Here is a 72089-nt window from a genome sequence, read left to right on the forward strand (position 1 = left end):
TAAAAGAATGTCAGATACAATCAGATATAGATAGAGGAATGCCAGATACAATCAGACAAAGTAATTAACACTCTTAGTTCATAAAAGAAGTGATGATGGAATTAATCCACAATTACATATTTAATTAATAACAATTCTGCCAGGATTCTGCCATAATCTGGTTTGGTAATTATATCTAGTTTAGTGTGGCAGAGTTCTGACAGTACTATGTTTTGTGTGGGAAAGCGTGGTTTGGGTATTGTTATATCAGACCACGTTTTTCCTGTGTCTTGTGACTTTTTCCCCGCTCCCTTGTATTCTCATGTCATTGTGTGTTGTCATTTTTCCTCGCTCCCTTGCATCCTCTTGTCTTTGTTTCAGTGTCTTGTATAGTCTAGTGTACTGTTTGTTGTTTATGTAGATATGTATTCATGTATATATATTTATATATATGTTTATAGTTGCGCTTTTTGCGCTGTGATTTTTGCCATCACTAACTTTGTCTCTCCTCTATATCACAGCTCTGGTTTGTTGCTGCTGACGAGCTGTCCCTTTTGGGTTGTGCCGTGGTTCGTTCATCGAGTAATTCCACGGAGAATTAATTCCCCTTTCCCTGTACTTCCGTGACGCGGCGCTCACGGGAGTGGCCTACATGTCCTGCCCCATATCGGGGTCCCCCTGTCTTCACTCTGTGCCTTAATTGCCAGAGATTATCTACGTACTGTTTCCCAGCCCTGGATGCCCTTAAGTGACTTTGGTGACTGAGAGACTTGTTGTGATATTAATAAATACACCTCTGCTTTGGAATCTGTTTTCCTGTGCTCTTTACAAATTCATATATGAACTAATATATTAATCAGACAGACTCTTCATTAGTTGCTAGTGAGGCAATCATTAACGATTAGCTAATGAATAGCTTAGATAATCATTAGTAATACATTAATTCATTGTAGCCCTCCCACCTGGTAAGTACTCAAAACCACTTTAGTTAGGCCACAATTTCCTAATGTTAAACTTTAACATTAAAACACAAAACCCAGATCTCAGACCTTCACTTAATTGTGTCAGATTTATGTTTTCTATTTGGTAATATACAGTATATTATTCTGTCACCCTTAAATTGGAAATAACAAATCTCAAAGAAGAAAACTCAAAGAAATATATATATAAATCAAATAAACATTTATTTATTTATCCAACTCTTTTGTTTGTGTGATTTCTTGTTTCCTTCTTTCTTTTTTTTAGTAACCCCAAAAAATGTGGATTAACAGATCAGTTTAACAGATAAACCACAACAATCACAATACCACAACAAAACAACAACCGAACCTTTAAGCAAATTTCAAATTACCCAGCTGGGATTTTCAGAACACAGTTGGCGCGCTAGTTGGAGCTCTTTCAATGCACAAGAGAAACACTTGCAAAATGGAAATCAATACTCATCACTTGCACGCGAGATGACAACAGTATCCGGGAAACATCCTACGATTCCTTTGAATGCACTCCGATTAACTCCTTCCTTTCCGAGATGGAGAGATGAATCCGCGAAGATCCACACAGAACTTGTTGACGATCTCTCTGTGTTGTTAAAACCACAAGCATTCACGAGAGCTCTTAAGCACACTAACCTGTACTATATTCAGTGCAATAATGAAATAAACACGCGTGTATAGTCTTCCGGGTTGCAAACAAATACTCCTTAACTATAATACTAGGCGTAAGAAAATAAACGCGAGTATTATTCTTCCGGAACCATTTCTATATCTTAGGCTAATAAACAAATAAACATAACGATCACAAACAGCACAATCTCACGTGGAGTCCTCGTGCGAAGTCTCTCGTCTCGCAACTCACATGTGATTCAGGTGTGTGTGTGTGTGAGTGCCGCTCTGCTTTCTTTCCAAGCGATCTCGTGCAGCAAAAGAAAACTGATGTTTCACTCGTTTCTCCGATAAAGCAAACTCACAGTCAACTCACTACAATTTCAGCTGCCACCGGTAATGTCTGTGAACGAAGCTGCAACAATTTCTATTCACGTTCAACACATTTTTTTCCGTCTCTTTCCCACACACCAAAAACGTGGCGCTCTCTTCCTTGAATTCTCTAGCCCCTCCCCTTCAACTCCCAAAGGTCAAAATACAAAGTTCTTATTGGTTATACTGAAAACACCATACAATAATCATGGCATATTTTTCCCAACATATATACATTTTACAAATCTGGTAAGTACAGGTATTATGTATAAAAAAACACAAGGTCCATTAACCATTTTTTATCTGTGTGTATTTATAGCATTTTTAAACTTACATACCAATACTGCAACTCTCTTCTTTCTTATTCACATGAATTCAAAATACTTAATGTACACATTTGTGCAGGGTTTGAAGTGGTTTGTTTTAATCCGAATATGGGTATCAAATACTTTACCATTATGTTTATATTTACCATTTTGTTTTTATTGGTTTTATGTTTTTCTATATGGATATAACCAGTTACTTTACCATTATGTTTTTATATCTTTCTATATGAATATAACCAGTTCAGTTATATACATTGCAGTTTGATTGCAGTTTGTTCAAAAAGTACATGGGGAAGGGTCGCTACATGGCGTGGGTAGGAACAAAGGACCTACAGTCCCGGGAATGAGATCACCATGTTTTTCTATATGATATGAATCATATGTTGCTTCATGTTACAAACCCATGGGAATAGGATTGCGTGCGAAGGCAGACTTAAATACTCTAGTACAGGGGAAAGTTTTTCAGTGAGTCTTGGAGATGGGCAGGACTGCTCGGCTTTTATTTGCCTGGTTAATAAAAGTCTATCTTTTGAAAATGAAACGTACGGCTTGAGTATTTTATTCTTAAAGAACCCAAGGAGGAAAACCACAACAATTAACCAGCTGGTTAAGAGCACAACAATTGGCAAACGAGATGGGACATAAAAGAGCACAGAACCAGAGACCACAGCTGGCTTCTCGATGGGCAATACAATCAGGTGGCCACCTAAAAGAGGTAAGCGTTTTGCTTATTCAAAGATTGTATTGTTCACCTGAGATTGCTCGTGGTGGTAAGATTAATCACAATTGCTCTTCCAAATTTAAGAATAAAAAGAAGAAATGAATGATTATTAGACTAAATTATAAGAATAAAGGGTTTCATTTTCAGAGGAAACATGTGCATGCACTCATCTGTTTTGTTACTAACAGGACTTGTTAGAATTAGAACAGATGATTATTTTTATTTTGAGATGGCTTTGATGATCATAGTAAATCGAAGCAGATTTTTAATTTTAAGTGAAGAAAACGTGTAAGAGTTTGTATGCAAGGTTGCATATGTCTATGCCTGTGGTTGGAAGTTTTATGGCATAGAGGTCTATTGCCTGTTGAGTAAGTGTATGGCGTAGATGTCAATATCGTGTGGGCGAAGTGTTTATCGATATTGAAGGTATATTTATTTAATTCAGATCCACGTTGAGGAAGTGCAATGGGTCTGTTGTTTTAGTTGTATAACCACGTTGAGGAAGTGTAGTGGTTGTGTTGTTTTAATTAGCAAGGTACTTTAGGTAAAGTACAGTTTTGTTTTGTTTAATTGTATTTGTTTATGTGTGAGAGTGTATGTGTCTGTGCTAGCCTGAGTCTGTGAGAGCAAGTCTGAAATGAGAAAAGGTGGGGGCTGAGTGAGCAGTGGATGTGTCTTTCTTCTCTGGCTCTGTAAAGAAGCACAGAGAGGTGTTGTGTTACAGTGGAGCGGATGATTGTTTAAAACTGTGGAAAGGGAATACAGTTTGAAAGTATTTGAATGTGAGTAAGAATATAACTATGAATACGATTAAGATAGAATAAGAGACAGTTATAAATGCTGGGTAATAAATATGATATTGAAGGTATTGTGGAGTTATTGTAGCCAAAAATATAAATTATTATAGTAAAGTACACAGGTACTTCTAATCTCTGAATAATTCATTTAAATGATTGATTAAAATAAATGAGTGTGCTCGATAGGAAAAGTATAGCTTGCACAAAAGTGTGTGATGGAGTTTGACATTATTTGAAAGAATCTTGTTTTAAAGACACACTGAGAATCTGATTAACTATTTGGGAAAATATATAAATTGGACAAATAAAAACAATAAGTTAGTGAAGTGGTTAGAATGAGAAATAATTATAAAATATAAGGTTTGTTATATTGCAAGAAAAGATCATGGCAGTCACATTAATGGAAAAATTAGAAAAAAACAACTATTGTGTGGAGAATTGGAAGATAAGAAACTTAAATATTCAAATGAGGAAACATCTGATGTGGCATTGTGTGAGAAAAAATATAACTAAATAAAAATATACAAACTAAAAGAATGAAAAAGAAGAGTTAATTAACAGACAAAGAAATACTTGAGGAGATTTTTTTGATTTTTACAATCATTTATTACAACATTCTTTCTTCAATTAATTACATAACTACACACTTAACAAAAAACAATAACAAAAAATAAAATAAAATAAAATAAAATAAATGAAATAAAGTACATACGGTAAATAGTAAATAAAAATTACATCAAACAGTTCTTCATTAACAACTGAACAAAGAACATTACAACACCACTGAATTTCAAAAGCAGTTAACTTACCCATTAATTTATAAAAATAAAAATCAATAAGTATTCTTGACTTGACCATATTTTTAAAAACTGGCACAACATTTTGTCCTGATTTATCTTCTTCCTTCTAGTAATATAAACAGCATATTTTGCTTGTCCCACTAGAAAATTAATAATTTGACATTTTAACTTTTGTTTCGGACTATAAAAAAAAACAAGAATAAAATCTTGTTTTGTAAAACAAATATTAAAAAAATCAATAAAAATATTTAACAATTCAAAAAGAGGGTTAAGTCGATCACAGTCCATAAAACAATGAAAAATAGTCTCACGTTCCATACAGAAGGGACATTTATCACTTACACTGGGATTTAAAATAGATACAAAAGAATTTACAGCAATAGCTCCATGTAAAATTCGCCATTGTAAATCACCAAGTTTTTTAATTAATGGTGGTTTGTACATTGCTCTCCAAACCGGCTTAGTTTCAGAATCAATTCTTAATTTTTCTCTCCATACTGTGTCTGTTTTGGTACTTAAAATATGCTGGTGAATAACTTTTACAATACATTTATACAATCTTTTCCCTTCTACTTCACAAAAATCTATATATTCATTTATTTCTGATTTTAACAAAGGACTAGTAACATAAGACTCATCTATAACAGGAGAAATCTCAATATCTGGAAAAAGATTTCTATTACTAGGGATTAAAGCTCCTTTACCAAACTCTTCTAAAAGTTCCTTCTCTTCATCAGTTAAAACCAAAGTCAATTTATCTAAAAACTTTTTTGCATATCGTGTTGATCTAATCCCTAAAAAAGTTGCTACTTTTTCAGGTCTCTGAAGATCATATCCGGATTCAGTTATAATGTCTTTTAACTTAAAAATCTTTTTACTACATAACAAATATGTTAGACCAGGAAGGTCTTCTCCAGAAACATCCAAACGAGCTCTAAAAATAAGTGGTTCTTCCAACAACCAATAAAGAGATGTGGCTGATTCCAACCACCGATGTTTAAAAAAACCCCACACCTTAAACAAGCTTTGATAAAAAGTAGGAATTCCAGAAAAATTCAGTCTTTTATGATCCATTAGAAACAAAGTTAAGTCCATCTTCATATCACCCACTTTTCTCAAAATGTTTAAAGCCAATGGCCTCCACACAAGTGAGTACGGTCCCATTAAAAGTTTTTGTATATATTGGAGACGGTAAGTGGCTTTTCTACATGCGAGATTTACTAATCCTTGACCCCCTTCTACAATGGGTAAAAACAGAATGCTTTGAGTAGTCCAGTGATAATTGTCCCAAAAAAAGTTCACCAGTTCTCTTTGAATATTTACAAGAAGTCCATTTGGAGGGTCCAAACAAGCAAATTTATGCCACAAAGAAGATGCCACAAGATTATTAATGACAAGAATACGTCCTCTGTAAGACATCTGAGGAAGTAACCATTTCCATTTTTTTAATAGACCTTTAATTTTATCAAACATTCCTTCCCAGTTTTTCCTGATAAAGCTTTCATTCCCCAAATAAACACCTAGATATTTTAAGCCTCCTCTTTTCCAAATCAATCCTCCAGGTAAACCGGGAAGATCTCCACTCCAGTTTCCCACCAATATCGCTTCGCTTTTCCCCCAGTTGACTTTAGCAGAGGAAATAAGTTCAAAATCTTTAACAATTTTTCCCAACTTATTCACATCATCTCTTCCATTTACAAAAACAATAACATCATCAGCATAAGCAGAAAGATGTATAGTCTTATTCCAATCAGGGAAAACCAAACCTTTTAAATTATCTCTTAACTTTTGGAATAAGGGTTCAATGGCAAGGGAATAAAGCATGCCAGACATGGCACATCCCTGCCGAACTCCTCTCTGAACTTTAAACGGAGCACTCAAACCACCATTAATTTTAAGAACACTCTCAATGTCACTGTACATAGCTTTAATCATTGATATAAAAAAGGGATTAAAACCAAAAGCCTCTAAAGTATTCCATAAAAACAGATGTTCAACTCTATCGAAAGCTTTCTCTTGATCAAGAGAAATTAATCCAGTTTTAATTCCCAAGAGTTTTGAAGCATCTAAAACATCTCGAATTAAAGCAATATTGTCGAAAATAGACCTATTAGGAATGCAATAAGACTGATCAGAATTAATTAATTGGCTTAAAACTTTACTAAGTCTTATAGCCATTGTTTTGGACATAATTTTATATTCGGAACATAACAGTGAAATAGGGCGCCAATTGCTGATATACTGAAGATCACCTTTTTTAGGTAACGACGTGATAACTGCTCTTCTGCAGCTCATTGGCAGTTGACCTCTTTCCAGGCTGTCATTCAAGACTGCCAACAAATCTACTCCTATGACAGGCACTAGAGTTTTATAGAACTCCACTGTCAACCCGTCAATTCCTGGAGATTTGCCATTCTCCATGCTCATCATGGCAGTATAAAGCTCTTGCAATGACAATGCCTGTTGTAGTTCATCGTTGGACTCCTCATCCACCTTAGGCAGTCCTTTAAGAAAATCATCAGCATCTGCACCCCATTCCATCAGTTCAGATTTATAAAGGTCAGAATAAAAATCTACAGCACAGCTACGTATATCAGCAGGCTCAGTAAATTCTTGTCCTGCGGCTGACCGTAAAGAAAAAATTATTTTACTTTGACCTTTTTTCATTTCCAAATTAAAAAAGAATTTAGAAGGAGCATCCATTTGAGTAACGGTTTGGAAACGTGAGCGAACTAAAGCTCCTTGGGCTCTAACTCCTAACAGGTCTATTAACATTGTTTTTTTATTTCTTAATTCATTAATATACTTGTCACAAGGTGACGATCTTTTTGGGGGGAACCGAAAGTCGGGAAACTTTAATTCCGCCCGGATGTTTCCGCCCAGACCGGGAAGGGGAAACACCGGACATCCGGTAGCATCGCGAGGGCTGTAATCAGCCAAATCAAGCGCAGCTGTGCGCGGTTAAGAAGAACGCCGGTTGATTGGAGGATTACAGCACACAGAGGAGTATTTAAGAGCAGTGTAAATCACAGTTTGGGTGCGTAGTGTGTGAGTTGAGGTGCGAAGCTGTGCTCGTCTGTTACACATTGGCAGTTGGTTGTACTTTCTTTCTTTCTCTCTCGTAGTTCTCAGTGGATGTTACGGTAAGAGAAAACCCTGTGGGTAGAAGAAAACATCGGTAATTGTGACACGTTTGGAGTCACTAAGGAAGAAGGAAACGAAACAGTTTGCAAACCATTTACCAAGAGGACCGCTGTGAGTATTGGCTCTGGATTTAACTGAAGTGTAACTACTAACCTGTGTATTATTGAACGCCTCCAGGAAGAGGAAGGCGGCCCTACCCCTGATCTAGCGCGGTAGGTGAGCCGCAGGAATAGTTGAATTCAGTAGCCATAGCAGCAGAACTAAATACTCCGGCCGTAGTGCCATCGCCCCCATCCGACCCTAGCGAAGTGGAGGACGTCGGGCGTCTCGTGTGTACACTTGTAGTGTGGTGGGTGAGTCCATGTAATTTGAAAACCTTTCACGTTGAAGTGGTGCTGTGTATTTGCCGTGGGTTGTTGTGCAAGTGCTGTGTGTCTTGTCAGACGTACCCCGCATCAACCCTTCTACTGAGGAAGAGACGGAGAGGCTGACGGTCGTGAGAACATTCATTCATTGTATGCTGTGTGCGATTTAAGTGGGAAGTGACGGTGTGGGCTTTCGGGAATCGCCCCCGTCTGTGTGTCGACAGTTTCAGAGTGTGGCGGTGAAGACTTGGATGCTGGTAGGGCGTGTGTGAGTACAACCACGAGCCTGTATATTGCTACTTTTACCTGTGTGTTCTACTTTGTGGCAGAGTGAGAGGCGAAGGAGTTCCGCCGCCCCGTGGTCTCTACAAAGGGGCGCCCCTGTCCGGTACTCGATCGGCCTACGGGCATTGAGGATAGGGCAGCGCTCGGCCCGGTGAGACGGTGTGACGGTCTGCCCCCTGCTGATCAGCGCATTCGCCGAGAGGGTTTTTGCCCCCGGCGTCCCCTGGGAAACCATCGCCGTTCGCCTTTCTGTGCAGGCCAGCTGTCGTAAGCCCGCCCCCGTGCATTGTCGACCAGAACGCCGTATAGCGAGCTGAGGAAGAGCTGCACATACTCAGAGCTGTAAACAGCAGAGAGGTGAGAAGTATCCAAGTTGCACTAACTGTGTTGTTGTGTCCAAGCTGCCTGTAAAGGAAGAGAGAACGAGAGTGAACGTCAGTAGAACGAACTGTGGACAGTTATACATACTCAGAGCTGTAAACAGCAGAGAGGTGAGAAGCATCCAAGTTGCACTAACTGTGTTGTGTCCAAGCTGCCTGTAAAGGAAGAGAGAACGAGAGTGAACGTCAGTAGAACGAACTGTGGACAGTTATACATACTCAGAGCTGTAAACAGCAGAGAGGTGAGAAGTATCCAAGTTGCACTAACTGTGTTGTTGTGTCCAAGCTGCCTGTAAAGGAAGAGAGAACGAGAGTGAACGTCAGGAGAACGAACTGTGGACAGTTATACATACTCAGAGCTGTAAACAGCAGAGAGGTGAGAAGTATCCAAGTTGCACTAACTGTGTTGTTGTGTCCAAGCTGCCTGTAAGGGAAGAGAGAACGAGAGTGAACGTCAGGAGAACGAACTGTGGACAGTTATACATACTCCGAGCTGTAAACAGCAGAGAGGTGAGAAGTATCCAAGTTGCACTAACTGTGTTGTTGTGTCCAAGCTGCCTGTAAAGGAAGAGAGAACGAGAGTGAACGTCAGGAGAACGAACTGTGGAAAGTTATACCTACCAAGGGCTGTAAGCAGCAGAGAGGTGAGAAGTATCCAAGTTGCACTAACTGTGTCATTGTGTCCAAGCTGCCTGTAAAGGAGGAGAGAACGAGAGTGAACGTCAGGAGAACGAACTGTGGACAGTTATACATACCCAGAGCTGTAAACAGCAGAGAGGTGAGAAGCATCCAAGTTGCACTAACTGTGTCGTTGTGTCCAGGCCGCCTGTGAAGAGAGAGAAAAGACAGGAGTGAATGTCAGGAGAGTGACCTGCGGAAAAACCATACTTACCGAGAGCTATAAGCAAGCAGACAGGTGAGGACGATCCAAGTCCAGGTTAAATGAGTCTTCGTGTCCCAGTCATAGCCTGTGGAAAGAAACATAAAGTGGAGTGAGCAGTGAAGTATCTGCCCAACGTGACACAGGTACAGCAGTTGAAGCGAAAGATAAACCCCAAGTTCACACTATTTTGTCTTTGCCTCCAGGAGAGAAGAGGAGGGCGCCACGGATAGCGGAGTTGGCAGGAGCCTGTGTCTCCCGTCCCCTCCCCCCCCATATCTTGGTCACCAGCCCCTGGAACCCCCGTTGCCCTCTTCCCCTTTCTGCCACCTTCCCGTGCCGTGGTCTGCCTGGAAGGCAGAGAGGAAGTTTAGTTTTAATTGCCCCTTCCCCATTCCCCAAGTTATTTTTAAATATTTAAATAAAGTTTGTTTTAATACTTACCTGCTCTCGTGCTGTCTGGTCATTGGGTTGGCTTTGGGGACCTCCTCGAGGTGGAAATTGAGAAGGGGCGTGGCTTTAGTCATTTACAGCCAGCCCCTAGCCGTGACATACTTTTTATTTTTTGTAGATGTTATAACCTCTTGTAAGGCAGCAATTTCCATCTCTAAAATCTTCATTGACTGTGCTATATTCCGAGTAACATTAAGAGTGTACTTTTGACAAAAATCTTTTAAAAGAACTTTTCCACAATCCCACCATTGCTGCAAGGATCCATAAAAATGCTTTTGTTGCTTAAAAGTTTCCCAAAAAAATTTAAAATTATCTATAAACTTCTCATCACTTAACAATGAATTGTTAAAAGTCCAGTATGCACTCTTACACTTAACATGCTTAATAAAAACACTGCACAAAACTAAACTGTGATCAGAAAACCCTGCTGGAATGATTTTACAGAATTTAAAAGCATTACGTTGATGCTGAACACTATAAATTCTGTCAAGACGTGCCATAGAGATAGAATGCTCAGTACTATGAGCCCAAGTGTACTGTCTGACATCTTGATTTACACTTCTCCATATATCACATAAATCGTGAGTTTCAATCAACTGTACTAATGTTTTCTGAGAAGCAGCATGTGGTTCTAGATGATTTCTATCTAGCTTATCATTAACAGTACAATTAAAATCTCCACCTATAAATAACAACTCTTCTGGATTTAAAGCTTTCAAAACAGCATCAACCTTTCTAAAGAAAATAACTCTTTCAAGTCCTTTAGTAGGTGCATATAAATTCATAAGCACCATAGTGGTTTTTTCAAACTTTACTTTAATCTTTAAAAACCGACCTGCAATTATTTCATCCACTTCACAGGATATAGGTAAAAAAAATTTAGAAAACAAAACTGCAACGCCTCCACTTATAGGGGATTTATGACTTAAGACAACTCTTCCATCCCATTCTTTTCTCCAATCGGTCTCATTTTTTAAATCACTATGTGTTTCCTGTAGAAACACAATATCAGTTTGCTTTTGCCTAATGAACTCATATAACATCATTCTTTTATGACCATTTCTGGCACCATTTATGTTTAAAGTTCCGATCTTAAAATTTGTCATATTTATTTTAGAGACCAGAACAAAAAAAAGGAGGAAAATAGCCAAAAGATTTATCTTTGGCAAAATTTTAGGAGTTGACAACTTCATCATCTTTACTCATTTGTTTCTTAAGTTTGTTCACAAGTTTTCTTAAACGATAAACTTCTACATCTTGAAAAGCTCCCTCCTTCATAAGATACCTCACATCATTAACAAATTGTTTGCAATCAGGAAAGTAATCTTCAACTTGCACCCCTTTCATTCCTTTAGTTTCTTGTAGAAACTTGGTGATGTCTTCAACTCTATATAAACAAATCAAGTTTTCATTTTGAGAACTAACAGACAAATTTGAGCACTGGGACATATTTGAATCAGATGAATCTCTATCGCTATCTGATTCCACATTCTCATTAGCACCCTCATCCTTCTTGACTTGTTTATTAGCCTTTCTACAGCTTTTTTTCTTTCTTTTAACTGGGACTTTAAAGACAACTTCTGCTTCATTCTCAAATTCAACATAATTTTCTTCAACACCAATTTCATCAGCATCTACCATGCAAACATTTTCAGAAGATTCAGCCTGTTCATCAGACATCAAACCAATGTCATTAGACTTAGTAACAGTCTCTGTTATTTCAGTTTCAATCTCAGCAGCTACCAGCACAATCGGCTCAGGTTCAGCGGCTTCCAATACAGACGTACCAGCAATACTCGCGTCACTCGCGATCTCAACCGGAGCATCAGCTGACACCTGCTCAGAGTTTGCACTAGCCGCTTTTTTGGGACAATCACGAACAAGATGTCCGATTTTTCCACAACTAAAACATTTAATTGTAGTGTCAGGTGTTGCAAAAACTGTGTAATCGAAACCATAAATTTTAAAATTTAAAACCAGATCGATGTCATCAATTCCGTTATTCAACACCATGAAAACCTGTCTTCTAAACGAAATTAGGTGTTTCACCAGCGGAGACTTGCACCCAAGAGGGATTTTCTTAATAGGGGATACCAATTTACCATAGCGAGATAGCTCTCGCACTAGTACTTCGTCTCTGACAAAGGGAGGTATGTTAGACAGTATAACCCTTTTAGACGGGCTACTCAAAGGCATAACAGGCACGAGTGAACCATTCAACACTACGCCGCTTTGCACAGCATCATTAGCTTTTTCAATTGATTTAAAAAAAATAACAATTGCACTGTTCATTCGCGATGCCGACACAATATTATCATGTCCCACTATCTCTCCCACCCCTAAACAACACTGTTCTACACTGACTTTAGACTCCACTTTCACCCCATGGCGACGAGTTAAGTTTTCAAAACTCATCGTGTTTTAAGTCGTCGTGCTCCCAGCACAATGCTGGTCGCAGACGCAAAAACACGTCTAAAAACCAAGCAGCCGAAACACTTCAACACATAAAACACAAACACAAAAAGATAGAAGATAGAAAAAAGTTTTTAGCATACAGCTACAAACGCACTCACCCACACCGCTCTCCGTTCACACTCCCAGCATGCACTCCGACAGAGAGAGAGAGAGAGAGAGAGAGAGAGAGAGAGAGAGAGAGAGAGAGAAGGCGAACAGTAAAAGGGAGGGGGTACTTATGATCACCAGATGTGAGGCAAAGTCTGGCAAAAAAACAGAGGTGAAGCTTTGAAAGAGAAATAACAAATTAGAATAAAAAAAGAGTAAAGATCAAGTTATTAAAGGTGGAAATAAAGAGAAAAATAAAAAGGACAGAAAAATTATTAAAAGGTGAATGACACAGATAAATTATACAAAGATAAATTATTACAAAATGAAGAGGAGTGTTCATCTGATGATAGAAGGTGGTCACAAAAGAAATTTTATTTTAAATCAAAAGGCAATATTTTGCATGGGTCAAACTGAAACCTTGTGGGGCTGATCATTCCCATCCTTTGACATTCAAGAAAGTGAATAAAAGCTGGCAAGAAAAAAGACAATGAAAAAACTGTGTGTGACAAAGTGTTGGAGGCGCAAAGAGGAGGCAACAACTCTTCAGCTGGACACATCCTATATGAATGGGACTATATGAAGCAGGGAAGGGGGCACTGCACAATGTTCAGAGACATTACAAAAAAGACTGAGGGGAATCCAGAAGGAGACCCACAAAGACAATATTGTTCTTGGAGACAAGAGAAAAATTGGACTATACTTTTGCTTCTTCATACAAGCCTTTGGGTGAAAAGGGAAAGAGTGAAACAGCCGTCGTTCAATGTTTAGTTAGGACCTTATAACTATAGGGACACATACAATCTTTAGGTGAAAATCAGCTAGACAAATTTAAAGGCTGATCAAGAATTTATGATGTTAGGTGTGACTACCTTTTCTGAAATCAAATCAGACTCCTAAAAATCTAATATGGCTTTAAAATGTGGTATATTACAGAGGAAGGAAAGGAAAAGGAAAATAAAATAGATTAAATAAATAAATTAAATAACACCAAAGGATATTATAAAAGGTAAACAAGAAAAAGCTGGGAAAATAGAGAAAAGAAAATAACAAATTATTGTGACAAACTTAGCATGACCATAAGTTAAGCAAATAAATCTAAAGTGTATCTAGTCTACAGTTTGAGAGCAATTAATGACATACAGTAATAGAAGATTGATGTTCCAAACACCACACTTTGCTGACAAATGTTTCTCCATTTGATAAACATTTTTACTGTGTTTTTGATTTGCATAGGAAATAGATACTTGTTTGCATTTACGTATTTTCTTATGAAGGACAACATTATACAGGTTTAGAATTGATGAAACACCATTCCAATATGCTGAAAAGTTTAGTCTGGTTGATTGCTGCTAAAATGTATAGTGATTTGTTGTCATTGAAGTAGGCTCACAGGAGAACAGTTGATTTTGCCAGCATGGGCAAATACATAACAGATGTGGAAGCTAAAAAGGGCCTCAGTGTGTAAGGAAAACCTATTTGATCATACAGAAGTGAAAATATCGCAGTCATAAATACTGTTATCAGAGACGCACATGGGACAAAGAATTGGAATAAAAATGTGATTATTGATTTGTGATAAGAACGAAAATTTAATTTGTAATAAGAATGAAAAATTTGATTTGACTATCATAAGAATGAAGAATTGACTATCATCTACAATCACAAGTGATGGTAGACAAATGGTATATAAAAGAAATCATCCTCAAAGCCATACTTAACAAAGTGTGTGAAAATACTAAACTTAACTGGATTGATGCTTTACCTCTTGCATTAATGAGCATGTAAACTAACAACAGCACACCTTTAAAGCTGCGGTCGGCAACTCTGGAGGATTGAGCCGTTTCCAAATGTTTACAATTTCATGTCCCTCCCCCACTACCGCAGAGCCACCTCCCTTCGAGCTCGTTCTCGTCATTGCGTGTGAACCAGTATTATTGTGAACGCGCCCGGCCCATCTCATCAGCATCGATGAACACTATGGAGTACTCGGAGGTAAACTGCTCTGGCTAATACACACATAGATATCAGTTGCTAACATTATTTATATTCTAAATAAGCTTATGCGATTTGATAGAGTTTTGAAAGCGAGGCACAAGTCTCGGATGAAGAGTATGTCCCCGCGGCCGTTTCTACACTCCAGTGTACGGATCAAGCCAATAGCCATAGCCGCGGAGGTGCTGCTGGAGGTAGCGCTGGACCAGGCAGACGGCGACGATTGAGATATAACCAAGCAAACCTGGACAAGGAGGACGTGGCTCGGGTCAATCTTTTGCGATCGCAAAGAATAGAATTTGAACATGTAAGTATAGTAAAAGCCTTTGACTAATTACTACTATGTGTGTTTTAGAGGTAAATGTCACCTCTATGGGTTTCCCCATAAAGTATTTTTGACTATGCCAAAATGGTATAATTATATATATATAATACCTTTTAGAGGTGACATTTACCTCTAAAACACACATAGTAGTAATTAGTCAAAGACTGACAACTTATATGGTTTAACCCTCCCACTCAAGTGAAACACATAAGCATTTATGTTTTCTCTAAACACATAGCAACATCATACACCGTTTACATTGTCACTTCTCCCTCCATACTGTTATTTTTAGGCTCAAATTCAACGACTGACCCCAGGGCAGGCACAAGAAGTGTTGGAGAGGTGCTTGACACGGTACCCCAGCCTCATATTTGATGTGATGGGCCAATTACCTGCTGCCCCTCACCCTTTTCCTCCAGTCTCTGGGCAACCAACTTGGTGCATCTGCAGCAGGTGCAGAGCAATGGTCACGCTTGTAGAGATGAAATGCTGCAACCAACAGCCCGACATGTGTGTCTCCACATTACCTCAAATGGAGCAATATATTTAGCAGGAGGGGGTGTTGCGCCTGGCCCGAACCATTTGGAATGACCTCCGTGCAGTTGCAGATGTCCCAGAGGAGGGCGAAGATAACCGTCAGTTATCTGTGTAAATGATTACTAATGAAAATGACACCTTAGTATGTAATATGTAAAGACACCTTTAGGACTTATGGAATAAACAAATATAACAAAAGAAACACATTAAGCTGGGTAGTAATTGAGTTCTAACAAGAGTGAAATATAATGATACTTTATTTGACAAAGTGCATAAGTATGCAAGAAACCTTAAAAAAAAATTCTAATTTCTTCTATTTCTGGGGCAATGCATGACCTGTGAAAAAAAAACATACAACTTTAGGAATTAATGTATAATTTAAAAAAAATTTACTGTTAAAGGGATAGTTCACCCCAAAATGAAAATTCTGTCATCATTTACTACCATAACCCTTCACACAGGCCTTTGAGCCCAGAAAATGTTTATAACCAAACCGGTCGTGGACCCCATTTAATTCCATAGTATTCTTTTATCCTACTATGGAAGTGAATGCGGGTCCACGAACGGTTTGGTTATAAAAATGACTCAAAATATCTTCCTTTGTGTTCATCAAAAAATTTAACTTTATACAGGTTTGAAACATGAGATTGAGTAAATGACAGAATTTTCATTTTTGCGTGCACTATCCCTTTAAAACTGATATTTCTTTGAGAAGTCATGCCAGAAATCATGCCAGATGAGGGCTACTAATATACTTAAAGCATTACTACCATCCCTATCCACTCACACCCACTGATCCGAACTGAGTGCCATATAAAACATCAACCACTTACAACACAACACAACCAGACACCATCATTACGATGTGGTCCTTACCATGCACCCGGCTGACTTGAGTGTTCAAGAGTTCCTCTGTTGTTGGAGCAGGCACATCAGGCAACAATCCATATTTTCGGGGATCATCTGGTCTCTTGCTCGACAGCCGTGGCATCCCATGTCCTGATGACACCCGCTTCTTCACGATGGCCCTTTGAATGTCTTCAATGTAACTGTAACAACACAATGTGGTTTATATATAAAAGTCTTGCATTCGCACATGCAACACATATGTACAATTATACCCAGGGGCGACACCAGGCCCTTCTTCAGCTTCAGCCCCCCTAAAATTCAGCCCAGCCCCCCTAAAAATTATTTGATTCATTAATTTGTGATCGCGTCAGTCACCTATAAAAACTCTTTAGAAAAGGCAGCTTGCTGCGTCAAGTTTCGGCTCCTCCCCTGATCTGAGTCAGCATGGATTTAGCGCGTTTTTCAATCCGCAGGGGGGCCGAGCAGAGCGAACACATCAGTAGTACAAGGTGTGTGCAAGGCGGACTGGCGGCTGTTCTGGCCCGCCGTGCAGTCAGCGCAGGTTGACATGTGAAAATAATATGACATGAATGAATGACGGACCTCTTAAAATCTACGAATCAGGCAATCGCGGTGCGAAAATGCCAGCACATGAACTAACGGCGGCAACCCACTGCCTTTTTGGCTTTATCTAACAAATATGCAGCGCAAAGGAGAAGCAGAGAGAGACAGACGCAGCGAGATGCTGCAAAATCAAAGAAATAGTCGCCAAGAAGGGAGCAGGTCAGTCAAGTTACCAGTAAACGCACACATCTATATATTATTATTGCTGATTAACGTTACATGTATTAAAGTCAGGTGCTGGCGTGATGCATTGCTTAATGTACAGTTGCTCTTAACGCATCAAGCAGATAATTTCATGCAGCAAAACAAACACCAGGTGATTGTGAAGTTTATCATTTTATAAAACTTGTTTTTTGTGGAAAAACTGGATCAAAAGTGCAAATCAAGCTTTTTATGGCAGTTTCACCTTATATTTGCAGTTCTTTAAAATAACTTTTTTAAATCTAATAATATAAGTAAAGTATAGGTTATTAAATATGTTTGTTTCATTTAAAATATTAATATTTCAACATTTGAACTCCTTCCTTTTAAAAAGTGTATGCCACATATGTATTTGTCTGTGGTATGGTAGACTGCATTGTGTATTACTAGAAAGTTTTTGATGGTTCACCTACTAGACATAGGCGCTGTTTCCCAGACAGGGCTTAAGTCTAGTTCAAGACTAAAATGCCTGTTTGAGTTTTAGTTCTTAACTAAAAGTAGCTTGCACTAACATATCTTAAAATACATCAGTCACATTGTCTTGTCTCAAGATGCACACCTGTAATATTTTTGTAAGATATGCTTGTAAAAACTACATAAACATCATCATATAACTAAGGCCTAGTCCTGGCTTAATCTAAACCCTGTCCTGAAAACCACATCATACTGCATCTTGACAACTCATTCTTAAGGTAGATCACTTGTTGGTCAGTCCCCTTTTCTATATTTTAGATCTGTATAAATTTGTTCCCATATTAACACATATTACAATAAAACAGTAAAAACAGTAAAATGATGTGTTTGTACTGGAAACGTGTGTTGTGTATTTGCACAGTGAATAATGAATCAGGAAGTCATTGTAAAAAATCTCCATTCCCAACTGAAAATTTTCTTGTCCCATTTATGAAACAGGGAATACAATGGAATAGTGGATTGCAATAAGGTTGGTATACAACCCTACCGTAATAGTAAAATAATATTTTTTTAAATCATACCCTTACTGGGGGCTGAGCCCCCCTAAAAGGAAAATCCTAGAATCGCCCCTGATTATACCAAACCCATCCTGACAATCAATCAAAGTACTTTTACACTAACAAACCACCTATATGCAGCACCAACCTGTAGTCCTTCTTCTCCTTGACAGCATACAAACTCCACGTCCTGGACTTCTTATTGAATTGTTTTTTGTACCTGGTGTTATATAAATGTAAGGCAAAAAGATTGATTAAATGGAATAAAGTAGGCTTTACTTTAGGCTGTGAATTCTTAGATTACAGACCATTATCTGTTACTGCATGCAGTTTACAATACCTTAACTAGGCATCCTCAAACACACTTACATCACTTATACTTACTGTATTGAACCATCAGGTCTTCTCCTCGGCTGCCTGCTGCAATGGCTGTTGTAGTCCAGGGCGGCCAGAAAGATACGGGCTTCATATACTGGAAATGTGAAGCTGTTTCTTTTACTAGCATACATTAACAGGTGATTGTGGAAGGACTCTAACTCTGATGTGGATCTGGAAAAACAATAGCATAAAAAAGCTCAATTATCCTTTACTTGCTTGTATCGAACAACCATCACGCAGTATTATGTCGTCACATCTATGATGCCTGACTGTGGGGATTCTAAGTTGTCTGCAAGACCTTAGACTATACATGTCTTATCTGACTCAATGATCATGACTATATTTCAACAATACCTGAAGCGCAAGTACTTGTGGACCTGTTTAAGCCATCGGCCATTGAGAACAATGTCTGACAAAGCATCATGAGCCACAGATCCCTTCAGAATCCATTCCTTTTCTCGTTCATCTGCCAAGGGACCATGTTGGCAAGCATCAAGAGCCCACACATGCTCACCGGTGACATGGTGCAAAACACCGATCCACATAGACTAATAAAGAAAACACTACTGCATGAATGTAGGATGAATAAAATAATCTTGTAATGAAATATTGAATTTGCAAACACATGAATGACAGAATGTCTGAGCCTAAATTTTGAGATACAGTCACCTTACTCCATATGTAAATAACTACTCACAAAGAAGTCATCGTAGTTATCATTGACCTTGCAGCAGTACCAGAAATGGTTGCAGATGTCCCTCTTCCAATGTAAAAGAATAGAGCAACCCTTTTTCAGACCTACCTTTATAAAAAAAAAATATTATTAAAAACCTTCAGTGGTTTTCATTAAATATGAATAATAATTTATACAGAATGCACTCACTGACTGGATCTTCTTCCCAAGGCACTTTGATCCATGCCACATGTCTAGCGTGTGATGAACTCCACTATCCTTATATTTCCCTCTGCTTGGATCTATAACACAAAATATTAAAGTCAAACAGCAATGCCAATAATTCAATTATTAGATGAGCACAGCTAAATGAGGGTTTACAAGTACTATTTAAGTGCCTATTACGGTAAGCACAGACACATTTATGTATATAACACATTACACACTGTGGCAGAACAATACCCTTATCAAATGCTAACTATGTGGTTGTCATTGATCAAAGTGTTGGAGCAATAGCTATACCACTGAATAAAAATTCAAACTTCCGCTTAGTGAAGTCAATAAGTAAAGGAACATAAATAGACTTACTAAAGAGAGCCGATATCTGAATATGAGCATCCGTGCAGATTTCGGTCAGTTTCACCTCCTGTCGAAGCTTGTCAAAACTTCTTATGAAGCCTTCCTTCTCCATATTCACGGAAATTCTTTTGGTCTCTCGCTTGTCAATGTTTACTACAGAAATGATTTGTTTTGTGTCATTTTCCATTACTGTGTATGTGCAAAATTGAGCACAGAAGCCAGGGCTGTCCATGCGACCATCGGCTGTAAAAATATTAATTACTTATTTAGACATTCTGTAACACAAAGACATCATTGTGAGCAAAGATTACCAAATCATTTAACACAGAGACACTCACCCAGAGCTACAACACTGTCCTTTGACTTAAGCCCTGAGATTATGGTACTTCTGCAGTCATGCCAAAATTTTCTTATAGTGTCAACGCAGTACGCATCCTGCACTCTGAAGAAGGTGGCGCGATCAACAATCTTCATGTTCATGAATTGGAACAGTAGGGAAATTTTGGCAAAATTGTTTCCTGACAATAAAATGTTGGTTGCCAGCATAAAGTCCCCTGCCTGCATTCCAAACTTGAACGTAGGCTGCGAATTCCATTGCCAGACACAGTGCTCATTGGGACATAGAGCAGAACATTATTTTTTTCACTAAATAACAAAAAAGATATAGTTATGGTACTAAAATTAATTAATAATAGTAAAATGTAATCTTAATTATTATATTGTGGTGTTACTCACCCATTGAAGAATGACAGCTGTACCTCTCACTTTACAATCAATCCTGAAAGGTCCAGGAGCCCGACACTCAACAGAAGTCAGTGGGTCCTTGGCTGTGCACAGTGGAATTGGTAATAAGAGGTACTCCGCAAGACGTTTTAAACAGATTAAATATGGCTGCAGGTTCGCCAACAATGTCCCCTTCCTCCACAATCTGAACTTTTTCAAACAATGTGGTCGGTTCTGGTGGTTCGTTATCAGGACAATCGTGGACAGTCTCATCCATGCCTATGGCCTCAAGGTCCTCCAGGCGTATTCCAGTTGTAACGACCCCACTGTTTCTGTAGGAATACAGAAATAATGAGATGGAGTCATTATCATAAAATTCCATTTTGTGGAGGGGGTGGGTTGGGTTTATTACCTTATGCATAATGGAGGCATATAATCCTCATCGTCACTATCATCAGAAAAGCTGTCCTCTATTGTCTCCTCTTCCTCTGAGGGTGAAATGTTTTCTGGATCTTCATACACTGCCCAGTCAATGCTATGAAGAACACCACATAAGTCATTGGAAAAGACACTTAAAATGTTTTACGAAATTAAGAATAGCACACTTACACAGAATTCCTGATGTCATTGAAGACATCTTCATCAATGTCATCTTGAATGTCTAGTGATGACATGCTTAAAAAAAACAGAAACAAACTTGTAACACATTTGTGTAAGGTCAACGAATGGTATGAGGTAAAAATGCTAAAAATACAAACAGTTGTCAGTCATGTCACTAGCCAGTATCATTTGCATAAATAACAAAATTACCTTGCTTCTAAAACTGGAATGGTTTCTGTTGTTTCACCATCACCACTAAAACACTGGGCTTCCTCTACAAAGTCATTTTCTCTGCAGACAAACAGAAAGTGTTTTTTCAACATTCAATCCACATTTATTATGAAGGCATGTAAATATTTTACTTCAACTTTCTAACAAAATGTTTATAGTAACTGTGTTTGAAGAGGTAATAGACATATTCAAAAAATTATTTGGTAACACTTTATTTTACGACCCGCAAAGTACCGGGTAATTAAACCGAATTTACAGCGTACCTATTTGTAACAACAGGGTACCTCTACAGTACGTACTTGTAGGTATAAGGGAATAATATTTTAAGTTTGGGGTAATAAGGGGGTAAGAATATGAAGAATTATAAATTATTTATACTCTAAGTATTTTATAACTACATGGTACCTATTATAATATTACATGGTATGTATGACTTATTCAAGTCTATGGGGAAATTGTGTTTTTTTTTTTATTGTGGATTTTTCATATTGACTACTGAATGTTGTATACAGTCGATGTCTACGAGCCACATCGGCAAATAAATATAAAAGCATATCACTTTTATTTTAGTAGCCTATATTACTTGCTTTTAATAACAAAAGTCCAACTGATTTAATGTGGTTATCTTTTTTTAAGGTAAGTACAATAAAAATAGCAACTTATTCCCTATTTACCAGGAAACTCTAACATTTGCGGACATATTTGAAGTGGTGCTTTGCAATTTATTTACTTTTATTTCAAATTACACAATAATGACCACAAAGCAGCACGCTATTTGTTTGTTTTTTAATAGGTGTTATCATTGGTAGAATAAAACTTTGCAACATGTGTAAACACAAGTATTTTAGCCAAATATAATTTATGCAATGGCAAACCAGAATGAAACAACAGCAGATATCAGCTCCCGCTAAAGCAAAAAACGACTACATGAGTAGGCTACTGCGCAGGTGTAGAGCGCGCGGCCGTCTGCAGGAGGTTTGCTGGAATGCAATCCTGAGGTGAAATTTCTTTAAGAGGTTTTAAAAAGTTTCTATACTGTGGAGTACGGCTGCGAGTGATGTGAGCAGGATCCGCATGCTGGATAAGGTGACTGGTTTTGTTAATACATGACTCATGCATTTCAAACAATGTTTTTCAAGACAGTTTAACAGTAGAAGCTAGCTAGCACATAAATTAGCCTAAAGTTTATAACTGGCTCAGAAAACTCAGTTTTTTGTCAAGTCACAGTGAATAAACATTTACTGAAGGCTTTTATTTATGTTTTTTATATGTAATGCAGAACAGCATTTGTGAGACGACATCAACTCAACATCCGAGTGGACAAGAAAACCAACAGAGGAAGCCAGCCGCAAAAACAATAATAATTGTCATGACTTTTTATTTGAAATAAAAGTTATGTGATAATAAACATTAAGTGTTGGCTTAATTATACTGCCCTACAAAGCGAAAGCGCAGTAACTATGCATTTGGTCAAAATTGAGTTAAGGGTTAAAATGGGCTTTGTGAGGTCTGTTGTGTCTTGTGACAAAGTCTCCTGGTTAAATTTTGTCCCATTTCAGAGAAATATGTGTGCCAAAATTGCAGTAACATGTTTGACTGGCTCGTGTAAAAAATTTAAAGCCATTTTTCTCAGTTTCAGTGTTTGCGTAGATACTGCACTTAGCCTTTGGAGGGCAGTATAGTGTTTTAAAGATGCTTCGAAATAAGTTGTTTTAAAATAAAAATAACAATATTCTGTATGTTTATATTTACCCTATAACATTTATAACAAGAGGTGAACAAAGCACCACTTTAGTTTACAGCCCGCAAATATGAGAGTTACCTGGTAAATACACAGAACAAGCAGGGAATAAGCCCCACTTTAATTTACAGCCCGCAAAGGTAAGAGTTACCTGGTAACTCCTGTATACATATACACATCAAAGAGGTACAAGTTGCTTTTTTTATTGTGCCGTTATATTTTATTTGCCGACGTGGCTTGTAGACATCAACTGTAGGCTATACAATACACTTCATCAGGTAAGTAGCATATATGAAAAAAAAAAACATATTACACATAGACCATATTACCCATAGACGTAAGTCATACATACCACGTAATATCACAATAGGTACCCTGTAGTTATGAAATACTTAGAGAATAAATCATTTATAATTTTCCATATATTCTTACCCCCTTATTACCCCAAACTTAAAGTATTGTTCCCTTATACCTACAAGTACGTACTGTAGAGGTACTCTGTTCGGTTTAATTACGCGGTACATTGCAGGTCGTAATATAAAGTGTTACCAATTATTTTCATGAATACCACTCCACTTTCTTTACCTATCAGAGAATGACTCGCCAGCTATGGTTGAAATAGCAGGCCCGGGATACCGCAGACGTTTTAATGGAGTTGATGTTACCAACGAATCGGCCTGGAAACTTAAAAAGAAAAAACATACAAATTGATGTGTTTGTTCTGCTATGACTCACCAACTTGAAAGTAAATTGCACATAACACAATGTCAACAAAATTATTTCTGACTCATTGAATAAGATAGGACAAGGAAACTGACAGGATTTTAATTGGATCTAGCCTATTCAAATTACATACTGTTACGAAATGCTATTTTGGTATATGCAGCAGACATGGTCATTGCACATATACTACTAACAAAACTAGTATACACATTAACAGTAACTATATAGTACATATCGTAAGAAAGGTAACATTGCTTCTTGCAAAGAGCCTCCAATAATCGCTGCATCTGAACATACAAAGATAACAACGAACCCGAGCCCGACCCCCCCCCCCCCCCAACCAACGCATTTAGAAAAGCATACTTAGATTACTTACATAACACTCAGAAATAACATCAATGGTTGATAAAGCACATTTACCTGTCGAGAAGAAATGTGGCAAGCTCTGCATCCAGCTTGAACCCTTTCAAATCTCGTAGATTCCTCCACCTTTCAAATGCTGGTCCGATATTTATCCTCATTTTATTACGCGCACGGTCGCTTTCTATCTTTGTTGTCTTCTTCTCCTTGGTTTTTCGCTTAGCTCTGGTTGGTAACCGAGGAATCGGAAGTTTGTTAGAGAGCGTTCTATCCGCCATCATGCTGAATTTCATCCAATACACCTGTGTGTGAACTTCAGGCGGGTGCATGTGATAATGAGCACGAGGGGGGAGGGTGCAGGAACTGTGATTGACAGGCAGAGTATACACAGCCCTGCGCTGATTGGACCAGATGAACCGGTCTGCGATGATTGGACCAAATTAAGAGGGAGCGGTGCATTTTTGCAAAACAAATAACAGGCTCTAGGTGGAGGTAGAGGCGCGGGGTTTTTTCTTAAACAGTCTAAATTATGTTGTTCTATCGAAGCATAGTGTTGGTTTCAGTGAATATGATCAAAAAATATGTTAAAAAAAGCTGCCGACCGCAGCTTTAACACTGCATGAAAAGTTCGCCGATCGACCTATGCGTATTGTAAAAACCATCTGGAATTAAGTGTTATATGAAGAAACTAATTGTCTATGTATTGAGCTATTTGTGTACAGTAAATAAAAGGACGAGGAGGAGAGGAGACAACATGCCTCGTTGTAAGAGATGATCTAGCCTATCTGAGGGTCGAAAGGTCGGAGGGGCTGCAGGAGAACGCGGAAGGAGCAAACCTGCCAAAAGGGCCAAACACAGTCAAAGGGGGCTGCAGAGGGATGAGAGCAGCTCTATGCGGAAAGTTCAAATGGGAGGAGCAACAAATGCATCATAGCTCCTAGGATGGCAGTTGGAGAGGAGGAAATTATGCATATGATATGAAAGATGAAACATCAAAACCAAATCAAATCAAAAGCAATTTAAGTATACAGACGGCCGGATGAACAAAGTTTTAAGCATCGAGAGGAAAAGTGGAAAAGAGAAATTGTCAACAGAAATTGAAAAGAACGAAGCTGATTACTACAGAAGATTTGCATGGCCACAGTCAATCAAACTTCTCGACAATGACTGTGGCCTTCAACGAGGCCCAGTGAAAGATCTGTAACAATATCAAAGAAACTTAATCTGAAAGAAAGACTGAAAACATTAAAACTACACAGAGACATTGAACAGAGAACATAAGGTGGACATTTTATGGGAAACATCCCAAAGATAACAAATTATACAAATGGACAATATTTAAAATCAAAGAAATAGGTTTACAAAGTTGCTTTTTATGCTCTAAACTAAATCAGATTTTAATAAGGTAATAACATTTTCAAGTCCACATAAATATGATAGAGGTGATAAATTCAACAAGAATTCTTATGGATTAGAGAAAAAGTTAAGGTCAACCTGTCTGGATAAATATTAAGGTCTTTTTGGGAAATTCTAAGTTGAAAGATATATTTTGTAGGCCACAATTTGGTAATTTTTGTCAATGTTAGTATGTTAACAAAAACATTAACATAGAAAAAGGAAAGATAGAGATTTCAAAATGATACAGTACAAGAAAATGTAAGCCTTAGACTTAGAAAAATTCAATAGGAAATGCTTTATAACAGAAATTTTGAATAAATCAACTACAAAAACTTTAGATCTATTACATAAAAGAGGCTAGCGTAAGGTGTACAAGTGAGAAGAGAAATGGTATTAGAAGAAGACTATAATCAAATCATAGCAACATATACAATGAAGATGTTTGGAGAATTATTTTGGATTTGTAGAAAAAGAAAATGTCGTTATCATTGGGATGGAGAGAAAAGGTATTTAAATATGATGAAGACATGTAAATCAATACAACAGAAGGGAATTTAAAATCCTCATTAAAGGATGATCAGAACAATTAATCATAAAATTATATGTAGATTCTGTCGATTAACCAAATGTGCCAAATTACATTAAGGTATGGGACTAAGCTAAATAAGGAATTTAATAAAGTTTGTCAGAATAAAAATACAAAATAAATAAACTATGTAAAGTACTACAATCAAAAGTAGATTATTAAGGTTAGCAATAAGGCATTAATTTATCTTAGGATAACAACTAGATGCAGCCAGTAGAAATAGATGACAAAATATATATTGAATCAATTTTAGTTAGAGGTTAGCGGGTAAATAAGTTGTAGGTGTCTTTTTAGAAAATCAAATGGAAGTTAAAATATCAGGATGATGGAAAATTTAACTTGAAATTAACAAGAATGTTATGATGATGATGATGATGAATAAGAGGAGGAATAAGATGTACTTGTATTGAAACAAATATTTCTTATTTGTCATGCTTTACTTTTTGTTTTTATTTTTAGTAATTTTTGTTTTATTTGCTTTTTGGGTTTCTTTGCTTTATTTTGTTTACTTTTAACTTTACAATATATTCTACATAACTGGGACAACCAACAACAGGTGGAGAACCAATTACACACACACATTTTTTAAACTGTTTATAAAGAGGGACCTTAAGTTCTTTTACTTTTACATTCAGAGACAAAACAAGAATGAAAAGATGTTTGCTCTTATTGTCCATAGTTCGAAGTGCAGTGGCATAATTTGGTAATTGGTAAGGTACAGTGGCTTTCTTTAGTCACAATATATAGTAATAACTGAGACACTGAGTTATGAAACGGCACTTCGGATTAAAATAAATAAACAGGAAACTGAGGCTAAATAAGCCTCAGAGCGGGGAATGAAGTGGTTTGTTTTAATCCGAATATGGGTATCAAATACTTTACCATTATGTTTATATTTACCATTTTGTTTTTATTGGTTTTATGTTTTTCTATATGGATATAACCAGTTACTTTACCATTATGTTTTTATATCTTTCTATATGAATATAACCAGTTCAGTTAATATACATTGCAGTTTGATTGCAGTTTGTTCAAAAAGTACATGGGGAAGGGTCGCTACATGGTGTGGGTAGGAACAAAGGACCTACAGTCCCGGGAATGAGATCACCATGTTTTTCTATATGATATGAACCATATGTTGCTTCATGTTACAAACCCATGGGAATAGGATTGCGTGCGAAGGCAGACTTAAATACTCTAGTACAGGGGAAAGGTTTTCAGTGAGTCTTGGAGATTTTGCAGGACTGCTCAGCTTTTATTTGCCTGGTTAATAAAAGTCTATCTTTTGAAAATGAAACCTACGGCTTGAGTATTTTATTCTTAAAGAACCCAAGGAGGAAAACCACAACAGGTTCTACATTCTCCCCTCACCAAGAATCGTTATGTCCTCATAACGAAGGAAAATAAAAGGGAAAATATTTGCTTTTGCACAATGATGAAATGTACATCATAGAAACTATCACTCACACACTATCAAATAAAATCTCTAACAATTTTCGTATAGATGCACATTTACTCAGGTAACGAAGTAAAAGACTATCACATATACACATTTGAACCATAATGACTGAATGCTTCAATTTACAGGCTTTACTTTAACTTGACTGTATAAGCACTCAATTTGGAGGGAACATTCATCAACAAATAAACTGTAGAACAATATCTAACAGGATTCATAACTTTTGCTCGAGCATGCACTGGCTCCCATTTTGGAACACCTAGAGTATCATATGTAAACCTCTTAGGCACAACTTTGTCTCTCTGAGGCCTTTTTCCCATTTCAAGTACATTATCAGAGATAGTATTATGTCCCTCACTCTGATCTATACACATCTGATCTTGTACAGAACTGGCAGCATTTGTTTCTTGGTTCACATTTAGCAAATTGTCAGAGATGTTCTCTAATAGCAGTCTTGAACTTGATTCTACAGATTCATCTGTCTCTGCTCTTTGCAAAACACCAATCTCTTCATCAAAGCGTTCCACATGATCATTGACAGGTTCAAAAACCACTGAATCTGAAGTGGTTTCTATTTCTGCAGGTGTTAACTGCCGGGCTTGAGGTTTTGGAAAACACACTCTGTACATTTCAGTCTCACTGTCAGAACTCTCATTATCATTTAGATCAACTCTTTCTGCCTCTTGTATTTCCGGAGCATCCTTCAATTCCTGTTCTTGGAATTTGACCGTGTTCTGCATTCTTTCGTCGTCTCAGAGTCCTCCTCTTGAGTGTCAATACACTGTCAGGAACTTGCCGCTGTGTCAACTCTTGTCCAATAGGAAGAATGTGATTCCTATGCAAAATTTTGACAGGTCCATTTCCACTCTCAGGCTTTAGACGGAACACAGGTAAGTGAGGCATTTGGCTCTGTACAATGTAAGGCTCAGTACTCCATCGATCAGCCAACTTGTGTTTCCCTTGCAGGCCAAGATTTCTGATCAGAACTCGATCGCCAGGTACCAAGTGACAATAATTCAATCTCTGATCATATCTTCTCTAGTTTCCTGCATTTTTCTTCCCAGCACTTTCCTCGGCTAGCTCATAAGCGGACCTAAGTTCTTGTTGCATGATCTTCACAAAACACCTGTAAGACTTTGTAGACGTACCATCACTTGACACACCAAAGCTCAGGTCGATCGGCAATCTAGCCTCTCTTCCAAACATAAGAAAGTAGGGAGAGTATCCTGTGGCTTCGTTTAGGCTACAATTATACACATGCACAAGATGTCCCATGTGCCGGCTCCAATGTGTTTTCTGCCTCACATCCAGGGTCCCCAACATGTCCAAGAGTGTTCGGTTGAACCGTTCAGGTTGCGGATCACCCTGGGGATGGTACGATGTTCTACGGGATTTTTCCACTCCTAAAAGATCAAACAACTCATGGATAAGCTTGCTCTCAAAATCCCGTCCCTGGTCGGAGTGCATACGTTTAGGTAGTCCATAGTGAACAAAATATCTCTCCCAGAGGACTTTTGCAACAGTGGACACCTTCTGGTCCTTAGTTGGGAATGCCTATGCATACCGGGTGTAGTGGTCAGTGATAACAAGGACATTACAGATGTTTCTTGAGTCCGGTTCTATGGATAGAAAATCCATACATACAAGATCCATTGGCCCAGAACTAGACAGATGTGACAAAGGCGCAGCTACCTTTGGCAAAGTCTTCCTTTGAACGCATCTGGCACACGTCTGACAATATTTCTCCACACAGACCTTCATCCTGGGCCAATAAAACCTCTCTTTCACAAACCCGTAAGTCTTGTCAAACCCTAAATGTTCAGAATCATCATGAAGGGATTTGAGAACATCGTCATGGAACTTTTCTGGGAGACACAACTGCTTACGACGAGGTCGACCTTGGACTTGAGTACACCGATACATCAATCCATTTTCCAATACTAAACGCCCCCACTCTCTTAAGATCAAAGGAATGTCCTTATGAGCTTCTTTTTGGACCATAGTCTGATCTCCTCCTTTCAAAGCTTTCCAAATCTCTCCAAGACATGTATCATCCTTCTGAGCCTGCGACAAATCCTCAGAACTCAGATTGGAAATCTTAAACGCATCTAGCTTAACTAAGTTACAGTAGGCTCTGGGAACTGCCTTAGGAGACCCTCCTAGAGAAGCAACAATCCTATTGGCACTTGCAAAACCATTTTACTGGTCTGCTCCTGCTAGCTGACACAAAGATCTCACACAAGAGGATGGGATATTCGTCCACTCCTGCTCCTTCACTCGCCTATGGGGCCGCCGAGACAATGCGTCAGCATCAACATTTTGTCTGCCAGGCCTGTACTTGAGACTGAAATCATATGCTGAGAGGGCCGCCAACCACCGATGTCCAACTGCATCTAGCTTAGCCGTTGTCAAGATGTAGGTGAGTGGATTGTTGTCAGTTTGAACCTCAAATTTAGCTCCATACAAATAATCATGTAGCTTGTCAACAACTGCCCACTTTAATGCCAAGAACTCAAGTTTATGGACTGGGTAGTTCTTCTCAGAAGGTGTCAAACTTCGGCTGATAAAAACCACAGGCCTTAACCCTTGTCCTTGATCTTGGTACAAGACGCCACCCAAACCTTCAAAACAGGCATCAACATGCAGGACGTACGGGAGCTGAGGATTGGCGAAAACCAACAGAGGAGCTTGGGTAAGTCTCACCTTTAACTCATTAAATGCTGTTTCACAGGTGTCAGTCCATCTATTACCAAATGGATCCGAGGCTGTGTACACCACTCGTTCTGGGCAGGATCCTGCTTTTATCTTCTTCAAGCTGACTACAGGCAAGCAACCTTGCAACAGCTGATTTAGAGGGTAGGACATCTTTGAATAGTCTTTTACAAATCTTCTGTAATATCCACAGAAACCCAAAAACGAACGGAGCTCTGACACATTCTGCGGTCGAGGCCAAGTTTTCACAGCTTCGATCTTCGCGGGATCTGTGGAAACACCATCTTGAGACACAATGTGTCCGACATAGCTGACAGAAGTCTGACAAAAGGTACACTTGTCCAAAGAAAGCTTTAATCCTTCACTCTGTAACCGGTCCAACACATTTATTAACCTCTCCTCATGCTCCTCTAAAGTCCTTCCAAACATGATGAGGTCGTCCAAGTAAACCAACACCTCTAGGAGATTCATGTCGCCTACCGTCTTTTCCATGACTCTTTGAAAAGTCGATGGAGCTCCAGAAATTCCCTGTGGCATCCTCTGGAACTGATAAAATCCCACCGGGCAAATGAAAACTGTTTTTTCTTGGTCAGCTTCACTCATGGGAATCTGGTAGTACCCGCTCCTAAGGTCCAATACACTGAGCCACTTGCTCCCATTTAGGCAAGCCAAGGCATCTTCTATTCGTGGAACGGTTTATTGGTCGGGTACTGTACGCCGATTCAAAGTTCTATAATCCACACACATCCTAATGTGACCATTCTTTTTACGGACGACAACAATCGGAGATGCATAGGGACTCCTGGACTCGGTTATGACCCCTGCCTCTTTCAACTTCTCCAGATGTTGCCTGACATCTTCCAAATCAGCTGGAGGAAGCCGTCGTGATGGCTCTCGAAAAGGCTTATCTTTAGTCAGTCGAATGTGATGTTGTGTACTTTTCGAACATCCCACATCAAATTCATCACAAGAAAAAACATTGCTGCTGTTTTCATTCTTCAGTCAGAGGGGAATCTCCAAAGGAAAGGGAATACTGATTCAATCCATCCTGTCCTCTGTTCTCTTGTGACTTGGAGGCTGTAGATACCACATATACTGGAAACACATGAGCAATGGGCATTCCTCTTGTAATCATAACTGGGTGAGAAGAGACATTCAATTCAATTCAATTCAATTTTATTTATATAGCGCTTTTCACAATTGGTGATTGTTTCAAAGCAGCTTTACATTAATAGAAGCAGTGGAAAGCACAGAAAAACGACAGATAGCACAACATAATACACGATAGCACAAGCAGCTAAATTTGATGCGGCTATGAATCAACATTATAAGCGTGCGTATTGCTAATGTAACGTAAAGAAGAGGGTGCTAAGTTAAGCCCAAGAGGGCTGCCTCCCCGGGTTGAAAAACCCCCTAGGAGAAAAAAAAACCCAGGCTCAGCCGGGGAAGTAAAAAAAAGTCATAGGAGGGAAAAACCCTTGGGAGATATATTTATATTGAAACGATTAAGGAGATTAGGCGGAGGTTAAGCGGGTTCTGCCGGTGGTCGTTGGTCATGCATCAGCTGGGCATCACGTTGAAGGTCTGCCGGTGGGTCAGAGATGTGCCGACTTTCACATTTACCGGAACTGGGTCTGTTTGTCTCATTGTCCTCGGAGAGGAGGACGAGACATAAAGAAAGAAAAACAAAACCCAATTAGCGTAGGGGCCATTCATATGTATACACATGTACATATACACAAACATATATCCATATATATCCACACATATCTATATATACATATATACACATATATATACATACACATACACACACATACACATACACATACACATACACATACACATACACATATACATATACACATATACATATATACACACATACATACACACATATATACATATACATACATATACATATATATATATATATACATATATATATATATACATATACACACATACATACATACATATATATACACATACATACACATACATACACACATACACACATATACACATACATACACACACATGTACATATACGTATTGAAGATACAACGTCATCCTAGTGAAAGACTCTGCACAGTTTGGTTTAGGGAGAATGAGAAAAATGCACGGGACGGCGAATGTTTTGGAAATGGGTGCAGTGACACCCTTTTAAGGACTGAAGTCCCGCCCCCGACTAGTGGGCTTAACACCACAAATCTATACCCATCGTGCTTTATTGAAGTCCGGACGAGCAAGGGAGTAAAGGGGAGACGGGGACGTGACTGCGCCAGCCATCTCCCTGATGCCTGTCTGGGCTTCACAGTACTCCCCTACTCGACTCAGAAACCTCAGGAGAAGGGCCGAGCAAGTGAACATAATTCCATACATAGCTTTCAATCACTCCTCTGCGCTTGGCAATTAATGGCCCGATTCGGGGATTTATTGGTGTAGTTTTGAAGTTTTGGCCTTGTATTGTGGTTTGTATGTGCACAGAGTAGCGTTTCTTTTCCTTGTATGTAGCCTTTTCTATTTTATACGTGACCTTTGTTTTTAAAAGTTTATGCCCGGCTCATGGTTTGCTGCACATATGTAAACAAGTAAGGAGAGATTAAACATTTTCTTAAGAATATTTAGCTTAGTTATTTATTAAGTTGTTCAAGCTATCTATTGTGAGATGAGTACCATTAATAAAACAATTATGTGAATGCCTTGTTGAAGAGAAAAGTTTTAAGTCTAGATTTAAAATTATCGACTGTGTCTGATTCTCGGACATCGGTTGGTAAATCATTCCAGAGCTTAGGGGCTAAGTAGGAAAATGACCTTCCACTTTTAGACACTTTTGATAGTCTAGGGATAATCAAGAGACCAGAATTTTGCGACCGTAGTGTGCGTGATGGATTGTATTCTGATAGTAATTCTCTAAGATATGAGGGTGCTAGGCCATTTAAAGCTTTGTAGGTGATTAGTGATATTTTAAATTGTATGCGATATTTAACTGGTAGCCAGTGTAATGATGCCAGAATTGGGCTTATGTGGTCATACTTTTTAGATCGAGTAAGTACCCTTGCGGAAGCGTTTTGAACTAGCTGAAGCTTGTTTACTTGATTTGCATGGCATCCCCCGAGTAGCGAGTTACAATAGTCTATTCTAGAGGTCATAAAAGCATGGATAAGCTTCTCTGCGTCAGATGTAGACAGTATATGGCGTATTTTCGAGATATTTCTAAGATGGAAGAATGCTGTGTGGCAGACGTTGGCGATATGACTATCGAAGGATAAGTTGCTGTCGAACATCACACCTAAGTTCCTAACCGTGGAAGATGGCACCACAGCGCAGCCATCTATGTGCAACTTGTAATCTGACATATTATGTTTGTAGCGATTCGGTTCAATAATAAGTATCTCTGTCTTATTGGAGTTCAGCTTAAGAAAGTTATGTGCCATCCAGTCACTAACATCGCTAAGGCAGTCTGTTAGCTTAGAAAACGTGTGTGTTTCGCTGGGATGTGAGGAGATGTAAAGCTGGGTATCATCCGCATAGCAGTGAAAACTTATGTTATGTTTCCTGATAATGTCTCCTAGAGGTAACATGTATAACGAGAACAGGATAGGACCTAAAACCGATCCCTGCGGTACACCGTATTTAACCAGGGAGTGATATGACTCTTCCTCGTTTACATAAACAAAGTGATAGCGATTGGTTAGATACGACCTAAACCAGGCTAGCGCCTGACCACTGATACCAACATAGTTTTCTAGTCTATTGAGTAAGATTGTATGATCTATTGTGTCAAAGGCTGCACTAAGGTCTAATAATATAAGAATTGAGATTTCACCACTGACTGTAACTCCAATCCTGTGTGACTGGACAACGGTGGCAGATTGCACTTCAGCCGTTACTAGCAGCTCATCAAGAAATCGAGGTTCCTCAGGCTTATCCACTAACATGGCTTTATCGAACAAACCCTTAGGATATTTCAGGGTCCCATAAACCCTAGCACTTTCCCCTGGAGGCAATTTCACTGGTTTTGGGCGAAGATACCAAACAGTCCCCCTGCGGTCATCATCATCATCACACTTTTCACGTGCAATTACTCGTTCATAAGCGTTTCTGATCTCGGGGTGAACAGTCAAAGTGTGAAGGAAATTATTTCCAACCTTGTCTACCAGCCTCTTTACCATTGAAGTGTTTGTTCCCACTAGAATGTTAACATCTCTGTTTTTGACAGGATCGGGACAGACCAACACAAGTGCATCTATGGATTCTGACACTCCTGCCACAGACCCTGGAAACTCCAGCCTCAAAGACATACAGCCATCATATGGGTATCGCTGTGTGCTCAGTCCCCATAGCTCCAAATTTTCTATGGGCGTCAAAGGCAGATGCTTTAAGTGTTTCTCATAGAAAGATCTGTATAGGAGAGTTACCTGCGATCCACTGTCTAACAAAGCCTTAGCAGAGACCCCCTCCACTTTAATAGGAAAAATAGAGCTAGGTCCCACTAGCCCACTAGGCAGAACTGCTGGCTTTACTTTGACTCTCTTGCACTTGGTGGAACGTGTTCCTCCCGGAGCTTCGGTCCGTTCCTTTACCGAGCCCCGGAAAAGTTTCCCGATGGCTGTCTCATTTTTATGAGTCGTTGGTTCACTTTCCTGAGATTTTCCTCACCTGTACAATCACGCTTCATATGCCCATCTTCTCCGCATCTGTAACAGAAGATATTAGCTTTGTTCACTGGTCTAGAAATTGTGCTCTCTGCAGCCGCAGGTAGACTGTGCACAGCAGGATGATCTTGGGTTATAGGTTCTTTTACAGCAGCGGTCAGATGAGACACTTCCTTTTTAAGTCTCCTTATCTCTTTCTTCAGCTTTTCTACTTCTGAATCACCCAAGTTAGTGTTAACAGGCGACCCATCTCTCGAAAGGGACACCACAGAGACAGCTGCATTGGACTGTGCTGAATTCCTCTCTTGTAAAAGAGTTTCTTCCTCTCTCACCTCTTTTATTAACTTGTTAAAAGGAGGAGGGGGAGACAACTTGTGAGTCATTCTCAAGCGCATAGCAACTAGATCACTGGAAAGGGCACCTCTGACTATTTGTTGCATTCGAAGGTGATTCATGTCAGAATATTCAATGCCTTTCTTCCTCAGCATACTATACAACATCCTGTCCAATCTCAGTATGTAGGCCGAGAGCTTCTCTCCTTCGTTCTGGTAAGTGCTGCGAAACTTTAACATCAAATCTGCCGCATCCTCAGTAGTGCCAAACGCAGATTCTAGTGCACTAAGATTGTCACTGAATGTAGCAAATGGGTTACCAGTTTTCTCAAATCTTACAATGTCCGCTGCAGGACCTCTAAGACACTCCACTAGCCTCTGTTTCTTCACATGCTCAATGCACTGCCATTCTTCCAAAGTGTGGGTAGTCTGCTCTACCCAAACCTCATATTCATCTTCTCCAGGAGGAGTTGGGATAGACCCTGAGAAAGGACGCAACTTTCTATATGCGACTCTCTCCTCAGATGAAGCCACGTGACATGTTTGAACAAGAGAGTTTATTGCATCAACGAGCTTAGTGTTAAGATCAGGTGCAGAGGAAACAGAACTTGGAATGTCAGCTAGTGATTTACCCTCTTTTTGGAGAAAAGACATCAGCTTAAACTGAAACTCATCTTCTCTGTTCTGTTTGGGTGCCTCAGCAGCAACATGAACAACTTGTGTGTACCAGGAGCCTACTTCAGGGCCTCCAAGCTCTGCAGGGATAGACGTCTTGGAAACAATATCAGCTGTTTCTACCAAAACAGACTTGTGTTGCTTAGTCTTATCCAAAAGCTGATCCCGCACTTTGCATTTTCCAATTCCCAGTACAGCATCAAGCACCCTATAGACTGTTTTGTCATCACAATCTGCAGGAACATTGTTCAGAATAAGAATTCTGTCAAGCTCAACATATTTCTCTGTGCACCATGCAACAATCTTATTAACATCCATTTTGTCTCACTTGTGTGTCATTAACAATATTTGATCAACAAACAAACAAAAAACAGGCAATGCTGTTAATCATTAACTTTGTTTAGACATTGTTTTGAATTCTATGTACATAAATTGTTCCCAATTTTTTTTTTTAGAACATACAGGGTCACAATTTCTGAAAACAAAATCTGAATAATCTGAGTGATCCCTTGGACGAGCCCCCACAAAATGTAGCCCTCCCACCTGGTAAGTACTCAAAACCACTTTAGTTAGGCCACAATTTCCTAATGTTAAACTTTAACATTAAAACACAGAACCCAGATCTCAGACCTTCACTTAATTGTGTCAGATTTATGTTTTCTATTTCGTAATATACAGTATATTATTCTGTCACCCTTAAATTGGAAATAACAAATCTCAGAGAAGAAAACTCAAAGAGATATATATATAAATCAAATAAACATTTATTTATTTCTTCAACTCTTTTGTTTGTGCGATTTCTTGTTTCCTTCTTTCTTTTTTTTAGTAACCCCAAAAAATGTGGATTAACAGATCAGTTTAACAGATAAACCACAACAATCACAATACCACAACAAAACAACAACCGAACCTTTAAGCAAATTTCAAATTACCCAGCTGGGATTTTCAGTACACAGTTGGCGCGCTAGTTGGAGCTCTTTCAATGCACAAGAGAAACACTTGCAAAATGGAAATCAATACTCATCACTTGCACGCGAGATGACAACAGTATCCGGGAAACATCCTACGATTCCGTTGAATGCACTCCGATTAACTCCTTCCTCTCCGAGATGGAGAGATGAATCCGCGAAGATCCACACAGAACTTGTTGACGATCTCTCCGTGTTGTTAAAACCACAAGCATTCACGAGAGCTCTTAACCCCCAGGGGTCCAAAAACGCGGGGACGTGTTTTGACGTGTTTTCTCCTTATCATAGCAGAATCAACTTAAAATACTCCATCATTAATAATCAAACACTTACGTGTTTGACATCATTTGAAACTCTGAAGGGTCCTCTTAAATTAGTGTACATTCACAATAACAACAGATCTTTGTGTTTTTGTCAAATAAAGAAAATAAACAGGGTGCTCATTCAGACATTTCTGTCTCCGCCAGCTGTCTCTCAAATCACGTTACAAAAATTAGTTGAAACTCCGCGACTACTCGTCACACAAACATAATACATATATCCAAAGAAAGCCTGAAATGTCTACTTTTAAACAAGCTAATTATAATCAAAAACAAATATTTCCTGTTTATATAATCTGCATTGAAGTAAAGAGAGTACCGTTTTTCCTGGCTGAGCTCATTATCTCTAATGCGGTCACGCCCACACGCTGTTGACATGGTAATGAAGAGACGAGCTGTTCAAACCAGCAAAGCGTAACGTTTGATAAGATTTAAAGACTTTAGCGCATGTTTGGATTATAAACTTTATACACACACGTGAGGAATATCTTCATTTATGTCTGGACATTGAGGAAGAGAAGCATTTATCTTTAACGTTACCTAAGAAGAAGAACAATGGAAGACGCAATGGAGAAGGATATATTCCTGAAGAAACTGTAAGTCATTTGTCTTCATTTATATTTGCTATCATGTAATATTTTATGGCTTGTGCAGTTCAGCCTACATAAGCAACCTCAACAGACTGCACGCCTCGGATTGAAAAACGTTCGCATTGTTTACAAACGAGTAACTTACGCGTGATCACGTAAGTTAATGGCGGATTTCATTGTTTGCTGTACAGTGTTAGACACAGTTATTCACTTTCGTATCCTTCATGGCAACTTTGAGTAATGTTGCACTGCTGTGTCTTTTAAGTGTGTGCTGTAAGATTCCATGTTTACATGCTTATTTACAATTGAGTACGCGTGATCACGTAATGGCGGATTTCATTGTTACATGCTGTAGTTACAGTAGACACTTTCGTATCCTTCATGGCAACTTGAGTAATGCTGCACTGGGGGGGTCTGCTGTAATATGATATTGTTTACATGCAACGCATTCCATACATTGCGTTTTACACGCGACACCGTTTTATTATGAGCTCCGCGTTGTTTACACGGAGACTCGCCTTTTTTTGTGACCAAATGGTGGCGCAGCGGTAGTGCGTTAGGCCGCCATGTGGTAGACCCGGGTTCGAAACCCGCCTAGGCCAAGTTTTTTTTATACAGTATATTGAGTTTAGGCGACCACCGTTACAAGTGCTATCATTTACCCATCAGTTATGTATGTAAGGGTATTTCTGTGGACAATTTATGCTAACAGCTGTTCATAACTCTCTTACAGGTCTGCATCCCTCTCATCAGTAAACTATGAAGTGGAAAAACATATTCACACTCTTTGGACATAAAGTTGTATGGTAACATGAGCCACATGAAGTTTACAGCTCTGTTGTTTATCAGTTTCTTATACAAGTTAAAGGAACAGTATGTAAGAAATTTATATCATTTAATCATAAAATGGCCCTGATATGTTACTAGACATTAAGAAATCATTTTCATTTCAAATACTTATATCACTGACAACAGTGGTCCGTCCAGGATATTGTCATTTAAAAAGTGGAGTTGCAGCCCTCAACTGATGTTTATGTTGTCATGTTGTGTATTGGCCACCAGTTGTGTGATTGCAGTACCAGTTTTAGCCACAAGTTTTGTGATTGCAGTACCAGTTTTGGCTACAATGCTACATACTGTTCCTTTAAGTTTTTGAATAGGGTCCTACTGACCTTCATTTCTATTTTGATTATATTGTTAACTTCTTAATAAACCTCAAACAAACATGTTCATTTGTCCTCACATTCTTTACTGTAGTTCCCTCCTCCCTCATTATGCAGCTCATTATGCAGCTCATTATGCGAGCCTTTGTTTGCTAGCTGTCAATCAATCCTTCTCGCATACGGCCCCTCTAAACAAAAAGTGTCGTACAATTTCTAAATCAATATACTGGTTTATGTGAATGAGTAGGCAGGATGATTTTCACATCATTTTAAAGAAAAAACTCTAGACTACTATATTCTGTTTAGGAAAGTCTTGTTAAAACATGTTTAGTATGGGTTTTGTGGACTTATATCAGTGACTTAAAATTTTAGCTTTTTAAAAAAACACGCATAACCCTTTTTCTCTCAAAAATACAAACATGTACATACATGTAGCTCATATAATATTTTAGCCCAGTTTGTGCTGAACACAGTGGTATGAGACACTTGCCATTATTATGTTTTAAAGCAACCGAAAAAAGACCAAATGTAAGAGCATGTCAGAACCTCTGACAGTGTCCCAAAATGGTCGGACCCCAGAGGGTTAAGCACACTAACCTGTACTATATTCAGTGCAATAATGAAATAAACACGCGTGTATAGTCTTCCGGGTTGCAAACAAATACTTCTTAACTATAATACTAGGCGTAAGAAAATAAACGCGAGTATTATTCTTCCGGAACCATTTCTATATTTTAGGCTAATAAACAAATAAACATAACGATCACAAACAGCACAATCTCACGTGGAGTCCTCGTGCGAAGTCTCTCGTCTCGCAACTCACGTGTGATTCAGGTGTGTGTGTGTGAGTGCCGCTCTGCTTTCTTTCCAAGCGATCTCGTGCAGCAAAAGAAAACTGATGTTTCACTCGTTTCTCCGATAAAGCAAACTCACAGTCAACTCACTACAATTTCAGCTGCCACCGGTAATGTCTGTGAACGTAGCTGCAGCAATTTCTATTCACGTTCAACACATTTTTTCCGTCTCTTTCCCACACACCAAAAACGTGGTGCTCTCTTCCTTGAATTCTCTAGCCCCTCCCCTTCAACTCCCAAAGGTCAAAATACACAGTTCTTATTGGTTATACTGAAAACACCATACAATAATCATGGCATATTTTTCCCAACATATATACATTTTACAAATCTGGTAAGTACAGGTATTATGTATAAAAAAACACAAGGTCCATTAACCATTGTTTATCTGTGTGTATATATAGCATTTTAAACTTACATACCAATAATGCAACTCTCTTCTTTCTTATTCACATGAATTCAAAATACTTAATGTACACATTTGTGCAGGGTTCTACATTAGTATTATCTGTGCATCAGTTAAGCATGAATTCATGATTATTAGCGCACCTTTATTGTAAAGTTTTACCAGAGAAGCTAATGTAAATATTACAGTAACCGGCTGGCAACCCTGCGGCCAGTATTTTACGGTAAAATTTACAGGTGTGTTTTTACAGTGTAGGCATCCACATCTCAGAGCACTTTAACTGGGCTGTTTACAGCCAAGCTCAGGTAAAAAATAGCCAGACAGCAGATATACTTTCTGAGACAACTGCCGAAGTTCAAGGTCTCCCCAGCTATCCTGAAAACATTCTTTACAGGAGCTATAGAACGAATTCTCTCAGTGCATCTATGTTTTGTGTGAAAACAGCTCCATTCATTATCGTAAAGTCCTTGGAAAGGGATACACTGGATCACTGGAGCTGTTCTTCCTTCCCTGCAAAACATATACACCTGACATTGCATCAAAGAGCTGTCAAGATTATTAAAGACCCACTACATCCCAACAGCTATCTGTTCAACCTGTTGCCATCAGGCAAAAGGTTTTCTAGTCCGAGGACCAGAACTGAGAGGTTCAAGAGGAGCTTCTTCCTTCAGGCCATCAGTCTACTTAATACATACAGAAGAATCTGGGATAAGTTGTTGTGGTTCATTGCACACTGCACTATATTGTTACTGCTTGCACTTTTAATGTTAATCCTGTGTAACACCTGCAATCTTGTACTGTTATATTTGCATATTATGTATGTTTTTGAAACACCATTGTCATGACCCTGCCAGTCTGTCATAGTTATTCATAGTTGTTCATAGTCATGTAGCAGGATTCTGGTGGTACCCATGTTTTGTGTGGTAACACGTGGCCTTTTGTTTGAGCTGTCTGCTGCTGTGTCTTGTCTCTGACCCCATCCCCTTGTCTCCTGGTTATTTATTTATTATTGGTTAACTCCCCTCACCTGACCTTCTGTCGTTATCTCTTTAAGTTTTCCTATTTAAGGCCCCAGGCTATGTTTACACGTGGGCGGCTATTTTCATAAACGGACATTTCAACCTCGCCGGTTTCAAAAATAATATCGTGCACACAGTTTTCAGAAAAGTGTTTATTTACACATACCCGTGCATATATGCCGTTAAGAGAAACTCAAGCCAATCACCGGCAGCACTGGTGGTGGCGCGGGCTGGGTCTTCATGTTGGAGGGGGGAGTTGTTGCAGTAGGTGACAGATGACGTCAAAGTACCGCGAGAGCGAGTTAAGGAATCACACGTAGAGGTCTGATTTCTAATCGCTCTTGCGGTACTTTGACATCATCCGTCTGTCGGTTTTTGCAGCGCCGCATGAAGTAAAACACGCGTAAAATTGCTGACCTACGAGCACTCGTCTCTGCTCCTCGACAAAATGGAGCAGCTGTATTTGCAAATACAAACACACAAAACGAGTTTGCACGAACATAAATGTGGTCTTGGGGGCGTTCAGAGTTGCGGTCGCATGTGGGCATGGGTCGCGCTTTTGGCGTGGGTGCGAGCTCTGGCGCGTTCTCTGCGGCGTTGCCTGCTTGGGCATCCGTTTGTCTCGCTTTGCATGCGGCCGTGCGGCCGAGGATTTTCGGGATCTCCACTCTGGCCGGAGTTTTTAGAAACAATCGGTTTCAGAGGCGAGTTCTCCGTTTGCGTGTAAATGAGGGGCACAAACGAAGGTAAATCTCTCAGTTTTTAAAAATAACCTTGTACGTGTAAACAGAGCCCCAGTTTGTTCTGTCCTGTGCTGAATCGTTTGATTTGTCTTACACTGTAGTCAAGTCATTTAGTCAAGAAGTCTTGTTCAATTCAATTCAATTTTATTTATATAGCGCTTTTCACAATACTCAATTGTTTCAAAGCAGCTTTACATTAATAGAAGCAGTAAAAGCACAGAAAAACGACAGAAAGCATAACATAATACACAATAGCATAAGCAGTCAAATTTGCTGCGGCTATGACGCGACATTATGAGCGAGCATATTACTAATGTAACGTCTAGAAGAAGAAGCTAAGTTAAGCCCAAGCAAGCTACCTCCCCGGGGTAAAAAAACCCCTAGGAGAAAAAAAACAAAAACCCCGGGTTGTTTAGCCGAGGAAATAAAAATAAAAGTCCTAGGAGGGAAAAACCCTTGGGAGATATACATGTATATACACACATATAAACGGATAAGGAGCTTAAGCGGAGATTAAGCGGAGATTAAGCAGAGATTAAGCGGATATTAAGCGGGTCCTGCCGGTGGTCGTTGGTCAGGCATCAGCTTGGCATCACATTGAAGGACGACCAGTAGATCAGAGGTGTGCCGACTTTCACATCTACCGGAACTGGGTCTGTTTGTCCCATTGTCCTCAGGGTCAATGGGACCCAGGGACGAGACAGGGAGAGAAAAACAAAATCATATTAGCGTAGGGGCCGTTCACATGTAATGCAAGTGTCACACAGTGATGTGGTTTAATCAGCTTAGTTTCAGACAGACTAACTATTGAGGCATAATTGTTTTATCCACAGTTGAGGATTTTGCAAATTGGGGGCCCACTGCGACGGTATATATGGTAACTAAGGGTCACCTTCCGATTTTTAAGAGAAAATGAAACCTGTCGACCCGTTTGACTAAGGCCTGTAACCCCACTGTCGTCGTTAATGCAGGTTCAGTGGCAAACGGGTCTATATTGCATACTATTTACAAGATCACGAAAAAAACGCCAACATCGCAACCTGACCATACGTGTCAACCCGTTTGACTAAGGCTGGAGGCCCCACTGTCGTCGTTAATGCAGGTTCAGTGGCAAACGGGTCTGTATGGCATACTATTCACAAGACACAAGAAAGCGCCAAAATCGCAACCCGACCATACGTGCCAACCCGTTTGACTAAGGCCGGAAGCCCCACTGTCGTCGTTAATGCAGGTTCAGTGGCAAACGGGTCTGTATGGCATACTATTCGCAATAGAAAGAAAGCGCCAAAATCACAACCCAACCATACGTGCCAACCCGTTTGACTAAGGCCAAAAGCCCCACTGTCGTCGTTAATGCAGGTTCAGTGGCAAACGGGTCTGTATGGCATACTATTTGCAATACAAAGAAAGCGCCAAAATCACAACCCAACCATACGTGCCAACCCGTTTGACTAAGGCTGGAGGCCCCACTGTCGTCGTTAATGCAGGTTCAGTGGCAAACGGGTTTGTATGGCATACTATTCACAAGAACACGAAAGTTCCAAAATCGCAATCCGACTATAGGTTAAGATAAGGTTTTTATTTATTTATTTGGTTGGTCTGTGTTATGACCGCGAGTGCTTTGTTCCGTACAGATAACTATTTCGAGTTAAGTACTTTTACTAGACAAATTATGCGAATGCTTTGTTGAAGAGAAAAGTTTTAAGTCTAGATTTAAAATTATCGACTGTGTCTGATTCTCGGACATCGGTTGGTAAATCATTCCAGAGCTTAGGGGCTAAGTAGGAAAATTACCTTCCACTTTTAGACACTTTTGATAGTCTAGGGATAATCAAGAGACCAGAATTTTGCGACCGTAGTGTGCGTGATGGATTGTATTCTGATAGTAATTCTCTAAGATATGAGGGTGCTAGGCCATTTAAAGCTTTGTAGGTGATTAGTGATATTTTAAATTGTATGCGATATTTAACTGGTAGCCAGTGTAAAGATGCCAGAATTGGGCTTATGTGGTCATACTTTTTAGATCGAGTAAGTACCCTTGCGGAAGCGTTTTGAACTAGCTGAAGCTTGTTTACTTGATTTGCATGGCATCCCCCGAGTAGCGAGTTACAATAGTCTATTCTAGAGGTCATAAAAGCATGGATAAGCTTCTCTGCGTCAGATGTAGACAGTATATGACAGTATTTTCGAGATATTTCTAAGATGGAATAATGCTGTGTGGCAGACGTTGGCGATATGACTATCGAAGGATAAGTTGCTGTCGAACATCACACCTAAGTTCCTAACCGTGGAAGATGGCACCACAGTGCAGCCATCTATGTGCAACTTGTAATCTGACATATTATGTTTGTAGCGATTCGGTTCAATAATAAGTATCTCTGTCTTATTGGAGTTCAGCTAAAGAAAGTTATGTGCCATCCAGTCACTAACATCGCTAAGGCAGTCTGTTAGCTTAGAAAACGTGTGTGTTTCGCTGGGATGTGAGGAGATGTAAAGCTGGGTATCATCCGCGTAGCAGTGAAAACTTATGTTATGTTTCCTGATAATGTCTCCTAGAGGTAACATGTATAACGAGAACAGGATAGGACCTAAAACCGAACCCTGCGGTAAACCGTATTTAACCAGGGAGTGATATGACTCTTCCTCGTTTACATAAACAAAGTGATAGCGATTGGTTAGATACGACCTAAACCAGGCTAGCGCCTGACCACTGATACCAACATAGTTTTCTAGTCTATTGAGTAAGATTGTATGATCTATTGTGTCAAAGGCTGCACTAAGGTCTAATAATATAAGAATTGAGATTTCACCACGATCGGATGTTAATAGGAGGTCATTTGTAACTCTAAGCAACGCTGTCTCTGTGCTATGGTGGGGCCTGAATCTTTTCATATGTACTATTATTTGTCAAGAATGTGCGTAACTGGCTTGACACTACCTTTTCTAATATTTTCGAAAGAAAAGGGAGATTTGAGATTGGTCTAAAGTTATTAAGCTCTCCCTGATCAAGCTGCGGTTTTTTAATCAGCGGTTTAATAACTGCTAGTTTGAAAGCTGTTGGAACGTATCCTATTTCTAGCGATGAGTTAAAGATATTTAGAACCGGGGTTGACACTACAGGGAATACCTCTTTAAGCAGTTTTGTGGGAACGGGGTCTAATATACAGGATGATGATTTGGATGATATAACTAGTCTAGAGAGCTCATCTATTGTAGTAGGTTTAAATGAATCAAGATGTTCGTATGGTAGTCTTGTGTTAAGTGAACTAACGGGTAGAGTGGTGGCTGCCTGGGTAGCTACGATGTTTTCCCTTATAGCCGTAATTTTGTTAGAAAAGAAGTTCATGAAGTCGTTACTATTGTGTGGGAGTTTATTAGTGGGTTTCTGTTTGTTCTTTATTTCTAGTCAGTTTTGCAACGGTGCTGAAGAGGAAACGAGGGTTATTATGATTCTCATTTATAAGCTTGCTTAGATAGGTAGATCTGGCGGTTTTAATAGCCTGTCTGTAGTGTTTAACACTATCTTTCCATGCTGCACGCCATACCTCTAACTTTGTGCTTCTATAATTTCTTTCCATTTTCCTAGTTGCCTTTTTGAGTGCTGCGGTGTGATGATCATACCATGGAGCTGGCGGTTTTTCTTTGATTCTCTTTTTTCCAATGGGAGCAACGGCATCCAATGTGTTAGAACAGACATTGTTTAGGTTTTCTATTACAATATCTAGATCGTCACAGTTATCTGCTACATGTTTAATTTGGGACAGGTCTGGAAGAGTGCAAATAAATCTATCTTTAGTGGTGGAAATTATTGTTCTGGCTAATCTGTAGCATGTTGTGGATTGAGTGATCCTATCTAGAAGTACAGTGTATGACACAAGGTAATGGTCAGAAACTGCATCACTCTGAGGTGATATTTTGATGTCATTAATATTGAGCCCGAGTGACAGAATTAAGTCTAATGTGTGCTTACGAGTATGCGTTGGCCCTGTCACGTTTTGTCTAATATTGAGAGAATTTAGAACAACATTTGGTTGTATATTGTAGCTACACCACCCCCTCTCCCCTTTAATCGAGGTTCGTGTTTATAATAATAGTCTTGTGGGGTGGATTCGTTTAAACTAATGTAGTCGTCTGCTTTAAGCCAGGTTTCTGTTAAACAGAGTGCATATAAGTTTTGGTCTGTAACTATTTCATTGACAATAGGTTCTTTATTGGTAAGCGATCTAATGTTAAGAAGGCCGAATTTTAACATTCGAGGTTCATCTGTTAATGTATTGTTTTCTAATTTTATATTAATCAGATTTGTACCAGATGTGGCAAGCGGTGCTCTGTATTTATTTTTTCGGGGAACAGATACAGTTGAAATGTGTTGATATTCTGGTAAGATTGACTCGAAGTGCTGGGATATAAGTGATCTTGACATATCACGGCAGCTAACAGATGGACGGTTAAGCCGATCCGTCTGTTGCCTGACTTGTACCCTGGATAGTCAGACTGTATTCGAAGTAAGACTATTGGTCAGATTTATAGAGAGAATCGCCCTTCCTTCCTGAGATGGATGGAGGCCATCTCTCTTTAGCAGGTCAGGTCTCCCCCGAAAATGCTTTCAATTGTCTATAAACCCTACGTTATGCTAAGGGCACCATTTTGACATCCAGTCGTGAAGAGACAATAATCTACTGTAAGTTTCATCCCCCCGGTAGGCGGGGAGGGGACCAGAGCATATTACATTGTCTGACATTGTTTTAGCAATTTCACATATCTTTTAATATTATCTTTGGTGATCTCCGACTGGCGGAGTCTGGTGTCATTCGTGCCGGCGTGAATAACAATTTTAGAAAACTTACGCTTAGCATTAGCCAGCACTTTAAGTTTTGATCTAATGTCTGAAGACCTGGCTCCCGGTATACAATCGACTATGGTGGCTGGTGCCTCAATGTTCGCGTTCCTAAGTATCGAATCTCCAATGACCAAGGCACTTTTAACAGACGTCTCAGTCGGTGTGTTGCTTAGAATATCAAACCTGTTTGAAATTACCAGGGGGGTCTTGGGTGGTTACCGAAAACGACTTTGCCGCCTGACAGTCACCCAGTTAGTCGGCCCCCTTGACTCAGATGATGGAACCGAGCTATGTGTATTACGTTTAACACTAGGTGCACCCGAAACAGTGTTTGTAGCATTAGCGGTATTAACGTTTGTAGCATTAGCGGTATTAACGTTTGTAGCATTAGCGGTATTAGCATTTGTAGCATTAGCGGTATTGCTGTCATCAACTAGCGTTTGGATGCGCGCTTCTAGTTCTGTAATCTTCTCCGTCAGCCTTACTACTTCAATACACTTAGCACAAGTAAACCCCTCTGTGCTGATGGAAGAAGCTAAACTGTACATGTGGCAAGTAATGCAGGTTACAATAACAAGCGGAGTCTTACCGCTTTCATGTTGGGTGATGGCGTCTTCGCTCACCTGGACGCGGTCCGTGAAGCTACATCGCGAGGGAAGCTCACTCGCAGCACGCCCCGATCGCCTGCGGACGTCTGGAGCCAGTGTGATGTGAGGCACGCTGAATCTGCGACGGCCGGGCAGCGGCTCCTCCACGGCTTCCCGATCGCTTTCATTCTGGGCGATGGCGTCTCCGTTCCCTCGAGCGCGGTCCGTGAAGCTGCACCGCGTAGGGTGTTCGCTTTTTGCACATCTCGGTCGCTTGTGGATGTCTGGAGCCTGGGTGAACTGGGCGCTGTACGTCGCATAGGATCTGCGATAACCGGGTATCAACTGCTCCACAGCTTCCCGCTCAGGTGAGGACAGGTCTGAATAGCATACAGTGGATGAGTCCGCCATTAGATCGGCAAAATGGTAACTAAAACCGGCACCTGTTTGTTGATGCTAGCGGGCTATATGCTAACGGTTGTTTAGCAGTGATAAATCGTTTCACGTGGTAGTACTGCTCAATAGTCGTCACGGTAAAGTATTCTTGAGATAAACGAATATGTTATATTATATAAATAGGAACAAGGTAGTCAGAAAATAGGATTTGGATGATAAACTCGACGGAGCTCTGATGCACGAAGACATAACTACAGACATAACTACAGACATAACAGGGACAGCCTCGCACGGTATATTGTTAAGTCTTTGAAAAATTTCAAAGCATTTTCTTAAAATATGTGTAAATATAAGATTTGTCACCAAAAATCATTCCATTTGCTGAAACACAGAGAAAGTTGTGGCCAAATTAAGACAAAAAAATTGCAAAAATGGCCCCAACAACACATAAGGGTTAATGAAGAAGAGTTGTCATAGTGCCTTGGTTTGGTCTTGTTAATTATTGTTAATGTTTTGTCTTTTGCCCCCACGTGGGCATTTTCTGTTATAAATAAACCCTGTTGAGTTCACCTGCACTTGGTTCCCGTTCCTCCTGGAAATTATGACAACCATATTCATTCATGTCACTTATACTGTATTCATATGCCAGTTTTTAATCCACATCCATTTCATCTCCACATACTTCCATTTGATTTCAGTTATATGTTTATTTTATTTTATATGGTTACTGTTTATCTTCTGTATGTTATTCTTTCTTTACACAGTCCAAAAATAAGCTAAGATGGCCAGACCTGCATTTCACTACAAGTTGTATCCTGCATATAACTGTGTATGTGACAAATAAACAAATAAAAAACAATTTAGCTCCTAACCTATGCTGCAATAGTAACCTTGAGTGGAACAGAACACACATCTATTATACTTTATGACTGTTTGGCTTCAACATGTGAGCGGCCTCTACCTAATAACACCTTGTTTCCCTGTTAACCAAGGACATCTAAGACAAACAGGTTAAATCTAAGCTTGGTTTGATGCTTATCTGATGCTCATTCCACCACTGCTCTACCGGAAGCCCATCCTTATGTGCTAAATTGATGGCTGCTCAGCAATAACTGACCACTTCCTTGTGCTCTTGCAGTGATGTTAAATTCTATAATATAGTATTCACAATAATCTATATAGCAAATGCTTAGTATAAATTATATAATGTTACAGCAGTATGTTGTATTTGCAATCAGTAAGTTAACACTGTCTCCATTTTTTGTTACTGATTTGCTTTTCTGTGTTTTCTTTGTTTTTATTTCATGTGAAGCTGCTTTGGAATATTAAACAATTTTGAAAAGCGCTACATAAATAAAAAAAATCTACTGCTGCCAACTTGCTAATAAAACCTAAAATGTAACTCACAAGTTTAAGGTAAACAAATAATTATAAAATCTAATGCCTAAGAATTAAAATGAGTGTAGTAGGATAAAGAGGATTCTGGAAGAATATTTAGTTCATCAAATTAAAAGGGGTTGTGTGTTTGTCTGAAGGTGTTATGAAATCTGCCCTACAAAGGCAAAAGACCTTAAGTCGCTGGAGTTGTCAGTTCATTTCTTCATTTTTATTTTCTCGAAAAAAAAAAACATAAAATTGACTAAAGATACTTATGCAGATAATAAAAGAGGTCTTGAATGTCTCAAAAATACCAATAAGTAATTTTTGACCAAAAACGAAGTTACTGCCTTTTGCCTTTGTAGGGCAGATATAATGAATGCTTTGCTATATGTCAGCATTTCTGAGTGCACTGCACATTTTAGAAAGTGTTTAAAGGGGACATTTCACGAGGCTTTTTTAAGATGTCAAATAAATGTGTATGTTTTAGCTGAAAATACCATATAGATGATTTATTATAGCATGCTAAAACTACCACTTTGTAGGTGTGAGCAAAAATGTGCCGTTTTGGGTGTCCTTTAAAATACAAATGAGCTGATCTCTGCACCAAATGGCAGTGCTGTGGTTGGATAGTGCAGATTAAGGGTTGTTATTATACCCTTCTGACATCACAGGGGAACCAAATTTCAAGAGAGAAAGTTTTGCAGAGAAAGTTTTGGTAAGCCAAAGTTACTGTGTTGTTCTTTTACAAGTTTTTTTTATGTTGATAGAGGCACTGGGGACCCAATTATAGCACTTAAAAATGGAAAAGTCAGATTTTTGTGATATTTCCCCTTTAGGTTTCTTAGTTGATAGCTTTATCAGAAATCTTGCCACACATGTCAGCACTAATATCTATGTGAGACTGGAAGGGGCACTGCTAAACCGCATCCTGTTTGATTGCACCATTCTTTCTGAACCAACAACATCTGCACATGAATTATCTGACTGTGCTGTTGTTTAAAACCTCATTTAACAAAAACAATTAAGGTATAATGACGAAAATTCTACAGTTTGTATAATTAAATAATATGAAAATATAGACAGCCTAACAAATCATTGTGCATTTTGTGAAGCTATCACAGTATTTCTGCATGCAATGTATATATGGGTGAGTCGCTCTGCTATTGTTTAAACTCAAGTGGGAGAAATGATGGGTTTAAATTTGCACGGCCTAATATAATGTCAGAGTCCACTGCATGTGTTTTTAGTAAACATGCTGCACAATGTTTCCACGTGTTAGAGCTTTCTCTGATATTTCAGAGCAATTGATGAAATAAGCTTATGAAACTTTTACACGCTTGCAAAATAAACAAAAATTAAAGAGCCGGAGTGCAGCTGCTTTAGTTTTATCATTGAAAGCCTAAAGACTGCTCTGAACACCAGGGGTTTGCGCTAAAAGTTAGGTCAGAGGTAAAAAAAAAACATTGTGCTCAGTACATTATACATAAGATAATATGTGGAGAGTTTGCAATCTTTTGTGGCTGCTTCAATACATTCAACCACTCTTGGCATCTGTGTCCATCTCCCTGTGTGTATGTGTGTGTGTGTGTGTGTGCGTGCGTGCGTGTGTGTGTGTGTGTGTTTACATTGTTGCTGTGCAAATTAGCAGTATATATTCACTTAATGAAACTCCCCTTTTATGCAATATTCTCCACACTTTACCCTCCCACCTTACCTCCAGTTAACAATGCCCCTTTTCGCAAAGTTGTTTCAAATTGGAGGTGTGAAAAGGCACCTCCAATTTTCCTATTTTCAAACCATTATTTTTTTTCATAAAAAAACTGTACTGCTGTCTGTGTCAAGTAACCAAATAAACCGCATATGTCATTTGTCACCATCAATAAAACACTTGCTGCCAAACTGCAATAATAAAAAGATTCTTACATAACACTGTGGTTAACATGGCAGGAAATAAGCATTTGTAAAAAACAAATGTGAAGTGATGAAAAAGAAAAAATAGAAGTGTGTTATAGAGGTGTGTTCAAAGTAGCGTCCCACGCTTAAAGGGAAACAAACAGAGGAGAGAGAAAAGAAACGGACAGACTGACAGATAGAGATAGAAATACAATCAAACATAGCTTCACATACACAAATATAGTGTTGAAGACATTGAATCTTAAATGTAAAGACAGAATGTGTAACATTTTAAAAAAGACAACCAGACAAGTTGGTTATCATATTTGAAGATACATTGACTCAATGTGCATGAAAGTTTATATCTGGACTAAAAAAAGTACATTAAAAGGAAGAGGAGACTCGTGAATAACAGTTTAACTGGAGATTTGGAGCTATGATGAACAAAATGACATTGACATCAATCGTCTTCCTGAGCATGTTTGTGCCAAGAACTTATACAAGAGGTTTGTTCAAATACATTTTAATGTGATATACTTCATATCTGTTTGTTTTTGACTGACTGTTTACTAGTGGTGTTGACTCCTTATAAGAACTTGGAGCCGGTTATAGAATTTTAAAAATTAATTTATAGACTTTATTTATTTGTGTAATACAGAGAAACTAACTGAAACAGAAATACTCACTCGAGTGATTAATTTTGTGCGTTCTATTAACCTGTTACTAATGCTGTGTCACTTTTAAGGTGAAGATCAAACAATTCTTGTGGGCCCTAACCTAATACAACAGAGCCCAGCTTCTGTGGCTGACAAAGTGGAGAATAAAATTACAGGTTAGGAAAAAAATATTATTACTTCTTTGTCTTTTTGCTTACTTTAGCTTCAATTAATGTTGTCAATAAATGTCCACCTCATGCGTTTTTTTTACTAGAAATATAAATGTACAGATGTTACTATATTTAAGGTTACTAGTTAAGTAAGGGTCAGCAAGCTTATTGGCTTATATTTCTTATAGATTAAAGACAATAGCCTACATTTATACATTTAATTATAATACAGTGACTAACACAGATGGATGTGTGGATGCAGTACACTGAAAAAAATGATTCATTGAATTTAATCAATTTTTTTAAGGTAAGTGGTTGCAATCAATTTATTTAAGCTACATTTAAACAAAAGTTTTATATTTTATTTTACTTTACTAATCTTTTTTGTTTAAATGTAGCTTAAATAAATTGATTGCAACCACTTACCTTAAAAAAATTGATTAAATTCAATGAATCATTTTTTTCAGTGTAATGTACTATAATGTGAGTAAACACAAAACATAATTATGTAGATCTGAATGCAGAAGTGTGCTTTTACTGCATAAACAAAACACAAAGTGTATTCTTATGTCACAAGTGTTTGACATTTATTATCAGAGTAGCTGTCTACACTGAAAAAAAATAATTCATTGAATTTAATCAATTTTTTTAAGGTAAGTGGTTGCAATCAATTTATTTATGCTACATTTAAACAAAAGTTTTATATTTTATTTTACTTTACTAATCTTTTTGTTTAAATGTAGCTTAAATAAATTGATTGCAACCACTTACCTTAAAATAATTGATTAAATTCAATGAAACATTTTTTTCAGTGTAGAGTTGGTGAAGGAAGTGATGAAAAGACCAGTCTGGCAAGTCAGGGAGAGATAAGTTTAATGAAAAAAATTGACAAAATATGTGTAGATTTTAGTTGACTAAAAATTTTCTATCCATTATTGCAGTTTACAAAGCTCAAACTTTTATGGAGGGAAGCAATGTCACTTTAAAGTGTGACAATACAGAGATCAAATGGAATGAACTCCTTTACATCATCTGGAAAATAAGCTTGCAAAGCAGAAAATGTTGGCTTGGCTTTGCATTACCGAATAAAACTATCCAAAACTCCTGTAATGATGGAAAGATGCTGCTCAACTCTTCAAATGAATTTTCATTATTCATTCCAAATATTTCAAAGAAAGATGAAGGATCTTACTTATGTGACGTATCATATAAAGGTGGTGGCTATAGACAAAACGTAAATATCAATGGTAAGTATGTTATTGTAAAAACTGAAAATAAAAATTTATTTGTGCATTTTTTACAGCCACAATCAACGTATTTGCTTAATTTTTTTTCAAAACTAGCTACTGTAACTGATTGCTAATCTGAGTATTAAAACTAAATAGAGTTAATTTTAATATAGCATAATTTTATGTTCTTAAAAAAATAAAATAAAAAATGATAAATCAGTTTTTGTATTACATTGATATATATGTAAGGAATAATTGACAAATTGAATTATAAGAAAATAATGCACACCATGCTGTTACATTGCGGGTGTGCATTTTTTTTCAAATAATTCAATGGACCGGAGTCAATTATTCCTTATACCCACGGTTGCCACAAACATTGCTCTGGTGGTTATTTGACATTTGACAAGTTAGGTGTGCGGTTTACAGAAAAATAATCAACACCCATGAAACATTTCTCAGCAATAAGAATAAAGCATTCAACAGCCTCGTGGTATAATGACAAATAAATATGAGTGAATTTAAAGCGAATTAATTATACTGATCAAATTTTAAATTCCCTTGTTTTTAGTTAGTAACTTTACCAGTAGGCTGGAGATTAACAATGGTCAGAGAGTTGCCATCTGTCAAGCCAAATATGAAGAATCTGAACCCACTCTTCAATGGGAACCTGCCTTGAACTTTTCATCCAATATCAGTTATGTCAAGATCAGCAATATGTCTTTTATGGAGAGTCGAGTATACTTGCCTAATAATGTTGCCATCAGTAACCTTAAGTGTGTTGCCACGTACCCTCCTAAGTCAGGGAAACAGGATACAATTTATAATCTTACAAATTCAGGTTAGTACAATGGATTTTAAAAGGAAACCCTGAATTTTGTTTTCATTTTCTTAATACCAGCTTTAAATGTAGCTTTTTGTTATATGAAGGTCATAGTAATTTAAAAGACATCAATGAAATCATATATATATATATATATATATATATATATATATATATATATATATATATATATATATATATATATATATATATATATATATATATATATATATATATATATATATATATATATATATATATATATATATATATATGGTGTACAATTTTCTGTATTTCTGATATATCCAATTATTTATATTTTTTCTACATTCAGAAAATGAGCACATTTTAAAACAAAATGCAGAATGAAGTTATTAAAACAACTTGGTTTTGCCTGTGAATAGTTGACATAACTTTTTATACTAATTTTTTTAAATGTTCCGAGACGGGTGTTATGTGGAGTTCTTTAAAGGGTTGGAGGACGTTATTTGGAAGACCTTCACAGAACATTCAGGACATTCCGAGAATGTTAAGGGGACAATATTTTATGCAGAAATTTTACGTTCCTAAAATAATTTCAGAATAACCCCGGTGGTGTTAAGGACATTGCCTAGTAACATTCCCAGAAGGTTCAGAGAGACCCAGAAACCCCAGATGTCAGCCAGAAAAGAGCAACATTTACCATATTTATGCCAGAACCTACCCAGAACTTATTCAGAAGTCCAAGCTGTAACTCAACAAATACATAATATATACTGTGAAATGTATCAGTGAAAAACACTGAAATCAAGCAAAAGCAAAAGTTTAATTGATGCTGACAAAAATAATTTTACTGAGATTACAGGAAAAATAAATAGAATGACAGGATCTGCCAAATAAACTTAAAATAAAATAAAAGCAACAAATAAATAACATTATAAAACGGTTAGTTACAATCCTTGATTCTGATTGGTCAATAGGTGTGCTTTATTCGCAATAAAACACTGCTATGACCGCTTCACCCAACGGTTCTATTTAATATCACTGCGCCCTTAGCAACACCCTTAGCAACACATAAACATATAATGAGACAAAGTCTGAGAACAGTTTGTTGTTTTTATTTGAACTTTCATGTTGTTTTTCGCAGTCAGGGACTATTTTTTCTAGCGGAAGGAATGCTTTTATTAATTTAACTTCATGAAAGTTGCACTAACTCCGCTTCACGTCGTGCCTAACAACGCCCTTCAGCCGTTACTTATTCACGATACAGCACAGCCTCTCGTACCTTATTGCTTACATAAATAAATAAAAAATACAAAAATAACATAGCTACCAGAAACATAATTAAATTGTTTACAATAAAGATGTAAATAAAACAAAACTTTTACAGCTGTAGTGCTTATAATGTAATAACAGAAACCAATATGGTTAAATAACAAAAAAACATGAAATATCAAATTTATGTAATTTACAGATGTGAATAGATATAAACAAAGGTAAAAACAACACAAGGTCACCCGCTCGATAAACATTATCCTTTACTAACTTCAACTCCAGTTCTGGAGCCTGCAGATAAAAGTATACAATACAAATCCAGTTAGAAAATACATTTACATAAAATGCATAATCAAGGACAAAAAACACATACAAAAAAATAGGTTCGCTTTCAAGAGGCAGCAGTATCTATCAAGGACAGAAGTCGAAAATCAAATCTCATTTGTTTACTATTTAAACTATTACGTTTTTTTTTTTAAATAAATTGTATTAAACTCATAATTTTTTACCCAGATTTTTTTATTTTAAAAAATTTCAAATACCGGTAAAAGAGTGAGACACATACAAAAGAAAAATGCATGACTCATACAAAAGCACCTCCAAAAAAATGCTGATTTTTATTTTGTACACAATACCTCATCTGGTTTCTTTGTGGGCTGAGCATTAATTTATTTTTTAAAATAGATTTCTTTAGCATTCTCTTTATGTTGCTTCGCTCACTGGAAGCCTGCTTTAAATGGCAACTGAGAATATAATACTAGCACCAATAACATACCAGAGATAGGCAGCTCGCATTTTTATGGACTTCAGACTCGACTTCAGACTCTAACTGAAATGAGTTCAGACATGATTCGACTAAACATAAAAAACTTGTAAATATTTTAAAATCAACTCGAATCTTTTAACTTGAGTCTTCTACTGATTTTATAAAAAAGGAGTATGTGTGTTTTTTGTTTATGCTGTACCACAGTAAATAGGATCGGACTGGACCCTTATTATAGTAGGGGAGAGTGGGGCAAAGTGAGCCAAGGGGTAAGTTGACCCACCCCCTGTATCTAGACAACCATACAGATTTGTAGCCATGTTACCACAAATCCAGGTGCAACCAACCATCATTTCTATTTGGCTAGGCAGTTTTTTTCCAAAATGGTGGCTGTGGGGTAAAGTGAACCAAATTCTGTGGGGTAAACTCAACCAGCGGTTCAACGTACCCCACCATGAGGCACTGAAACCAATTTGTTTAGTTAAACATTTTTATTTCTGTGTAGTTTCACACAACTATTTGTTCATTTTTAAACATAAAAAAACATATACCAAGTGATTAAAATTTTTATTAATTTCATGCATTTGGCAAAACATTTTACGTTTAAAGGTGCCATAGAATAAAAAAACTGTATTTACCTAGGCATAGATGAATAATAAGAGCTCTGTAAATGGTAATGACCAGGGTTCTAAATTAACTTTTTTGATCACCAGCCAATGTGCATTTTGCACTAGTCAAATTTTTTCTGATGAAAAAGAGAAATTATGAGTGCCACTGAATGCATTTGATAATTTTATTAACATTGTTGGTATGAAAAACACACATAAAGTGATGCTTCTTCCAGCAAGGCTCTCTTCAATACGACCTGTCTTGGCAGTTTTAATTAACGTTAGGCTCTCTGATGACTTCAGGCACTCTCATGGTGCTTTACTGCCTCAACTTTAAAATTATTTGTTCCCACCACAAAATTGTTCGTTTCATTTTTTCTTTCATGTACATGCATATTTTCAACATTATACAATGATAGCAATGATTAATAACTTATTTTTACAAGAATATTTTACAATATTTTAAGAAACCAGTCATTTTATGACTGCTATACTAAAATAATCTCAGTCATATGATATATAGTTACTGCTAACTGTTTATGTAGTGTCCTAGAGTTAAACATTACTAAACTAAATATTAATTTCATATCTGAAAATACAGAACAGTATAACACATAGATGTGTTGATTTTCTCAGCAACAATGCAATTCTATAGACTTGACAAGAGGTTTTCCTGAGATTTTTCTCTAATGTTTGAGACCTGACAGGGTGAGGATGTAGTTTCTCTTACTTACCTCCCTTAAATCTCTCCTTTCTGCTTCCCTTTCCCTGCTTTGCACAAAACATTTCTGATGTCCACAGAAGCCAATAGTGATCGATTCAAAATACGATTAACATGTTTTTATAAGCTAACTCAATAGCGTGGCGCCACCTGGACAAAGACGCGCGGACATGGATTTGTGCGTATATGCGTCAGTGCGCCTGCTGCGTTGCTTTTACAAGCATAGTTGGGTAACTACATTGCATATAAATACATTTTTTCCACTATCAACTTTCTAAAGGAATACACTAGTTAACAGCTAAAATGTTAACTTGAGATTTACACCAGGGCACAAAAGATTTAGACTGGGGCACGTGCTGCCTTCCTTGTGTTTCCTGGTGGACGCGCTCCGTTCGTTTCCACGGTTTCTGGCGCTGGTTTCACTGCAAACTGCGCGCAGCCAATGGGTGTATGAAACATGATCACGTAGCATTACGGTACAGTGTTCATGGGAAATGTAGGAAGTACTGCCAGAGGGATAAATGACCGAGAACTGAGCTTTATGTATCATGCATGCAATGCCTCATGCATCACCGGCCAAACTGGCTAGTAAGTTTTGTTAATTTAGAACCCTGGTAATGACATATCGTAAGCAGTGTTGGGGAAAGTTACTTTTAAAAGTAATGCATTACAATATTAGGTTACTTCCCCAAAAAAGTAACTAATTGCGTTACCTATTTACTTTTCATGGAAGGTAATGCTTACGTTACTTTTAAGTTACTTTTAAGTTACTTTTAAGGTACTTTCTCTTACTTGGCCGAGGCTTGATCTCTTTCAGGCCTTGCAGGTGGCTTTTATGACTGAGAAGTTCTGCATTCAGAAATTGCATATTTCCATCTAAAAATGTCAAGCTCTGGTCTGCCATCTCCTTTCTGACTGAAACCTCTCAGGCGTGCATGCATAGAGTACGTAAATCTACGTTGATAAGTTCAGTTTAACGCAGTACATTGTTTTATTTTTACATCAAATTAATCTAACTTAAAAGTATCTCGCATTACTTTATTTAAAAGTAAATCAAACATTAATAGGTACATTTATAAAATAATTAATTACTTTACTGGTTACTTCAGAAAAGTAATATTATTATGTAATGCACATTACTTGTAATGCGTTACCCCCAACACTGATCATAAGCCTCAAACGCGTTTGTTTCCTCATTTTTATGTAAACCTTGTGCATGCCAAAGACTGCCGGAAAACAGGCCAATCTCAACATAACACCGACTTTGATGTCACAGTCAAGATGTACATCCCAACATTAAATTGCAAAGTTCTTAAAATGCTCAAATCAAAGTTGTGAGAGACTGTCACCATTTTTGCATCACTTAGAAACTGCATTAACATGCCTATGCAATTGTAAAAAATAAATGAAAAATTAGCTGACTCAAATCGAACTTCTGACAAAAGACTCCAGACTTGACTCGGACTCCTGAAAGACTTCAGACTCGACTCAGACTTCAGATGAGAGACCATGAAAGCCGCTTGTTTATGTTGTTACTGCTGAAACCGCCTATAAAGGTAAAACGAAGGTCGCGCGTAGTCAAGTGCAGCAGTCTGAATTTCGCATGACTTCCGGGTACTCTCGTGAGCTGTGGCATTATAGGAAAGGTAGTCCTTTTCATAAAGCGCATTAAACGTGGTTGCTGTTAACTGACTACTGTTTCCAAAATGCATTGCAACATAATACATATTAGTATTATTTACTAGTATTTCTGTTTTTATTAACACAATTTATTGTAAAGTCATAAGTATAAAAACATCTGCTTAAAGAACAACGACATCTAAAAAAAGGACTTAAACTCACCCACATTCTCAAAATACCTATTAAGTCTTTGGGACAGATTTACTTAAACGGGGCAAATTAGCGCAATTCCAAAAAAGTGCCAATGGGAGTGAAAATATTTGCGGGGTTATTTACTAAAAAGGCATAAATTGAATAACACGGGCAACAGATAATTTCCCTAATGACCAATGCAAACTATTAAGAAATTATTTCAGGGTCGCAAATAAGCAGAGCTGATGGGGTGCGGGTGATCTGTGCTTGAGTTCAGCACCACAGACATCGCAGCGAAAAATTCAGGGTGTAAAATTCCAGCTAAAGAAGCAATAGTAAACTGAAAAGAACAAAAAAAGGTTTACAACATGTTTTAGAAAACATCTGGTATTATCTCCTAGTGACTCCTCTTTATTTACTTTAGCAAATAAAAAATAACATGGCTTGGCAAACAGTATTTTTTAATAATATGTTTCCCTGGCAAAAATCATCTGCCTTGTTTCACATGCTCTGATGTAATGCCTTTTCTTTTAAAGGAACACGCCCACATTTTGGGAATTTAGCTTATTCACCGTATCCCCCAGAGTTAGATAAGTCCATACATACCTCTCTCATCTCCGTGCGTGCTGTAACTCTGTCTGACGCAGCCCCCGCTAGCTTAGCTTAGCACAAAGACTGGAAGTGGGTGGCTTTAGCTAGCATACTGCTCCCAATAAGTGACAAAATAACGCGATCATTTTCCTATTTATGTGTTGTGATTTGTATAGTCAAACCGTGTACAAATAACAAGGTGATATGAGACATAGCGATCTTTTAACAGTATACATACTGAGAACTATATTCTCTGAAGACGAAGCACTGCCGCATGGGCGGAGTGATTTGCACAATTCTGACCGAACTCTCTGCTCCTCACCAGGGGCTTCTCGTGTGCTGCAAGCAGATCACTCCGCCCATGCGGCAGTGCTTCGTCTTCAGAGAAGATTTTAAAGGTAAGTAAATATCCTAAATCGGCGCTGCCCGGTTCAGGTAACTAACAACTAGATTACAGTTTTATGACTGCTAAAAATCATATTATGCTTTGCAGTGGCGAACCGTGAGTACTTCAGCTGGGACTTCAAAATATGCAATGAAGTGCAAATGCCTCTCCATGAGCAATTACGCATGGCGCAATAAATGAAAGTCACAAATTTAATGGATAGGTTCTACTTACTACACCGCCTTAATTCTTAAAAACAGGAAAATGGAGACAAGTGAGCATGGGGGAAAAACACCAAAATAAATTGAGAGTAGTTTGTTTTTCGTAAATTTTAAAATTCAGAATATAATACTAGGCTATTCGTATTTCGTTAAATTATACAGTGAACGTGTAAAAATTCTGAGCACGCAAAGTTAAATTACAGAATAGGCATCGTTTGCTTTTAAATGCAGTTTTAAAGTTTAAAATTACTTTAATCTAACTGATAAACACAAATACAGACTCTGCTGCTCTGTAAATTTGCATTTAACAAGCTTAAATTATGTTCTTTAATTTTTGTTTTTTGTAAATATATATTTAGCTGTAGGATAGCTTGTTAATCTTTTTTCATAAGTGGAAATATAGCACCCTGCGTTCTCAGTGCACCTCCTTGTGGCTTATATTTTATAACTGTTATAATATAACCAGGGCTCGCAAAATCCCTAGCCCGAGCCCCGGTGAATGTTTTTGCATTCTCTGAGATTTAGTTAGGTAATTATATTGTATGTAATTTGGCGTCGCCTGTCAGTCATTACTATCCTCAAGTGAAACTGTCAGGAAGTGAAAGTATAATTAAACTCATTATTTTTCTCGTGTTCACGTCTGATATGCGCTGCGCAGCTGCACGCGCATCTCTCGGCTGTGCTCTTCACGAGTACCCGCTTAAGTAATTTCGTTTTTACCTCAGCCCTATCAAACTAGCCACAACGTCAATCACGTTTTCTGCCATTTACCTCAACCACTCTCACCGCAGAGATTCGGGCCATTAGACGGTCTATGATTAGGACTTCTTCTTCTTTGGTGTTTTACGGCAGCTCGCATCCAGTTTGTTGCATGATTAGGACTTCATGAAGGCTTACAATGTTTTGTTTTTTACCCGCCTACTTGAAATCAAAGCGTGATTGGTCGATTTGCCCGTCACTCTCCACACCAAAACACATAGCTTGGCCTTCCTTGGGATTCTTGAAGTCCTAACCAATGAATGAGCCAGTTTACCGGGCCTTAATAGAGACAGACGATTCTGATTGGATATGAACCTGACAGTAAGCTTAACGTTAGAACATAGATGAGAGAAAATATATTACATGTATTAAATTAAATTAAATATAAATTTAAACATGTAAAAACATATTTTTATTGAATACTTTATTATTTATTAGTATTATTATAAAAAATATTTTTATTAATTTTTTTAGGCCTTCTCTGAAGGCGTAGAAGGCCCTGAAGGTTCCCCACTGATGCTTTGTGTGTGCGCTTAATGCAGAGGTCCCCAACCACCAGGTCGCGACCCAGTACCGGGTCGCTGACAAGTTGCCACCGGGTCGCAAGAACGTCCTGAATTTTTTTTTATAATAACTACGTAATAGCTTAAACGGGTATTTTGTACTTTAAGAGCCGACTTGAAATAACATAAATCATTTCCAATTTTGTACAGAGCCGCACTTTCTCTTTTTCGTGGTTACGCTTTATCTCTACCAGCGCAGCGGCGATCACATTGCTGTCAGAGTTTGAGCATACAGTACTTCTAAAACACAATCGATCAAAGAATTGCAGAGGTATGAATTAATGAATCATTTGCAAATGTACGTCGCAAATCATGTAAATACGCAGAGACGTTCAACTGTGGGACATTGCAAATGACTGAAAAGTAATTATTTTATTCTTCTGTAAAACAACTTCAGAATTATCCAGCGATCGTGGCACCATGATCAAAATAAATTCTTTTACTGCAGTAATAATATTTTAACGGCTACACTTTTAATGTAGGTTTTAAAGGAAACTGTGTCAATCATCATTAAAAGCATATGGTATTGTAAACGGGAGTCTCATTGCCTCCGCACCCAACCGCAATTCTTCTTGCATCTCTCCTCCTTCACTGCATTTTTCTTCCGTTCTGTTACTTGGGGCTCGAGCCCGACCAAGATTCGAGCTGCCTTCGAGAACAGCAAGCCAAGTTCGTTTACCGTTAATTATTAAGACTAAATGGGCAGGCAAACTGAAACAATGAAAGTAAAAAAAACTATCCGCCAAAATATGGTTTTACACGTCTATAGAAAATATACTATAAATAAAGCAATTAATAATTTTCCCAATGCATGGTTGTTTGATCTTTCTTCCGTTTAAATTGTTATACATTTTACAAAGGAGGATTTTCAGCACTTTGTTTGAACAGCAACTCACCCCCCCAAACCTCAACCCCCGGTCCGCAAATTTTTTTTAAAGCTGAAACTGGTCCGCGGTGTAAAAAAGGTTGGGGACCCCTGGCTTAATGGAATCCCGAAAGTCTAAGCTTTACAACGATGTGCCGCATGACCGTTTATTTTGAAGATTTAAAGCTTCAAAGTTACAATGACGTTTATGCAGCATCACGTGCAAGAGAGGGGGTGTACCGTGTATGGCACAGTGTTCCTTATCAGGTTAAATACTCTCTGGGAATGTTCTGTTAATGTTCTAGGTTTCCACTTTGTAACATTATATTATGTGGCAAAAAAATACCAGTTTGAAACATCCCCCTACAGTTATATTGGAAACATTTTTATATGACTAACAGAGGACCATTTTGGCAGGTTCTATTAAGTTTCCAAATGTCCTCTTTGTAACGTTTCTATGTGACCACAGAATAACAATCTGGAATGTCCCCCTATAGTCAGTCATAAAAGTTTTTATATGACTAACAGGGGACCATGTGTGAATGTTTTGTTAACCCTGGAGAACCCACAGGTCAAATTTGGCCAATGTTAATTGCTGCTAATAAAAGGGTTCTTGGGTTCTCCAAGGTTAATGTTCCACATGTCCTTTCTGTAACGTTGCTATGTGACCACAGAATAACCAGTGTAGAATCTCCCCCTATAAGGGCATATCAGGAACGTTACGATATTACCAAAAAAGGAACATGTGGGAACATTCTGTTAATGTCCGAAAAGTCCACTGTAACGTTCGTATGTGACCATACAATAACCATAAAAAAGTTCCATAAATGTTCCATAAAAAAGATTCACACTTGCAATATCAACCATTTGTTAGTGAACTCCATAGATCAAGATAGTTTCACAGTGCATAGCAGCAGCATATTCATGTTTCACGTGTAAAAAAGGGTGGTATTTTTCACACAATTTACTTATCTGTCCTAAAAACGGTCTGATGTCTTCCTTGTTCTATGAAGTCCCTCCTTCAGAAATACGTAATGAGTTCTGATTGTGTAGTTTGTTTAGTGTGTTGTGATTTGATAGCAGCTTAGCTTGCCGTTAGCTTAGTTGGCGACTGCATATTCCTGTGGGCGGAGTTTAGTCAGAAAACTGTTTTACTGACATCATTAAAGCAGGAAGTAGTGGGCTGTAGTCCAAACCGGCCTTTCGCTGTAGGCTTTGAAAGGTGAATTCTGTTAAAGAAAATATATTGCCTGGCAGTAAACTTTGAGCTTTATCATTTTACAGGTATTATTTATGCTCTTACAGCAACATTACACACTAACTAGTGTTTAAAAAATGGGATCAGAAAGAACGTGACCTTTAAAAATAGAAAGTTTTAAACAAACGTTAATGTACTTGATTACCAAGTCAAAATGGTCAGTAAAGATCACAGTGAATATAAAACAAGTCATTTATTAAGTAATGAATGACCAAAGAACCTCAGTAATCTCCATATTCTTTTCTTACAGACACCATTGCGGTTTCTTCCATTTGCTTTATTCTTATATCTCTGACTGTGATTTTCATACAATGCAGAAAGCTTAACAGCTTAGCACAGGTAAAGAATTTCAGTGCACTTTAAACAACATTAGTTGTCTACTATTTAACATGTGTACAATGTAATTGTGTACATACATACGTATATATACAGGTATGTGCTAATACATTGTACCTATATTAAAAGTAACTGCTACACTCTATCCCGAAAAAACCTAACACTAACAACCTTGAATAACATAATCCAAAAATACTGGGTTGTTTTAACCCATTGTTAGATCAAATATAAACATTTTCAGGTTTAATTTAACCCAACGGTTGGCCTCATCCCTTTTTAAGCCAAGGCTGGGTTAAAAATTACCCAAAATTTCTTAATTCTTATTTATGACATCAGAATCAGAGTTTGCTCATTTACAAAAATGTCTGTTTACAACATCATAAATGTAAGACTTTGTTACTGCATAAAACTTAAGCATATTTCCATTTTAAGCTCCCTGATGTGGAAGAAGTGGAAACCTGTGTAACTTACTGTATATACAACGAGTCAACTTCATCTATAACTCATCAGTTGAAATCTTCAATGCCTGTGGAAGAGGAAAACGTCTCAGTTATGTATGTAACCATGGTTCACTGAGAAAGAAAATGAGACGCAGCGTCTTGACAAGACAAAATGGGAACACACCAGCAGCGTGCACTCGTGTGAAATCTTTGTACAACTATTCCAAGTTCTTATAGAGATGCAGAGTAATCTCTAAAACTTGAATGTGCCCTAATCAGCAGATGTGAAGGCATACTGTGCACCTCATAAGCCAATAAAACAGCCTCTATTTTCTAATGGATTTGCTAATGGATTGTTTAGGCTTTCGTCCTCCATTTGCAGAGCCTAAACAAATCAATAACTGATTCGATTTTCTCCATGAAGAAGACCTAATAATATATTTCTGCAAAGCCCTAACTGGACATAGCAGGTGAAGTCTTTCTTGGTCAGTTGACTTACGAGGAGGAGTATGGAAGGCCTGTAGAACAAAGGGCCTAGCTGGACATGTAGGAACCTTAGCAACATAACTCGGTCTTAAGTGAAGAATATCTTTAATATTCCCCGGAACAAACTCCAAAACGATGGGGAGACGGAAAGGGCCTGTAAATTGCTTTCTGAAAAGTAATGGCGAGCAAAAACTTCAGCTTAAATTATATATTTTTGTCCAAAGCTGACTGTAAATGTTTGAAGGGAGCTAAAGAAAGCCCTTCTAAAACTACTGCCAAGTCCCAGGCCGGAACTCTAGACATAGATGGAGGCCTCATCCTTAAAGCGTCATGCATGAAACATAAAACCACAGGGGGCTTCCTTAAGGACCCCTCAGATAGAGGTACGTAAAAGGCTGAAATAGCGACAACGTACATTTTTAAAATAGAGGGTTGAAAGACCTGATGAAAACAGTCCTGAAGAAAATCTATAACTGAAGCCACAGGGCAGTTAACTGGATCGATATGTTTATCACTACACCAAAAAGTGAAAACCCTCCATTTTAATTCATAAAGTTTCCTGGTGGAGCGCAAGAGTTTAAAATGGTCTCTACAACATCTGTAGAAAACCCTGGTTAAAAGTTTAATCCCTTATGCCAAACCCATCCCTACTGAAAAATCCAGCTAAGACCAGCATAAGCTGGTGAGCTGGTTTTAGCTGGTCCCCAGCTTGGTTTTAGCTGATTTTGCTGGTGTAGGAAGCTGGTTTTGCTGGTGTAGCAAGCTGGTCTAGGTGTGTTTTGGTCACATTTTAAGCTGGTCTAGCTGGACTTAGCTGGTCATGCTGGAATACCAGCTGGCCCACCAGCATGACCAGCTTTGTCAGGCTGAGAGGCCCAGCGTAAACCACCTTAAACCAGCTAAAACCAGCTACCAGCTTATGCTGGTTTTAGCTGGATTTTTCAGTAGGGATAGTCCACATTCCTGGTTGAGGGTGAAATATCACTTTTATAAAATCCCTACTGAGGGGAACCTTCCAATGTGGGCCTGCCACAAGGGCTAGGAGATCTGAAATTCATGCTCAGATCTGGTAAAACAGGGCTACCAAAATCAGACTGATCCCTTTTAGGCAAACTCTCAGTAACACTCCTGGAAGCAGAGAAATCGGGGGAAAACCATACGGGCATCACCTCGGCCTTGCTTGTACCATAGTTGGTACAATGCTTGTACTATTTCTGGCAATGTGTTTTCTCCTGGGATGCAAACAGGTCCACCTCTGCTTGACCATATATCTTCCAAATCTGCTGAATGGCCTACCACAACCACTTACTAGCCTGTGAGGGACATGTCTGTCGAAATGATTACCCTGCAACATTGCACCCCAAGAGGCAGGACCTTGTTCAGGATCTGAAACTTCTTTCCATACTTTCAGGAAAAGTAGGCATCTGCACGTTAGAGGAACCTAAGCTTATTGTTTATCTTCAGAATCTGCATCATCTCTAAAACCCATTGATTCTTGCAGTGGTACATCTAATATGGTGGGCAAAGCTTACATGGCAGTGGGTCATGCTGGTGTATGCTAGCACTCAATGGGGGTTTTGCAAGTGTACCAGGCCAATCTTGTTAGTAAGTTTGTTAATATAAAAATATGAAGGCATTATGCTGCTAATGCATTAAGATTATACGTGCTGTGCCTATTAAACACACATTTCATTATATGACTTCAAGCTGGTTAGGAATGCGTACACATCCGGGTACTTCCATGCGTTCTCTTTACTTGTGTTCTTGAGTATTGGAACTGGTCTGATTGATGATGACGTATATTAAGAACACCAGAATATAATATTGCATAAGAACACATATTGAGAAATGGCCTTGAAAAAGTTCTACAAATATTTCACATGATTGCATATTGCTGGCATAATCCCAATGTGTCATTTCATGACGCAACATAGAGTTCCCTCAAAATGGAACACACACACACACACACACACACACACACACACACACACACACACACACACACACACACACACACACACACACACACACACCCTTCACGTGATCTGATAGGATTACACAGAAGAGATACATGCTGAACAAGAATTAGGACAGAAAAGGGGCGCCGTTAGCAATTTTGGGCCCTATGAAAAAGTAGGGGGTCGGGCCCCCACCATACCCATTTCGCACCAAACATACAATCCAACCTACTGTAGCTATTCAAAATCTTTTTCTGTAATTTAATAATACAGAACTATTTATTTTGCTATTGTTTTGACCACAGTTATCAGTATTTATAGATACCTAAAATGTCTGCAGCTAAGATAATTTATAGTGCAATGTAAATTTAATTGAAAAATACAGTACATTAATCAAATATTCAGAGAAAATGAAACATTCCTAAAGATTAAAGATAAATGTGACCATGCCTATGAAAACCCAGCTGAGGTACTGTTTTCCACATAAAATCATCCTATACAATATAAAGAACATTTTGTGAAAATATAAACTTGATATCTTTAATATTGACTGAGTAATGTCATGTCAGCGATTGAAATCATAAATTAATGCTTGAAATTAAACTGTAATGCTTTTTATCTCACAATAAGATTTGAGACTGATTTTCACAGGCAGTCTCAGTGACATACTGTACTTGAGCTGTTACACACACCAATAACATTGCAACATTTAAAAATGGCGAACAACAACAATGCATCTTTTCTATACATTCACATTCTGCCTGAAATAAGACTGGGTCAACAATGCTTGACCAAAGCCTGTATTATAATTATTAGCATTATTTATAAGGTGAAGAACAAGTTTCACACACCAGCAGCTTCAGTAAAGCAAAAATAACGACAGATCATTGAAACCGTGAACTCGAGAAAACAGCTATACTGTTATTAAATGATTCTTCAGACTGTTTTTTAATAAACGGGGCTCTAAAATGAAATGAATGACAACTATAGCAGATTACAACATAGATTTCCATTGATTTCTTAAACCTGTTGCAAGGTGAGAAGCTTTACACGGCCCTATAACAGACAAGTTTTTTGATTGGTGTAAATCTTCTTTTTTACACATTAATGTGGCAAAAACTAAAGAGATGAGTATTGATTTCAGAAGGAACTCTTCTGTCCTTCCCCCAGTTGTAATCGTACAGCAGTATAAATACCTCGGGACTGTGATCGACAATAAACTGTGCTTTGAGTCACAAGTTGATGTTGTGTGTAAAAAAAAGCACATCAGCGTATATATTTTCTTCGTAAGCTTCGTAGTTTTAATGTTGATACTGTTTTTATGAAAATGTTTTATTCTTGTTTTATTGAATCAGTTCTTACTTTCTCTTTTATTTGTTGGCACGGGTCACTTTCTACTAAACAGAAAACCCGCATGCAAGGTATTGTGAAGGTTTGCAGCAAAATTGTGGGTACACCATTAGATGACCTAAATTATCTGCATAAGGCCAGATCTTTAAAGGCGGCGCGAGTTATTCTGGCTGACCCGAGTCATCCCTTATGGGGTGAATTTCGGTTGCTACCCTCTGGGCGCAGATATAGTCTGATGAGATGCAAAACAAATAGACTGAGGAAGTCATTCATCCCGTCTGTTATCCCTATTGTTAACAGCATCCTTTAAATTATGTAGTACTGTGGTGATGTTAATTGTTATTTGTGATGTTGATTTATATATTTGTATATGTGTTACTGCGTGTTGTAATCCAAATTGCCCCTCGGGGATAATAAAGTGGCCTTGACCTTAATATACATAACTGGACTAGTTTAGCCTTATGCATTTCAGTTTTATCACAATCAACTCGATTCACGACTGCATAAAAATCCTTCCTTGGCATATTGCGTTACAAAACATTGGAGTGTGTAATCGATCGCATTTCTAGTTTATGTAAATTAGCTTATACGGGCTACGTTAATTAAAACAGCTTATAAGGGCTGACTTCGTGTTAGAATCATAACACAAAACAGGGAACGTAAATCACCTTGTGTTTTTTTTAAACTGGGGTGAACAGAGCAAAGACTTACAGTGGAAAGAAAACTGCATTGTATTGCTCAGCGTCACATGTGTAAACTGCATTTATAGTAAGGAAGCGCACATATGCAGATATCATAGCAAATAGCAGTAAATACACACCTTGCTCTCTTGTGAAGGTCACTCGCACTGTGAGACCGTGGATTGAAGATGGCGCTAAAACGCAGAGTAAAGACGGGGCGGAGCTAAGAGGGCTCATCTTAAGGGGGTTGCATGTGCGGCACAGTCCTTGGCTGGGGCCCTCAAAAGTTCATGGGCACTTAGAATCGTCCTAACTTCCCCCCCCTTACGGCGCCCCTGCATATAATTACACACACAAACAACAATACTAGTGGAAAATCTGTCATTTTAAGAGTGCATCCCAAAAGCAAACCGACTGTGAATGAGGATAAAATCACACTCAATCAAATGATGAAATGTGATGACAAAAAAATCATTTATCATCTTTATTGATGATAATATGTATTAATATGTAGATTTGTAGATTGGTTTTTAGAGTCTGTGTTCATTTAAACAAATATATTTCTTTCTGTTGAGCTTTATATGAATATCTTTTCTTTTACAGTGTTAAATTAAAAACAAATTCAAATGTTTCTGTAAATAAACTTTTTTATAACTTTACATTTTAGTTTTGTGTGTTTTTTGATCTCTATTTTGATCTCTAAATGACTGTTGGAGTTTAATTTCTATGAAGTATCAGATATAATAAAGTATCAGATGTTTTTATGTGAACTACTTTCAACCACCTTTGATTCAAAATAATGCATGTACATGAACAGGTCTTTCCTAATTTAGATAAAACCTTCTTGGGGTTCCCCAAACATTTTGACAGTGAGGCTTTATTCAATCTAAATTTAGATCTTGGAGCTTTGTACTTTGGTACATCTAATCTGCTCAGTGAAGCTGAAAAGCATATTGCTCACTCTAGTGGTAGTGTACCCACTAAACATTGGACGTTGGATAGACGTGCAGATCGTGTCTATATTGTTCGTTCGTTGGTCCATGACCAATTCTGGACATCTATTCGACATCCAAACTTGGTCCACTATTTGGACGTCCAACCATGACCCTACTTGGACGTGATATTTACGGGCAACATTTGACGTGTAAACTGGGTAATTCTTTGGACGTCATTTGGACGTCTATGACAGGCGTATGTCTATATTACATGATTAGGCCTATACATTTTTTTTTATTTACAAATATCAGCATTATTGTACCAACATGATTAATACTTACGAATAGTCTATATTATTTATACAGTACTGTTTTTTTCTGCTTTCTTGAATTATATACAAATTCATCTAAATCTACAATTAAAAATCTGTAATTAAATGCGTAGTTCATACTAACAATTTATATAATATACATTATTAAATATACAAAATTGGTTAGCGAGACTTGCTTGTAACCCAGAGTTCGATGGTTCGAATCCCACAGCCGGCAGGAAATGATTGAAGTGTTCGGTGTTGCAATGGATGTGTGAAGTGCAGAGACAATCATTTCGCTTTTTTCATGTCTTTTTTCCTTACACGGAGGTCCTACGGATGTAAACATTTAGACGTGCAGAAGACGTCGAAAAATAAGACGTCGCCTGGCGTTACAAAACAACCCCTTTTATGTACCGAATTCGGACGTCCAAAAATTACATGAAAAAGACGTCATTCCGACGTCACTTTGCGCAGTAGGTAACCTCACTGACATCCTTGTTAACTATTTAAACTAACATCCTCCATGTAAACTAATAATGTTAAGTGTTTAAAGCACGTAATTATTATATTTTAGTTTTAGATTATTAGCAAGCTATTATCTTAAATCTAAATGAAATCCAAATTTCTAATTTTAATCTGATGACTTTAGGACTCTGAAGTTTAAAATGTGCTAAGAAAGCTCACATAAAATGGCACTAGGTGTCACAAAATGTTTGGCGGAGAGAACCCAAGCGCAGACAAACATAAACTAAACTGAAGGTTTATTTACACACCACAACACAAAAAGACACTGGGAACACGTGGAAGCCACACACAATATGACTCCACGTGTCCCCACACAGAACACAGTACTGCCATGATCTTGCCATATGAAATCAGACCTGAATCTAACACAATTTGTGGTCTCTGGGTCTGACATTTTCTCTGCTGTACATAAACGAGTGGAGTCTAGCAGTCACGTGGAATGAAGTTGCATATGGGCTGCATGCGCAGGTGAGAGCAACTCAATTTTAATTTTCTTTCCAAAACCATAAACAAAACAAAAAGTGTTTACGATGTGATAATCGTATATTGCATGGCATACCGCCATGCCGATATACCATTACAACTAAGATTAAGATGTAATGAGCCTCACAACATAAGAAAACATGATTTTTTAACACTGTTGTCCTCAGACCATTTTAGGAGATTGTCTTATAGTGAATGCAAAACTCTGTTGGTTTACTTGTCTGATATTCCAAAGCTATCATAGAAATGCTTGTCTATTCTGTGTTTGTCTAAAGTATTATTTAATCTTTACTGTTTCTGTATGTTGCAATTTTACACATACATACTGCCCTCCATAAGTATTAGGACAATAGAGGCAAAATTCCTGTGTTTGCTGTGGAATCAAAAAATATCTAAACATTAAAAGGTGAAAATGAGACAAAAGCACAGCATATCTGATTTGCACTATTCCAATTCAATGGAACAACACATTTGTATTTTGATACTTCTATCTAATGTGAGCATATTAAAACCATTGGCTCAGAAGTGTTCAAGTTTAAAGGGTTAGTTTATCCAAAAATGAAAATTATGTCATTAATGACTCACCTTCATGTCATTCAAAACTCGTAAGACCTCAGTTCATCTTCGCAGCACAGTTTAAAATGTTTTAGATTTAGTGTGAGAGCTTTCTGACCTGCCAGTGAAAATGTACGGTACAGTATACTGTCCATGTTGCTTTAACACAGTGGTTCTTAACGTTATTCCTGG

This window comes from Misgurnus anguillicaudatus, chromosome 17 (assembly GCF_027580225.2).
Source record: "Misgurnus anguillicaudatus chromosome 17, ASM2758022v2, whole genome shotgun sequence".
NCBI lineage: Eukaryota > Metazoa > Chordata > Actinopteri > Cypriniformes > Cobitidae > Misgurnus > Misgurnus anguillicaudatus.